This window comes from Girardinichthys multiradiatus, chromosome 14 (assembly GCF_021462225.1).
Source record: "Girardinichthys multiradiatus isolate DD_20200921_A chromosome 14, DD_fGirMul_XY1, whole genome shotgun sequence".
Taxonomy (NCBI): domain Eukaryota; kingdom Metazoa; phylum Chordata; class Actinopteri; order Cyprinodontiformes; family Goodeidae; genus Girardinichthys; species Girardinichthys multiradiatus.
In genome coordinates, this window is record NC_061807.1 from 4,375,928 (window position 1) to 4,448,016 (window position 72,089).

Sequence of the window (72,089 nt, forward strand, 5' to 3'; positions counted from 1 at the left end):
TTTCCACTTCAGGATTATGGTTGCAGCAGCGCTCACTGGAACAGTCAGAAGTTTAGAAATGCAGCTGTAATCATTGCCATTAGTATGTTTTGCAATAGTAAGACGTTTTTGTGAAGGTCTCTTTGCTTTTGCCAGTTTTACCCCTCTGTGCAATACTTTAGTAATAAGAAACCTTCTTATAGGATATCAATAAATTTTAAACCAGCTGATATTGATTTGAACATATAAAAGATGCTTTCTAAATGCTGACAGATTTAATATGGTTGTTTGGCTTTTTATACACCTTCAAAGATCCATTTCTTCATGGGTTAAATCCTTATTCTCTGTGTCATTCCAAGGTTTTACCCTTAACTTTCTTTGTGGAATAATTGGCTTTAATTTCTTATTACATGAGGAATATTTGATAGTTGCCAACATCTGGTGTGAATTCTATGTCATTGTTTTTAAAATTTATATTAAACTGAGAAAAAGTTGACATGTTCATTGGTTATTATACCTGCTTTACAACCTGATTATTCCACATAGAAACTAGTTAAAAAGATTAATTATGCGGCACACTGTAAACAATCGTAGACAAGCGAGATGGAGACAAAAAAGACTAAAATGGTTTCAGTATATGGTTGTTGAGAATAAGTGAACAGATCATGACATAAATCAACAGACATAATAAATGGTAATTAAATCAAAGAATTTAATGTAACCAAAGTACCTAAATATATCTTTATTAGAAAGTGACTCAGTCCAGGCTGAAGTCAAAAAACTTTCTAATAATCATGATGTGTTTCATTGTTTCCTGCAGATGTTAAGCAGATGCTGATGGTTAAAGAAGCAGCTCCTGTAAAGCACAGACCTTGTGCTGACCTACATGACCCAAACCTCCACCACATAAAGGAAGAACAGGAGGAGGTCTACACCAGTCTGGGGGGAGAGCAGCTCAATGGGAAGGAGGAGATTGATGCCATCAGGTTTCCAGTCATTGCTACTCCCATAAAGAGTGAGGATGATGAACAGTCCCCTCTGCTCTCACAGCTTTATCAAGACCAAATTAAAGGCAGAGCGCTTCCAGAAGACATCAATAGAGGAGAAGAATCCATCAGGATACAAGATCATGGAGATGGTTCCATTTCCTCAGAAACTGAAGACACTGAGAAGGATGAAAAGACCAATGATGGAAACATTAACAAACCTTTTAGCTTCCCTGAGTTTGCTGAACAATTTGTTAACCGTGGCTTTCTTCAGAAAGACATGATAAATTCAGAAATAAGATCTTTAAGCTCGCTGGATGGGAAGAACTGTTTCACAGAGAAGAAAAATGTGGAATCGCCAAAGAAAGTCCAGACAGGAGTGAAGTTTAGCTGTGAAGACTGTGGTAAAACCTTTACTGGAAAAGGACCTTTAAACAGACACATGAGAATCCACACTGGAGAGAAACCTTTCTGTTGTGATCTATGTGGACAAAGATTTAGCCGAAAAGGAAATTTAAACACACACATGAGAATCCACACTGGACAGAAACCTTTCTGTTGTGATCAATGTGGACACAGATTTAGCCTAAAAGGAGATTTAAACACACACATGAGAATCCACACTGGACAGAAGCCTTTCTGTTGTGATCTATGTGGACAAAGATTTAGCCATAAAGGAAATTTAAATAAACACATGAGAATCCACACTGGACAGAAACCTTTCTGTTGTGATCTATGTGGACAAAGATTTAGCCATAAAGGAAATTTAAACAAACACATGAGAATCCACACTGGACAGAAACCTTTCTGTTGTGATCTATGTGGACAAAGATTTAGCCATAAAGGAAATTTAAACAAACACATGAGAATCCACACTGGACAGAAACCTTTCTGTTGTGATCTATGTGGAAAAAGATTTAGCCAAAAAGGAAATTTAATAAAACACATGAGAATCCACACTAGACAGAAACTTTTCTGTTGTGATCTATGTGGACAAAGATTTAGGTTAAAAGGAAATTTAAACAAACACATGAGAATCCACACTGGACATAAACCTTTCTGTTGTGATCTATGTGGACAACGATTTAACCAAAAAGAAAATTTAAATACGCACATGAGAATCCATACTGGACAGAAACCTTTCTGTTGTGATCTATGTGGACAAAGATTTAGCCAAAAAGGAAGTTTAAACACGCACATGAGAATCCACACTGGACAGAAACCTTTCTGTTGTGATCTATGTGGACACAGATTTAGCCAAAAAGAAAATTTAAACACGCACATGAGAATCCACACTGGACAGAAACCTTTCTGTTGTGATCTATGTGGACAAAGATTTAGCCAAAAAGGAAGTTTAAACACACACATGAGCATCCACACTGGACAGAAACCTTTCTGTTGTGATCTATGTGGACAAAGATTTAGCCAAAAAGGAAGTTTAAACATACACATGAGAATCCACACTGGACAGAAACCTTTCTGTTGTGATCTATGTGGACAAAGATTTAACCAAAAAGGACGTTTGAACATACACATGAGAATCCACACTGGACAGAAACCTTTCTGTTGTGATCTATGTGGACAAAGATTTAGCCAAAAAGGAACTTTAAACACACACATGAGAATCCACACTAGAGAGGAAAATGGCTCAAAAAGATTACGGTCGCTGTAAAATTTGTGATGTGAAGTGCAAGGGACAATTTTCACAGTTTTCGTTAGCCTCAGATATATGGCTACAACTCCTTCATTCAGCACCGTTAACACGCCTGCTAATGGATACAATTTATGCATTAAATTTGTGCCTTTATTAAGAAAACAAAAACTCCGTAGTTAAGGGTTTTCATGTTGAAGAAATGTTTGAAACATCTGAGATGTTACAATACAAACAGCTGGATGTTGTTTTGATATATTCAATAAAGTTTATATATTGAGAAATACATACATGTTTTCATTCAGTTTTGATGTCTTTAGTGAGAATCTACGTACAATGGAAATTGTTATAAACCTAAAAAACATTGAAAGAGAAAGTTGTTCTACAGTCAATAGAAATTGCTCCTATGACACAATGACTGCACGTCGTTTATATGCCAACATCAGCTTTTTTGTATAATATAGGTGATGCAGAAAATTCTTCAAAGGCACCTGTTTGTCGTGCTGTCAGGAATGTTGCTGTTGTTCTTAAACTGTTACTGTACAGCAGAGGTGTCCATGGTGTCAACTGCAAACATTCAGTGAAGTCAGGTTGTCCTCCTTAGCAGAGTGTTGCGTGTCCCTACCTGCCACACAGGACACCAGGGTTTAATTCTGTGTAAAAAGTGTAATTGTGGTTTATGTCATCAGTCATACATAGCTTAGGTTTAGTTCAAGTTTAACTGTGATTCTAGATGGGAGCCTCCACCACTCACTAACACACAGACACACAAGAATAATGAAAGAAGAATTTCACAGAACTTCAGGAATCAGTGAAAGCAGTAATTTAGTTGGTATCACATTTTGAGACTTCAATCATTATCTATTGATATATTTCTGGGTTTCCAGGCATCATTCACTGCATACATGGCAGTTACATTCACTGCTCCTTCACTGAATGAAGGAGATTGTTTTATTTGTTTTATATTATATTGCACAGTTTATCATTTGTGCAACAAGTGTTAACATTGATTCTGTATGCTTTGTTGTTAACCACGCGGTTTGTTTAAATGTAATTTTATGTTTTGTGTTTTTATTCTCCTTTACTATATTCTGGTATTACAAATGCTACTCCTGCTTTTTCATCTGTTTTTGATGCGTCTGTGTAAATCTGAACATAATGATAGTAATTGTTTCTATTTACTTGTATTAAACTTGAATCTGAAGTACATTTTGGATCCTTTTTCTTTTCCATCAATGCCATATTCACCACTACCTCTGGCTATAGCCACGGTGGTACTACTGGCAAAGGCAACATTGAACTTATTTCTTTATGATATATTTGAAAATCTTCTGCTATGTTATTGATAATCCAACCAAAACTCTTAGTTTGTTTCTTTTTCTTTGTAAGTTTATCCAGTAATTTATTGCTAACTGTTTCCTTCGTAGATCTAATGGCATCTCTCCCATCTCTACCTGGAGTTCTGCTATTGGACTGGTTCTGATTGCTCCTGTACAAATTCGTAAAGTTTGATGTTGTATACAGGTCCTTCTCAAAATATTAGCATATTGTGATAAAGTTCATTATTTTCCATAATGTCATGATTAAAATTAAACATTCATATATTTTAGATTCATTGCACACTAACTGAAATATTTCAGGTCTTTTATTGTCTTAATTCGGATGATTTTGGCATACAGCTCATGAAAACCCAAAATTCCTATCTCACAAAATTAGCATATCATTAAAAGGGTCTCTAAACGAGCTATGAACCTAATCATCTGAATCAACGAGTTAACTCTAAACACCTGCAAAAGATTCCTGAGGCCTTTAAAACTCCCAGCCTGGTTCATCACTCAAAACCCCAATCATGGGTAAGACTGCCGACCTGACTGCTGTCCAGAAGGCCACTATTGACACCCTCAAGCAAGAGGGTAAGACACAGAAAGAAATTTCTGAACGAATAGGCTGTTCCCAGAGTGCTGTATCAAGGCACCTCAGTAGGAAGTCTGTGGGAAGGAAAAGGTGTGGCAGAAAACGCTGCACAACGAGAAGAGGTGACCGGACCCTGAGGAAGATTGTGGAGAAGGGCCGATTCCAGACCTTGGGGGACCTGCGGAACCAGTGGACTGAGTCTGGAGTAGAAACATCCAGAGCCACCGTGCACAGGCGTGTGCTGGAAATGGGCTACAGGTGCCGCATTCCCCAGGTCAAGCCACTTTTGAACCAGAAACAGCGGCAGAAGCGCCTGACCTGGGCTACAGAGAAGCAGCACTGGACTGTTGCTCAGTGGTCCAAAGTACTTTTTTTGGATGAAAGCAAATTCTGCATGTCATTCAGAAATCAAGGTGCCAGAGTCTGGAGGAAGACTGGGGAGAAGGAAATGCCAAAATGCCAGAAGTCCAGTGTCAAGTACCCACAGTCAGTGATGGTCTGGGGTGCCGTGTCAGCTGCTGGTGTTGGTCCACTATTTTATCAAGGGCAGGGTCAATGCAGCTAGCTATCAGGAGATTTTAGAGCACTTCATGCTTCCATCTGCTGAAAAGCTTTATGGAGATGAAGATTTCATTTTTCAGCACGACCTGGCACCTGCTCACAGTGCCAAAACCACTGGTAAATGGTTTACTGACCATGGTATCACTGTGCTCAATTGGCCTGCCAACTCTCCTGACCTGAACCCCATAGAGAATCTGTGGGATATTGTGAAGAGAACGTTGAGAGACTCAAGACCCAACACTCTGGATGAGCTAAAGGCCGCTATCGAAGCATCCTGTGCCTCCATAAGACCTCAGCAGTGCCACAGGCTGATTGCCTCCATGCCACGCCGCATTGAAGCAGTCATTTCTGCAAAAGGATTCCCGACCAAGTATTGAGTGCATAACTGTACATGATTATTTGAAGGTTGACGTTTTTTGTATTAAAAACACTTTTCTTTTATTGGTCGGATGAAATATGCTAATTTTGTGAGATAGGAATTTTGGGTTTTCATGAGCTGTATGCCAAAATCATCCGTATTAAGACAATGAAAGACCTGAAATATGTCAGTTAGTGTGCAATGAATCTAAAATATATGAATGTTAAATTTTCATCATGACATTACGGAAAATAATGAACTTTATCACAATATGCTAATATTTTGAGAAGGACCTGTATAATGGGAGATCAGTCCTGTTATGGAAATTTTAGTGCCTTGCTTGATTTGCTCCTTGATTCTCTACAGGAACTGACAAAAGTATTCGAACCCCTCAGTGTTATTCTATTCTTGTCTGTTTAGTCTTAGAGTAATGGTTTCTCAGCCTTCTGCTTGCAGCTGTGTGAGATAATATGTATGCCACACTGTTAAAATTATGTCTAGGACAGCAGGTCTCATGAGAGGCACCTTGAAAACTGTTGTAGCTTATAGGAGAACTTTTACTTTGTCTAGTCAGAATGATTTGGCAGCACTATTGAGCGCATCTCCAATGCTGTAAAATCCTTCTCTCTTGCAAGATTTTAATAAAGCTGATTCTGAGTGACAATCATCAGTCTCTGGATGCAAATTTTTCTACAATTGGCAACACGAACAGGATTCTTTGACTGATTTACTCTGGGGACATCGACGAAGAAGTGCCAGGCGCCAGCCTTGGAAGAGATTCCTTGCCTTTACCCCGTTTAGTGTTACAGGTATGGAGGACTTCTGCGTCGAGGTTCCTGGGAGACTCAGCCCTGGAATCCAGAAAGAACCTCATTTGTTTTCCCAGAGATGGTGAGATCTTGAATCAGCACAATTAATAATTATTATCATTAGGTTTTATTAGGAAAACAAAAACAAAATAAAACAAAGGCCTGTAAATTAAATTACAAAAATAGAGAAAATAATAATAGGCTTAATAATAATGACTTCTTAAATTTTAACTAAAAGGTTAAAGGTTACAGTTTTCTACTCGGGACAAACAGGATCTGGGATTTTTCCCTCCTTGGATCAGGAGCGAGGTGTACGGACCTCGCTGGCGCAGTTGACGCCACGCTGCGCGCGGGTGAACAGTAATTCACCAGGAGAGACCCCTCCCTGTACGGTTGAGTGAGGCTCCCCTAACCAGTAAGTTAGGGGGAAGGCGATTAGGGTGCCATAAATCTTAAAACTCTAAAGGGTGTGGCAAGGCTGTCAAGTATGGGACAACAGTTCAGTTCTAAGGGATTACCTCCTCCTTCCCTGGGAGAAACGTTCGATTTTATGGTAAAAAAATGTGGTCCACAAAGCACTGAGTGCATAAACAAATGAGTTAAAGAATTTAATTTTCCTGCAGGGGGTTCATACAATCTTACAGTTTTACAGAGGGTTGAAGAAGCTATAAAAGAAAAGGAGGAAAAATTAGAGGGACAAAAGAAAATTGATCAAAAAGATGACCAGGCTATGAAAAAATATAAAGCATGCTTAAAATGTTGAAAAGATGAAGCTGAGCGACGCTAAAAGACAAAAACCTCTAAATTGATGCCAGGGAATCAGGATGACAGTAAAGACATGGGTGAGCGACAAAATAAAAGCTCTATCTTTGTACCTGTTCTTACCAACTTTGGTCCTAATACTGATGCAAAAATACACAAAATAACCCCACCCCCTTATAATCCAACTGTAAAGTCTGACACTTCTGTTAATTCTTCTGTTGTTTCTCACTCTCTATACCCTGATCTATGAGCTTTGACGACTCTGGCGGCTGTGGTGGACCACGATCTGGACTCATATGTTTACCGACCCATCAGAAACAGCAGCTTCCAGCCCTCCGTCTTCTCATACCAGACTGAAGGCTCAGGGACATACTCTGCAACTACGGTGGAAGTAATGGGTCCAAATGGACCTAACCTGGTTTTCCGGTCCTGCACTTCTCATGAATTGAGGAGTGCGCAAAACTTCTCCATGACCTAGCTCAGTCAGGTGATGTTTTTTCCACCAATTTCTCTGATTTTTGCAAGAAATATCGTCCTACTGGTGCTGAAATACGCAGAATCCTGACACGTAAAATAACTGCATCTGACATTGCAAAAATCCATAACAAGCTCCTTGTTACAACCCTACGTCTGAAACATGAGGAATGGGATGATGTTCCAAATATGGAATACAGGAATGTAGTTGATGTCCTGGCGGTTGCCATAAAGACAGTTTCCCCGAAAGATCAATATGACTAACATTTATGCCTGCAAGCAGAAAGGTGATGAAGACACTAACGATTTCATCACCAGAGTGATTGAAGCAGTGACCAAGTACAGTGGAATAGAAACACCCACAGAAGTGGGTACAGAAGCAGGGGTCTGGGAGACCCTTGCTTGTAATGCAGTCATAAAAAGAATGCTTCCACTTTTAGCACAACATCTTAAGGGGGCATATGTGGCCTGGGCGGATTATCCTCGCCTTGCTGATGTTCGCAGACATGCCAAACATGCTCAACTTATGTTTGAAGAACGGCAGCGGAGTAAAAAAGAAGCATCTGACAAAGAACTGCATCTAGCCACGATTACGATGTACCAACATGTCGGAAGGAATAGGGATGGAGGATATCGACGTAAGCAAGGCCCACGGAGAGGTCCGGGAAGACGTTTTTGTGATCCAGACTCCTCTTTCAAGTGTAGCAGAAAGGGACATTGGAGGGAGCAATGTTCCTACCCAGCTGAGGCCACATCTTACCAGGCTGATTAACTAACCGAGGCAGAGGAGGGCAAGCGCAACCCACCACAGTGTCAGCCGTCTCGTCAAAGCGGTACCACACCACACCTCTTTAACACACACCCAACTGCTCCACACTCTTTTCCTACCTATCCTATTTCTCAGTTAGACATACACACACACACACACACACAAATATACATACAGATGCTCAATCCACTTTTCCTTCTCTTCCTATTTCAAGCAATGAAGAGCTGCTTTGCAATGACTGTGATGATTTGACTAAAGAGCAACATACTATTGCTGTTTTGGAAAACAAATTTGAGAGAAAATACACTGCTCAAAAAAATAAAGGGAACACTTAAATAACATCCTAGATCTGAATGAATGAAATATTCTCACTGAATACTTTGTTCTGTACAAAGTTGAATGTGCTAACAACAAAATCACACAAAAATCATCAATGGAAAACAAATGTATTAACCATTGGAGGCCTGGATTATGAGTCACATAGAAAATTAAAGTGGAAAAACACACTACAGGCTGATCCACCTTTGATGTAATGTCCTTAAAACAAGTCAAAATGAGGCTCAGTATTGTGTATGACCTCCCTACAACGCCTGGACATGCTCCTGATGAGACGGCAGATGGTCTCCTGAGGGATCTCCTCCCAGACCTGGACTAAAGCATCCACCAACTCCTGGACAGTCTGTGGTGCAACATGACATTGGTGGATGGAGCGAGACATGATGTCCCAGATGTGCTCAATCGGATTCAGGTCTGGGGAACGGGCGGGCCAGTCCATAGCTTCAATGTCTTCATCTTGCAGGAACTGCTGAAACACTCCAGCCACATGAGGTCTAGCATTGTCCTGCATTAGGAGGAACCCAGGGCCAACTGCACCAGCATATGGTCTCACAAGGGGTCTGAGGATCTCATCTCGGTACCTAATGGCAGTCAGGCTACCTCTGGCGAGCACATGGAGGGCCGTGTGCCCCTCCAAAGAAATGCCACCCCACATCATTACTGACCCACTGCCAAACCGGTCATGCTGAAGGATGTTGCAGGCAGCAGATCGCTCTCCACGGTGTCTCCAGACTCGGTCACATCTGTCACATGTGCTCAGTGTGAACCTGCTTTTATCTGTGAAGACCACAGGGCGCCAGTGGCGAATTTGCCAATCCTGGTGTTCTCTGGTAAATACCAAGCGTCCTGCACGGAGTTGGGCTGTGAGCACAACCCCCATTTGTGGACGTCGGGCCCTAATACCATCCTCATGGAGTCTGTTTCTAACCGTTTGTGCAGACACATGCACATTTGTGACCTGGTGGAGGTCATTTTGCAGGGCTCTGGCAGTGCTCCTCCTGTTCCTCCTTGCACAAAGGTGGAGGTAGTGGTCCTGCTGCTGGCTTGTTGCCCTCCTACGGCCTCCTCCATGTCTCCTGGTGTATTGGCCTGTCTCCTGGTAGAGCCTCCAGGCTTTGGACACTACGCTGACAGACACAGCAAGCCTTCTTGCCACAGCTCACATTGATGGTTCATCCTGGATGAGCTGCACTACCTGAGCCACTTGTGTGGGTTGTAGAGTCCGTCTCATGCTACCATGAGTGTGAAAGCACCACCAACATTCAAAAGTGACCAAAACATCAGCCAGAAAGCATCGGTACTGAGAAGTGGTCTGTGGTCCCCACCTGCAGAACCACTCCTTTATTTAGTGTCTTGCTAATCGCCAAAGATTTCCCCCTGTTGTCTTTGCTATTTGAACAACATCATGTGAAATTGATTGTTAATCAGTGTTGCTTCCTAAGTGGACAGTTTGATTTCACAGAAGTTTGATTTACTTGGAGTTATATTGTGTTGTTTAAGTGTTCCCTTTATTTTTTTGAGCAGTGTATATACCAACTTATGCTCATTTTTACCTCAGAGGCATATAAAGCTTTCCCAATGTTTGATCTTATAGTCTCAGGAAAGAAAATATCATTTATGGTAGACTGAGGAGCAACTTCTTCTGTTGTTAAGGCAGAGGAATTTTCAACACCCCCAAAACTCAGCGGAAACCATGCTTTTTCTATATCAGCATCAGGGCAGACGGCAAGGGAACACGTTTCAAAGCCCATTGCATGTGTAACACCTGATGGGTTTACTTTCAAACATTGTTTCCTCTTATCATCATTGTGTCCTGTAAATTTGATGGGTAGAGATTTGATGTGCAAGCTAGGGATCATTCTAATGTCCACCCCAGAGGGGGTAAGGGTCTCTACTCAGGCTGACAGTGTTTGCAGAAGTACAGTTCAGTTCACAAGCATTAAATTATGCTTATGAGTGGAAAGTGCAAAATTCATTGTGTTCACAGCAGTTGCTGAAGCAGGTTAGATCAGTTGTTAATCCTTCCTGTGATTTTATGCAAGCTGGTGATTTAAACTGTATTGCTCATATGTCGTTGGGTTTTGACAAAGAATATGAGAAAGCTTGGTTTCGCATTTCTTGTGAAAAACTAACCACGTCTATGCTGTATTAAAATGCTAATACAGCCGCGCTTGCTGTTTGTCTGAACTCACACCAGCTGCAGTTTTTCAAAACAAGAGACACTGTCCCAAACATCGCTTTGGCAAAATCTGTAACACAAAAGTGGACAGATGTGAACTATTTTGTGTTGCAATGTGAAAAAGTATCTGATTGGACTGTGGTACCAACAAATTCTAATTTTATGTTTTCTAAGAGACTTTCTGCATTTAAAAGACCTTTTCTTAGCACACTGCACTGCCAAAGAACTGTTCAGAAATGATCTGTTTTCCCAAAATGGCTCATTCATTGAAATTGAAGTCATTAAACATCCATTGTTGGTCCATGTGCCTCCTGGCCTGTGGGCAAAAAGTAAATATGATGTGGGACTCATAAAGGTTGTGAACCTGTTGTTGTGACTCCAAAGTCAAACTACAGACCGTGTGTGAAACAATACTCACTCAAACCAGAAGCCATTGCAGGAATCAAACCTGTTTTTGAATCGCTTCTGAAAGAAGGAATTATTGTTCCTTGTGAAAGTTCTCCTGTAAGAACTTCTCTTTTTCTTGTTAAAAAGATCAGGAGTAAAGGAGAACCTGTTGAATGGAGGTTTGTGCAAGATTTACAAGCTGTAAATGCTTCAGTAGAAGCCAGATCTCTTACAGTTCCAAACCTGCACACTATTTTGTCACAAGTTCCTCCAGATGCAAAGTTTTTTTCTGTTGTTGATCTTTCAAATGCGTTTTTTAGTGTACCTGTTGATAAGCAGAGCCAATTTTGGTTTGCTTTTGAGTTTGAAGGAAAACCTTACACTTTCGCTTGTCTGTGTCAAGGTTATTGTGAATGTGTGTGTGTGTGTGTGTGTGTGTGTGTGTGTGTGTGTGTGTGTGTGTGTGTGTGTGTGTGTGTGTGTGTGTGTGTGTGTGTGTGTGTGTGTATGAGAGAGACAGGAAAAAGTTTAGTATAGGTTCAGATTTTGCACACAGAAATATTATCAGTCAGTCAATTGTCCACATGCGTGTTACTTCCTTCCACAACATGCACTATACTCCTTTTTAAAACAACTTTCTTTTCCAATCTCTAATGTTCCTTTTCACTTTTACCTTCTTTTCCGACTGATTGCAATATTTAATAAAACTTCCTGCAGGAAAGTTTTAACTCTTCTGAATTGATGCACTCTGTGCTTTTTATTTTTTTTCTTATTTTTCTCCCAATCTCCATCTATCAACTGTTTTACTTTATTTAACTGATTTACACTCAAACTTCCACCCTGTGGAAAACCAAACTTATCTTCACCCCATGCCCCGTGATACATAACGGGGCATGGGTGAAGATAGGGGATGGCACCTCCAATCACCATTCTTTTTCTTTACCGGAACAACAGGTGAAGCCCAGGGGCTGCAGCTCTCCTCAATGACCCCATTGGCCAGCAGAGTCGTCACCTGTCTGTCAATTTCCTCAGCATGTTGATCCTGACACTAGCAGCCAGCGCTTGCAGGTGCTTTTGGATGATACTGGGACCTTCACAATCCAACAGCAGAATGATCCCGATATTAGTGTTGTGTTGAACTGGATTAGCACTGGGGGGGCCCGTCCTCCCAGGGGAAATTAAAAGGCTGCTCCCGGTGGCTTCGGAAGCTTTGGACTGAGTTCCCTAGGTTGTCATTAGTGAAGGGACTCCTCTGCCGTACAGTAAAAGCCTCTCCTCTTGGGGAGGCACAACATCAGGTGGTTGTGCCTGCATCGCTTGTCTCTGATGTACTGTTTCAACTGCATGGGGGCCCTGTTTCAGCACATTTTTCAGCACAAAGAGTGTGGGAGTGGGCTAGAGTACATTATTATTGGCCCTCCATGCTCAGGGACATTCGGCAGTGGTGTGAACAGTGTGTACCATGTCAGGCCCGCAAAGCCCCTGTACCAAAACATCGCGCTCCAATGGGGGGCTTACAGACTGATCGCCCTTTTCAGAGAGTCGCCGTGGACATTTTAGAGCTTCCAGTGACATTTAGAGGTCATAGATATGTACTTGTTGTGGAGGATTATTTCTCTAAATTTGTCAGTGTGTATGCTCTCCCTAACCAAACTGCCCAATCGGTGGCTCGGTGTCTGTTTGATGATTTTGTGTTACTACATGGCATTCCAGAGACTGTGCACAGTGACCAGGGCAGAAAGTTCGAGGCCGAGATTGTACAAAGACTATGTGAACTGCTAAATATTAAGAAAACTCGTACTACACCATATAATCCCAAATCTGACGGTATGGTCGAACGTTTTAATCGTACACTCATTGACCAGTTAGCAAAGTCACTGCTGTCTTGCGGTGGTGAATGGGATGACTATTTGAAACATGTGGCCTTTGCTTACAACACATCGGTTCATGCGAGCACTGGGTACACTCCCTACTACCTCACTCATGGTCGGGAGGCTCGAGTCCCTGTTGATGTGTTAATACCGAATCAGACGAATCATTCGGACTTTTCTTTCTCTCATGCTGACTTTGTCTCTGCTATGGTGGAACGGTTAGAGGTAGCCTTTGTGAATACTAGGCAGAGTGCAGCTGTCGCTCACGAGAGGCAGAAACTGTACTATGACTCTAATGCCCGTCATAAGCCTTACACCGTAGGGGACTTAGTGTGGCTGCACAATCCCAAGGAAGATAGGATGAAACTAGCTTCCCACTGGAGGGGCCCCTTTCAAATCACAGGTGTTTTGGACTCTGAGGGTGTGAAAGGCAACACTTATCGCATTAGTGAGCCCCTGGCTGATGATGCTCTTTCACAGGTTGTTCAATATGATAGATTAAAACCGTACACCATAGGCCTTATCCCTGGGCTCCCCTCGTGTACCCGCCTTTGCCCCACTCCTGATTCACCTTCACCACAGGGAGGTTCGCCTGTTCGGAGCCCTCCGGATGGGTGTGAGGTGAGGTTGCTAGTGGATAGTCCGCCTCTGGCCTTGTTGCGTGTGGGGAGAGCTGTGAGACCTCCAGGTCGGTTGAAGGATTTTGTCACTTACCATTAATGGCTGTTTGTCATTTTGGGTTGTTTTGTTTTGTTTTTCTCTGTTTTCATGCACCTTTTGTTTGAGTAGGTGTGGTCATGTTATATGTTTGACATGCTTTGCAGTGGTTTTCATTGTTCACGTATCATTGCTGCTGGTGCTGTTTTGCACTATTTATTTTTGTTCTTGTTGCTAAACGAGGATGTTTTATTTATTTTTTTGTTGGGGGGGAGGCATGTAAGTAACTTTTGTGAGACTCTTATTTTGGATGAGTGCTACTTTTGTGAGTCTCTTATTTTGAGCGCTGTCAGACAGGAAGAAAAAGGTGTGTAAAAAATAAAGAAAGAGAGAGTGCCTCTGGAGTTCACAGCTGTCATCCCTCCTTCATGTAAGCTTTATAACGTCAGTGGTCATCATCCTAAAACCCTCGGTTACACTATATTTTATTTTTTAAAACAGTGTTAGTTGTATAATAGGATTTAGTGTATAAAGGGGAAAGTATAAGTATGTATAGATGTCATGTGGTCCACACTCCTTACCAGTTGGTGGCGGTAATGCCTCCTTCAGTTGTTTGCCAACCGCCATTATAAGAAGAAGAAGAAGAGGCATCGTTTGTCATCGGTCACGTGGTTTACCGCAAGACAACACAAGCATTGAACCTTTTTACTCTGTAAACTCCTCGAAGCTTTGCTTCAAATGTTCCATCTCTAGAGTTTGGATCGAAGCCGAGTTATAACTACTCAGTAACTGTTAAAGGATCTTTTGAAGAGAAGCTAACAACAAAGATGTGGAGACAGCAGCTCAAACGGTGGCAGAGTGCAGCAGTGGGAGAGATTTCCCAAACAGCTAAAGAGGACAAAGAAGATCAGCAGCGTCTCAACATCCTGGAGGCTGATTTCAACCCTAAAGTTCTGCTGCACAGATTAGGTTTGTATGTTTTCATGTCAGTTACAGTTTAGGAACATTTTAGGTGACTAATGGATTAGCTTCTTAAAGACCAAATGTTCACCATAGACTTAAAACGGTAAACGCTTCGTCACTCGGTGGGAACGACCCACGTCCGCCATTTTGAGTGGTTTGTTGTCCTTCGACACCGATACAAGTTTGTTTAGAAACTAATTAATAGGGCTGCATGATATACCGCGGTGAAGTTAGTTTAAAGTTGGACATTGGATATTCAAGCTCCGCGGAGTTAGCGGCATCTAGCTGACGGTTGATCCGATTCAGGCACTCAGATTTCGGCTAGCTGCTCTCTGTTGCTCCCTCTTCTGACCCGCGGTGGTTCACTTAGGAACCGTCAATAAGTTTCCGAACCAAACAATCGTGGAAAATAAAAATAAATAAATTCCTTGTTTTGTGACCAATTGAAACAAAAACAATAGTAAATCATGATACTACATTACATCAATGAGGCACACTCATTTTTATTCCATTTTCAGCATTTTTAGGAATTTATTTGGTCAAAAATTAGCAGTTTTCTTCAAAAGCTTCCAGGTCATGTGACCTACTGACACAAAATCTGTCTGAAATTGTTCTACTAGTCTGTAATATTTAAAATAAAATATCTGGTGAAATGTGGTGGAGTTTCCGCCATGCCAAGGGGTCTCCCTCACTGTCTATGGCAGGGGACAGCAAGTAACTGTTAAGCTCAGCTTCTACAGCTTGTGAAAGTTGCACAAAAGATGAGGCAGGAAGTGGTGCTGTCTTGAAGAAACTGCCCAGTGATTTCTTTGCCTTCTTCATGGTGGCACTGGGTGGATCATTGGTCTGGGCCTCTGGATCAGCTTCTTTCCTAGAACAGAGAAAATAATATAGGGGAAATAAACATCCACTTTAATTATCGTGATATACATATATCACATCATTTGTTTTAATTCATATATATTTATATATATATATATATATATATATATATATATATATGAATTATATACAGTACAGACCAAAAGTTTGGGCACACCTTCTCATTCAAAGAGTTTTCTTTATTTTCATGACTATGAATATTGTAGCTTCACACTGAAGGCATCAAAACTATGAATTAACAAATGTGGAATTATATACTGAACAAAAAAGTGTGAAACAACTGAAAATATGTCTTATATTCTAGGTTCTTCAAAGTAGCCACCTTTTGCTTTGATTACTGCTCCACACACTCTTGGTATTCTGTTGATGAGCTTCAAGAGGTAGTCACCTGAAATAGTTTTCACTTCACAGGTGTGCCCTGTCAGGTTTAATAAGTGCGATTTCAAGCCTTATAAATGGGGTTGGGACCATCAGTTGTGTGTTGCGGGAGGTGGATATAGTACACAGCTGATAGTCCTACTGAATAGACTGTTAGAATTTGTATTATGGCAAGAAAAAAGCAGCTAAATAAAGAAAAACGAGTGGCCATCATTACTTTAAGAAATGAAGGTGAGTCAGTCCAAACAATTGGGAAAAGTTTGAAAATGTCCCCAAGTGCAGTCGCAAAAACCATCAAGCGCTACAAAGAAACTGGCTCACATAAGGACCGCCCCAGGAAAGGAAGACCAAGAGTCACCTCTGCTGCGGACGATAAATTCATCCGAGTCACCAGCCTCAGAAATCGCAGGTTAACAGCAGCTCAGATTAGAGAACAGGTCAATGCCACACAGAGTTCTAGCAGCAGACACATCTCTAGAACAACTGTTAAGAGGAGACTGTGTGAATCAGGCCTTCATGGTAAAGTAGCTGCTAGGAAACCACTGCTGAGGACGGGCAAGAAGCAGAAGAGACTTGTTTGGGCTAAAGAACACAAGGAATGGACATTAGACCAGTGGAAATCTTTGCTTTGGTCTGATGATTTTTTTAACTATGAGTTCTTCATTACTTACAGTTTCCTCACTTGTCTTGCTCTCAGCCATTGAAACTTTCACTAAAACTGCTTAGTTCTTTGCTATCCACTCGCGTCTACATAGGGGGCTGGCATCTAATGTAAAGAGATCCATCTGAATAGCCAAATACAGTATTTGATTGGTCAAATACTCCAAGCTTTTGTGTGATTGACAAAGCGTGTTACTTTAAGAAGAATTTATGTAAATCATAAACATAAATATTTGAGCCAACCATTTAAAAAGCTGTACATAAGCTGCTAAGCTTTCTATGTCTAAGCATGTTTTTGCTATCTTTAGGGAAGCCGCCCTACGAATTTCAGAATTCTGACCCTGACTGGGTTAAATTGCCCTTAGGTGTGGTTGTGTACATGGTGGTTTATCCCCATCATGTTTAACTTAGTCAATGGGAGATGACACTTTTGTGCTTTTTTTACCATAGAATCTTTCCATTGATGCCATTTTAAACCAGGATCTTTCTTATTGTTCAGTCTAGAACACTGACTTTAAATAAGGAATGTCATGCCTTCAGTGGTTTAGATGTTGTCCTGGGTTTTGTTGTGACCTATTAGATTAGTTTTCTTGGAGTACTTATCATTTTTCTTCTAGCACCGGATAAATTCCTTACCTCAGAGGACTTAAAGAGCTAATTACCTCTATTAGAAAGATTGGATTAGAACCAGCTCTTACCAGTAAACTCCCAAGGATTATTAGTCATTTGATTTGTTTTTCTGTGTTTGATTTTCTGTATCATTGTAATGCTTTTCCTGATGTACAGCGCTTTGAGTGCCTGGTTGCTGAAAAGTGAAAAGTAAAAAAACGAGACTATTTTTGGTAGGCAGGTTACTCCTGGAAAGGTTCCCTGTTGTTCCACATTGTCTCTTTTTATGGAGGATGGCTCTCACGGTGGTTATCTGGATTCCCGAACCTTTTGAAACATCTGTAACCCTTTCCAGACGCATAGATTTTAATGACTTTGTTATGAACCAGGATCAACGTGTTATTCATATTCTAGGAGTATGCTCTTTTCACAGCGTTCCATTGGAAACAGGTTTTTCTACCAGCATTATGAAGCAGTGAGTAACATTCAAGGGAAGGAACAACAAGGCTGGGAGACAGGAACATAGCACAGATTTCTGCCATGGCAACCATGGGAGCCAGCAGCCAGACCGTAAAGGCAATATTGGCTTCTTTTTTTTTCCCTAAACATAAAGTTTCTCAGGAAGTGCATCATTTCACAGAGGTTGTTGCTAATTATGTTCTGTTAAAATCAAACATCTGACATCTAAAGGTTTCATTATCAAATTAAAACAATCAACGATATGTTTTCAGAAAACCGTAGTAGGACTTAGTGTCATGATTTGTGATCGGCCATGTTGCTCAGCTTAGCACAATTGTCTGATCAATTCACTCACCTGTTTCTCCTCCAATCCCAGATCATTTCTTTGCCTTGCCACAGCGTTCCAGCAGTTTTCATGATCAACTTATTGTGTGTGACCCAGTTTCCGTTGCTACATCTATGATTCTTGCTAAACACTTGTTGGACCAAGCCTTCCATGTCTGCTCTTTTGCCTGCCTGTTCGTACCTCTTCCTCTTACCTCATGTCTTCTAGTAGACTGGTTCTCTGCCTCCTCTGTGTATGAACCTATTCTGAAGACCATTGGAGTTGAAAACATTACAAATTGGGGAAAAACTGTACCTGCTTTTTCCAGGTCTTTCTTAGGCTTTCTGTGAGTGCTCCTTGACTCTTGGACAACTTGTTTGATTATTCTTTTGACTCCTTTGTCAGAATTTAGTTTTATTTACAGGTCCTTCTCAAAATATTAGCATATTGTGATAAAGTTTATTATTTTCCATAATGTCATGATGAAAATTTAACATTCATATATTTTAGATTCATTGCACACTAACTGAAATATTTCAGGTCTTTTATTGTCTTAATACGGATGATTTTGGCATACAGCTCATGAAAACCCAAAATTCCTATCTCACAAAATTAGCATATCATTAAAAGGGTCTCTAAACGAGCTATGAACCTAATCATCTGAATCAACGAGTTAACTCTAAACACCTGCAAAAGATTCCTGAGGCCTTTAAAACTCCCAGCCTGGTTCATCACTCAAAACCCCAATCATGGGTAAGACTGCCGACCTGACTGCTGTCCAGAAGGCCACTATTGACACCCTCAAGCAAGAGGGTAAGACACAGAAAGAAATTTCTGAACGAATAGGCTGTTCCCAGAGTGCTGTATCAAGGCACCTCAGTGGGAAGTCTGTGGGAAGGAAAAAGTGTGGCAGAAAACGCTGCACAACGAGAAGAGGTGACCGGACCCTGAGGAAGATTGTGGAGAAGGGCCGATTCCAGACCTTGGGGGACCTGCGGAAGCAGTGGAGTGAGTCTGGAGTAGAAACATCCAGAGCCACCGTGCACAGGCGTGTGCAGGAAATGGGCTACAGGTGCCGCATTCCCCAGGTCAAGCCACTTTTGAACCAGAAACAGCGGCAGAAGCGCCTGACCTGGGCTACAGAGAAGCAGCACTGGACTGTTGCTCAGTGGTCCAAAGTACTTTTTTCAGATGAAAGCAAATTCTGCATGTCATTCAGAAATCAAGGTGCCAGAGTCTGGAGGAAGACTGGGGAGAAGGAAATGCCAAAATGCCAGAAGTCCAGTGTCAAGTACCCACAGTCAGTGATGGTCTGGGGTGCCGTGTCAGCTGCTGGTGTTGGTCCACTGTGTTTTATCAAGGGCAGGGTCAATGCAGCTAGCTATCAGGAGATTTTGGAGCACTTCATGCTTCCATCTGCTGAAAAGCTTTATGGAGATGAAGATTTCATTTTTCAGCACGACCTGGCACCTGCTCACAGTGCCAAAACCACTGGTAAATGGTTTACTGACCATGGTATCACTGTGCTCAATTGGCCTGCCAACTCTCCTGACCTGAACCCCATAGAGAATCTATGGGATATTGTGAAGAGATTGTTGAGAGACTCAAGACCCAACACTCTGGATGAGCTAAAGGCCGCTATCGAAGCATCCAGGGCCTCCATAAGACCTCAGCAGTGCCACAGGCTGATTGCCTCCATGTCACGCCGCATTGAAGCAGTCATTTCTGCAAAAGGATTCCCGACCAAGTATTGAGTGCATAACTGTACATGATTATTTGAAGGTTGACGTTTTTTGTATTAAAAACACTTTTCTTTTATTGGTCGGATGAAATATGCTAATTTTGTGAGATAGGAATTTTGGGTTTTCATGAGCTGTATGCCAAAATCATCCGTATTAAGACAATAAAAGACCTGAAATATTTCAGTTAGTGTGCAATGAATCTAAAATATATGAATGTTAAATTTTCATCATGACATTATGGAAAATAATGAACTTTATCACAATATGCTAATATTTTGAGAAGGACCTGTATATAGTGCCAATTCACAACACATGTCATCTTAAGGCACTTTACAAAGTCAATTCAATCAAATCATACAGATTTAAAATCAGGTACATACATTTCATTTAATCCTGACATTCCCGATGTTTTGGATTAGCTGAAGGTTTACAATACTCCAGCCTTGAAGAAACATATGCATGGACTAATTTTTCAGCGTCACTCGTGAGTAGGATGTTTCTAATTTTGGCAATGAAAGAAGGAAGTCCTAGAAACCTGTTTAAAATGGGATTTAAATTACATGTTCTAGTCGAAAATAACACCAAGGTTTTTTACTTTATTACCGGAGGTCAATTTAATGCCATCCAGGTTAAGTGATTGACTAAGCAGTTTCTTTTTTAAAGACTCCGGTCCAAAGACGACAACTTCTGTCTTGTCTGAATTTAGAAGCAAAAAATTTAACGTCATCCAAGTTTTTATATCTTCAAGACATGCTTGTATTCTATCTAACTGGTTGGGCTCATCGGGATTTGTGGATAAGTAAAGCTGAGTATCATCAGCATAACAGGAAAATGTTATCCTATGCTGCCTGATAATCTGACCTATTTGAAGCAAATATACAGGGGTTGGACAATGAAACTGAAACACCTGGTTTTAGACCACAATGATTTATTAGTATGGTGTAGGGCCTCCTTTTGCGGCCAATACAGCGTCAATTTGTCTTGGGAATGACATATACAAGTCCTGCACAGTGGTCAGAGGGATTTTAAGCCATTCTTCTTGCAGGATAGTGGCCAGGTCACTACGTGATACTGGTGGAGGAAAACCTTTCCTGACTCGCTCCTCCAAAACACCCAAAAGTGGCTCAATAATATTTAGATCTGGTGACTGTGCAGGCCATGGGAGATGTTCAACTTCACTTTCATCAAACCAATCTTTCACCAGTCTTGCTGTGTGTATTGGTGCATTGTCATCCTGATACACGGCACCGCCTTCAGGATACAATGTTTGAACCATTGGATGCACATGGACCTCAAGAATGGTTCGGTAGTCCTTGGCAGTGACGCGTCCATCTAGCACAAGTATTGGGCCAAGGGAATGCCATAATATGGCAGCCCAAACCATCACTGATCCACCCCCATGGTTCACTCTGGGCATGCAGCAGTCTGGGTGGTACGCTTCTTTGGGGCTTCTCCACACCGTAACTCTCTCGGATGTGGGGAAAACAGTAAAGGTGGACTCATCAGAGAACAATACATGTTTCACATTGTCCACACCCCAAGATTTGCGCTGCTTGCACCATTGAAACTGACGTTTGGCATTGGCATGAGTGACCAAAGGTTTGGCTATAGCAACCCGGCCCTGTATATTGACCCTGTGGAGCTCCCGACGGAGAGTTCTGGTGGAAACAGGAGAGTTGAGGTGCACATTTAATTCTGCCGTGATTTGGGCAGCCGTGGATACAATCCGGGTTAGCACCCGATCATCCCTTTCAGACAGCTTCCTCTTGCGTCCACAGTTAATCCTGTTGGATGTGGTTCGTCCTTCTTGGGGGTATGCTGACATTACCCTGGATACCGTGGCTCTTGATACATCACAAAGACTTGCTGTCTTGGTCACAGATGCGCCAGCAAGACGTGCACCAACAATTTGTCCTCTTTTGAACTCTGGTATGACAACCATAATGTTGTGTACATTTCAATAATTTGAGCAAAACTGTGCTCTTACCCTGCTAATGGAACCTTCACACTCTGCTCTTACTGGTGCAATGTACAATCAATGAAGACTGGCTACCAGGCTTGTCCAATTTAGCCATGAAACCTCTCACACTAAAATGACAGGTGTTTCAGTTTCATTTTCCAACCCCTGTATATAGTAAAGAGAATTGGCCCAAGTACTGAACCCTGTGGTACTCCACAATTAACCCTGAAGTTTAAAGATGATTTATCATTTACATGAACAAACTGGAATCTGTCAGACAAATAAGATTTAAACCAGCCTAGCGCTGTTCCCCTGATCCCTACAGCATATTCCAGCCTTTTTAAGAGAATATTATGGTCAACTTTCAAATGCAGCACTGAGATCTAACAGAACCAGAACAGACACATGTCCATTATCCGAGGCCATAAGAATATCATAAGTGACTTTCAGTAGAGCTGTTTCAGTGCTATGATGAGCTCTGAAGCCTGTCTGAACCTCTTCAAACAGGTCATTGCTGTATAAATGTTCACACATTTAATTAGTAACTATTTTCTCAAGAATATCAGATAAGAATGGAAGATTGGATATTGGTCTGTAATTAAGTCATCTCGATCAAGCGAAGGTTTCTTAAGTAAAGGTTTAATTACAGCTACCTTAAACCAGAAGACCAGACGTCTTTCTAGGGGCACCTGACTTTGACTGGTCTACGGTGAAATTGTCCTTTCCACTTCAGGATTATGGTTGCAGCAGCGCTCACTGGAACAGTCAGAAGTTTAGAAATGCAGCTGTAATGTTTGCCATTAGTATGTTTTGCAATAGTAAGACGTTTTTGTGAAAGTCTCTTTGCTTTTGCCAGTTTTACCCCTCTGTGCAATACTTTAGTAATAAGAAACCTTCTTATAGGATATCAATAAATTTTAAACCAGCTGATATTGATTTGAACATATAAAAGATGCTTTCTAAATGCTGACAGATTTAATATGGTTGTTTGGCTTTTTATACACCTTCAAAGATCAATTTCTTCATGGGTTAAATCCTTATTCTCTGTGTCATTCCAAGTTTTTACCCTTAACTTTCTTTGTGAAATAATTGGCTTTAATTTCTTATTACATGAGGAGTATTTGATAGTTACCAACATCTGGTGTGAATTATATGTCATTGTTTTTAAAATTTATATTAAACTGAGAAAAAGTTGACATGTTCATTGCCTATTATACCTGCTTTAAAACCTGATTGTTCCACATAGAAACTAGTTAAAAAGATTAATTATGCGGCACACTGTAAACAATCGTAGACAAGCGAGATGGAGACAAAAAAGACTAAAATGGTTTCAGTATATGGTTGTTGAGAATAAGTGAACAGATCATGACATAAATCAACAGGCATAAGAAGCAACAATGCAAAATAAAAGGATAAGAATAAATGGTAATTAAATCAAAGAATTTAATGTGACCAAAGTACCTAAATATATCTTTATTAAAAAGTGACTCAGTCCAGGCTGAAGTCAAAAAACTTTCTAATAATCATGATGTGTTTCCTGCAGATGTTAAGCAGATCCCGATGGTTAAAGAAGAAACTCCTGTAAACCATAGACCTTGTGCTGGCCTACATGACCCAAAGCTCCACCACATAAAGGAAGAACAGGAGGAGGTCTACACCAGTCTGGGGGGAGAGCAGCTCAATGGGAAGGAGGAGATTGATGCCATCAGGTTTCCAGTCATTGCTACTCCCATAAAGAGTGAGGATGATGAACAGTCCCCTCTGCTCTCACAGCTTTATCAAGACCAAATTAAAGGCAGAGCGAATCCAGAAGACATCGATGGAGGAGAAGAATCCATCAGGATACAAGATCATGGAGATGGTTCCATTTCCTCAGAAACTAAAGACACTGAGAAGGATGAAAAGACCAATGATGGAAACATTAACAAACCTTTTAGCTTCCCTGAGATTGCTGATCAATTTGTTCACCGTGGCTTTCTTCAGAAAGACATGATAAATTCAGAAATAGGATCTTTAAGCTCACTGGATGGGAAGGACTGTTTCACAGATAAGAAAAATGTGGAATCGCCAAACAAAGTCCAGACAGGAGTGAAGGTTAGCTGTGAAGACTGTGGTAAAACCTTTATTGGAAAAGGACCTTTAAACAGACACATGAGAATCCACACTGGACAGAAACCTTTCTGTTGTGATCTATGTGGACAAAGATTTAGCAGAAAAGTTAGTTTAAACACACACACGAGAATCCACACTGGACAGAAACCTTTCTGTTGTGATCTATGTGGACAAAGATTTAACCAAAAAGGAAGTTTAAACAAACACATGAGAATCCACACTGGACAGAAACCTTTCTGTTGTGATCTGTGTGGACACAGATTTACTGAAATGGCAAGTTTAAACAAACACACGAGAATCCACACTGGACAGAAACCTTTCTGTTGTGATCTATGTGGACACAGATTTACTGAAATGGGAAGTTTAAACAAACACACGAGAATCCACACTGGACAGAAGCCTTTCTGTTGTGATCTATGTGGACAAAGATTTAGCCTAAAAGGAAATTTAAACAAACACATGAGAATCCACACTGGAGAGAAGCCTTTCTGTTGTGATCTATGTGGACAAAGATTTAGCCTAAAAGGAAATTTAAACAAACACATGAGAATCCACAGTGGACTGAAGCCTTTCTGTTGTGATCTATGTGGAAAAAGATTTAGCCTAAAAGCAAATTTAAACAAACACATGAGAATCCACACTGGACAGAAACCTTTCTGTTGTGATCTATGTGGACAAAGATTTAGCCAAAAAGAAAATTTAAACAAACACATGAGAATCCACACTGGACAGAAACCTTTCTGTTGTGATCTATGTGGACACAGATTTAGCAAAAAAGAAAATTTAAACAAACACATGAGAATCCACACTGGACAGAAACCTTTGTGTTGTGATCTATGTGGACACAGATTTAACCAAAAAGGAAGTTTAAACAAACACATGAGAATCCACACTGGACAGAAACCTTTCTGTTGTGATCTATGTGAACAAAGATTTAACCAAAAAGGACATTTAAACACACACATGAGAATCCACACTGGACAGAAGCCTTTCTGTTGTGATCTATGTGGACAAAGATTTAGCCTAAAAGGAAATTTAAACAAACACATGAGAATCCACAGTGGACTGAAGCCTTTCTGTTGTGATCTATGTGGAAAAAGATTTAGCCGAAAAGGACCTTTAAACAGACACATGAGAATCCACACTGGAGAGAAACCTTTCTGTTGTGATCTATGTGGACACAGATTTAGCCGAAAAGGACATTTAAACGCACACATGAGAATCCACACTGGACAGAAACCTTTCTGTTGTGATCTATGTGGACAAAGATTTAACCAAAAAGGAAGTTTAAACACACACATGAGAATCCACACTGGACAGAAACCTTTCTGTTGTGATCTATGTGGACAAAGATTTAGCCATAAATCAAGTTTAAACAAACACATGAGAATCCACACTAGAGAGGAAAATGGCTAAGGTTTTAAGGCTCAAACAGATTACGGTCGCTGTAAAATTTGTGAAGTGAAGTGCAAGGGACAATTTTCACAGTTTTCGTTAGCCTCAGATATATGGCTACAACTCCTTCATTCAGCATAGTTAACACGCCTGCTAATGGATGCAATTTATGCATTAAATTTGTGCCTTTATTAAGAAAACAAAAACTGCGTAGTTAAGGGTTTTCATGTTGAAGAAATGTTTGAAACATCTGAGATGTTACAATACAAACAGCTGGATGTTGTTTTGATATATTCAATAAAGTTTATATATTGAGAAATACATACATGTTTTCATTCAGTTTTGATGTCTTTAGTGAGAATCTACGTACAATGGAAATTGTTATAAACCTAAAAAACATTGAAAGAGAAAGTGGTTCTACAGTCAATAGAAATTGCTCCTATGACACAATGACTGCACGTCGTTTTTATGCCAACAGCAGCTTTTTTGTATAATATAGGTGATGCAGATAATTCTTCAAAGGCACCTGTTTGTCGTGCTGTCAGGAATGTTGCTGTTGTTCTTAAACTGTTACTGTACAGCAGAGGTGTCCATGGTGTCATCTGCAAACATTCAGTGAAGTCAGGTTGTCCTCCTTAGCAGAGTGTTGCGTGTCCCTACCTGCCACACAGGACACCAGGGTTTAATTCTGTGTAAAAAGTGTAATTGTGGTTTATGTCATCAGACATACATAGCTTAGGTTTAGTTAAAGTTTAACTGTGATTCTAGATGGGAGCCTCCACCACTCACTAACACACAGACACACAAGAATAATGAAAGAAGAATTTCACAGAACTTCAGGAATCAGTGAAAGCAGTAATTTAGTTGGTATCACATTTTGAGACTTCAATCATTATCTATTGATATATTTCTGGGTTTCCAGGCATCATTCACTGCATACATGACAGTTACATTCACTGCTCCTTCACTGAATGAAGGAGATTGTTTTATTTGTTTTATATTATATTGCACAGTTTATCATTTGTGCAACAAGTGTTAACATTGATTCTGTCATTTGACTATGCTGCACCTCTCGTTTAATTAATCTGACTATGCTTTGTTGTTAACCACGCGGTTTGTTTAAATGTAATTTTATGTTTTGTGTTTTTATTCTCCTTTACTATATTCTGGTATTACAAATGCTACTCCTATTTTTTCATCTGTTTTTGATGCGTCTGTGTAAATCTGAACATATTGATAGTAATTGTTTATATTTACTTTTATTAAACTTGAATCTGAAGTACATTTTGGATCCTTTTTCTTTTCCATCAATCCCATATCCACCACTGCCTCAGGCTATAGCCACGGTGGTACTACTGGCAAAGGCAACATTGAACTTATTTCTTTATGATATATTTGAAATTCTTATGCTATGTTATTGATAATCCAACCAAAACTCTAAGTTTGTTTCTTTTTCTTTGTAAATTTATCCAGTAATTTATTGCTAACTGTTTCCTTTGTAGATCTAATGGCATCTCTCCCATCTCTACCTGAAGTTCTGCTATTGGACTGGTTCTGATTGCTCCTGTACAAATTCTTAAAGCTTGATGTTGTATATTGTCTAATTTTATCAGATGTGTGTTTGCTGCGGATCCATAAATTATACTTCCATAATCAATATTTGACCTAATTAATTCTTTTTAATGCTGTTCGATCTGCTCCCCATTCAAAACAGGCATACATCTCAAAATGTTTAATTTTTGTTTGCATTTATCAATGATTTTTTAATATATGTACTTTCCATATAATTTTTTTTATCAAACCATATACATAAAAACTTTATACTTTTTTACTTGTTCTAAAACTTGATTGTATAATTTTTGTTTTATATTTTCTTTATTGCTTTTCTGTGTAAACTCCATTACTTTTGTTTTTTCCACAGAGAATTTAAATCCCCTTCGATATGCCCATTTTTCTATTCTAATAATCTCATCCTGTATTTTCTTTTCAATTAGTTTGATATTACGACCCCTTTTCCATATAGCTCCATCATCTGCAAATAATGAGCACCCAACTTCTTTACCAATATTTTTAAATATATCATTTATCATTATAGAAAACAATAACGGACTTATACTTCTTTGAGGAGTACCATTATCTACTACAGTGCCTTGCGAAAGTATTCGGCCCCCTTGAACTTTTCAACTTCTTGCCCCGTTTCAGGCTTCATACATAAAGATATAAAATTCAAATTTCTTATGAAGAATCAACAAGTGGGACACAATCATGAAGTGGAATGAAATTTATTGGATGTGTCAAACTTGTTTAACAAATAAAAAACTGAAAAGTAGGCCGTGCAATATTATTCGGTCCCCTTGCGTTAATACTTTGTAGCGCCACCCTTTGCTGCAATTACAGCTGCAAGTCACTTGGGGTATGTCTCTATCAGTTTTGTACATCGAGAGAAATTCTTGCCCATTCTTTCTTGCAAAACAACTCAAGCTCAGTAAGATTGGATGGAGAGCGTTCGTGAACAGCAGTCTTCAGCTCTTTCCACAGATTCTCGATTGGATTCAGGTCTGGACTTTGACTTGGCCATTCCAACACCTGGATACGTTTATTTGTGAACCATTCCATTGTAGATTTGGCTTTATGTTTTGGATCATTGTCTTGTTGGAAGATAAATCTCCGTCCCAGTCTCAGGTCTCTTGCAGACTCCAACAGGTTTACTTCCAGAATGGTCCTGTATTTGGCCCCATCCATCTTCCCATCAATTTTGACCATCTTCCCTGTCCCTGCTGACGAAAAGCAGACCCAAACCATGATGCTGGCACCACCATGTTTAACAGTGGGGATGGTGTGTTCAGGGTGATGAGCTGTGTTGCTTTTATGCCAAACATATCGTTTTGCATTGTGGCCAAACAGTTGGATTTTGGTTTCATCTGACCAGACCACCTTCTTCCACGTTTGGTGTGTCTCTCAGGTGGCTTGTGGCAAACTTTAAATGAGACTTTTTATGGATATCTTTGAGAAATGGCTTTCTTCTTGCCACTCTTCCATAAAGGCCAGATTTGTGCAGTGTACGACTGATTGTTGTCCTATGGACAAACTCTCCCACCTCAGCTGTAGATCTCTGCAGTTCATCCAGAGTGATCATGGGCCTCTTGGCTGCATCTCTGATCAGTCTTCTCCTTGTTCGAGATGAAAGTTTAGAGGTACGGCCGGGTCGTGGTAGATTTACAGTGGTCTGATACTCCTTCCATTTCAATATGATTGCTTGCACAGTGCTCCTTGGGATGTTTAAAGCTTGGGAAATCTTTTTGTATCCAAATCCGGCATTAAACTTCTCCACAACAGTATCTCGGACCTGCCTGGTGTGTTCCTTGGTCTTCATGATGCTCTCTGCGCTTTGAACAGAACCCTGAGACTATCACAGAGCAGGTGCATTTATACGGAGACTTGATTACACACAGGTGGATTCTATTTATCATTATCAGTCATTTGGGACAACGTTGGATCATTCAGAGATCCTCATTGAACTTCTGGAGTGAGTTTGCTGCACTGAAAGTAAAGGGGCCGAATAATATTGCACGCCCACTTTTCAGTTTTTTATTTGTTAAAAAAGTTTGACACATCCAATACATTTCATTGCACTTCACGATTGTGTCCCACTTGTTGATTCTCAACAAAAAATTTGAATATTATATCTTTGTGTTTGAAGCCTGAAATGTGGCAAGAGGTTGAAAAGTTCAAGGGGGGCGAATACTTTCTCAAGGCACTGTATATATTTACCTGACAATTCTTGACCAAATCTTACTTGTATTGTTCTATTTGATAAAATATGTTTTGATCCATTTAAACATTTTTCCATTAATACTCATTTTACTTAATAATCCTTCAACCCACATCATGTCATATGCTTTTTCTGTCACCTGCCAAGTCTGGCACTTGGCCATCTTGGTGGTTGTTCACTGCAATGGGATTTGGCAGGACACCACTGGAGACCATCTGACTTCCAAAACTTTTGTGAAGCTCTGTGGAAGTAAGTTGAACGCTTTGACTAAATTTAGGAAGGGGGGACTCTGACCTAGGTGCTGAATGCCTGCTGTCTGAATCTGTCCCCTGCTGTGGCTGCTGTGAGTGAAAATGCAAATCTGGTACCTGAAAGGTGGGGGCCTGTTCCCACCTTTGGGATGACGCTTTCTTGAGCTCATCTGCCTTCAGGTCCACTAACTTTGCTTCAGTTTTCTCCATCCTCTCCTCAGCTTTTGAGAGCTCATATCTTTGCAGCATTCTCCCTTTGAAGAGCCGTCTGATGGTCAGTCTGTAACTGAAAATATCTTTTAGCTTTCAGTTGTGATTTCTGCTGATACAACAGGGTAAGCCTACCAACCACATCTGAAATCAGAATCTCTCTAGTTGGATTTTCAATTAGGTCAAGTAATTCTTGAATCTGTTTATCACATGCAGCAAGGTCAAACTGATTTAAAGCATCCCGCTCATCTGGAGACAAACGGATGAGATCAGCAATAACAACTTTCTGCATCTCCACGTCTGCTGAATTCATAATGGAGTTTGATTCCATCATTCTGTCAGACACTACAAAACAACAACAAAGATATTAGAATATTGCTAAAAGCAACAACATCTAACAAATGTCTGTCCAGCTATATTTGTATATATGACTATAAATATATTGGAAACATTTGATTGTAAAATGGGTGCACCAGTTGATCATTCAACCTGTGACTTATGACAACACTATGCTCCAAGTGTTACAAAGCTACTCCTTTCTCTAAGGATATTTTGTGATTTTAGTGTTAATTTTTCACCTTTCTTGGGAGGAACTAGTGATTAGACACTACTCTTAACCTTTAAGGGAATTTTGTTTAAAAATGCAAAGGAAAAGAAAATTACTACACCTTCTAAGGGTAATAGTTGCAATTTGGATTTTGGTTCACCCCCCTTTATGGCAGGGTGGATTGGATTAAATTTGGGATTTAATCTGGCAAAAATCCTGTTCTTTCAAAACATAAAACAAACTATAAAGTTCCTGAATGGATACATGCATCTAAAATAGGTCAGATACTAAAATTAACTGCAAAGTTAATTCAGTTTCAGATTGTGGTCTTACACAAAACACAGCCTCTGGATACAGATGTGCAGAAACTGTCTGGACAGTGAGGTTAACTGAAGTTAAACCAAGTCTCAAGTTATTGCTTACACAGAAGAAACCAAACTGAGACAGAACATCTAAAATTTGCCTATGCAGCAGAGTTGATTGTTACTAGCACGGGGATACTGAAGTTATTAATTTTGACGAAAGTCTAAAATTGTAAACTTCTGTAATGTCACGAGTTATACTGTTCTCTTAAATATAATAAGTGACATCTGATGTTAGAACTCTGATGTTTTGAGTCCTATTGTGATCAGTGACAGCTGGTTTTAAGCTAATCACTCAGTCCCTCAATAATGTGCAATTGTGGTTTATTCATTCGCATTTAAGTACAGAGCAAGCTGTTCATGATAATGCCCACCCACGGACGCCAATATTGGAATTATGAATCTGAGAATATTATTTCATATTTTAATATTTTATCAAATAATGTTTCGGTCTGTGAAGGGTTGTCCTGTGAATACCAGCCCAGTAAGGTGATGGTATTAGGACAAAATAGAAAGGTGTGAGATGAGCTCTGACATTATTAAACAGCATAAACTCCGCACACACATGGAATGAATTCACACAATTTCTTAAAATACAAGAATTTATTAACAAAAATAAGTCAACTCAAGGTCAAACATATTTCAATCAACAAACTCTTTACTATGCTAAAACAATCCAACTAACTACCAAGCAGAATTAAAGAATAAGGAAGACTAATGGGCTATATAAAATATAAACAAGTTGATGAGAGATGATTGAAAACCATGACCAAAAGACTGATGCAACATTATCATGCAATATTTATGTTTGAGAACCAAGGATTATCTTGAAGAATCTGGAAGTGATGTGAAGTTAGTCTTGAAACTAACTTAGATAACTATTCACAATGCAAGATCAGATAAAATATTATTTTAATAAAATAATGTTTTAAGAACTATCTGCTGAATAAAACCAACCTTCTGGATGACTAATTCTCAACGAGGTCTCAATAGCTGCCTTTATTCATTAAAATAATATTTAAAGAAATATTTTACCAAATCTGTCTGGAGAAATGGGGTTTAATGGTGTTTACTTAGTTATCCAATTTAGTAAAATGATGTTAGGGACACATTATTTACTGGATTGAAAACTAAACCTTTCGGGGTAAATATTATTTGGCAGCAAGCACGTGTCCTTACCTGTTAGCAGTTGAAGCTAACAAAGGAGACTGATAGCTTAACACCAGAATCAAAGACACACCTTTAAAAATACCATCAACAAAAGGGTTAAAATGTATGAGCACGGACGGCGCATTATGGCCGATCTTCTGTGTTTAAAATCACCCTTTAAATAAAGTTTGTCTTAACTTTAAAAACACACAGACAAAGAATACAAAACTGAACGTGTGTGCTGCAGATATTCTGCTAGCACTAAGATAGCTGAGTTCAACACAAACAAAACCAAACTTCATATGACATCCTTGGATCAAGTTTGAAGAGTTTGTGTTTTTTGCCAGCAAAGAGACATCAGCACGCTAGGCGACCCCTATCCTGGTCCCGCAGAGGAACAGTGGAAAGAGGGCGGCTTGTTGGAGAGGGGGTGCTCTTATTCAGACACTGGCATCATGGGAAGTTTGCTGCTACCCCCCTTTCCTCAGTTGCTGGAAGTCAGTTAAATGCAATTTATTTCGAAAGTTCCAGAAAAGTCTGTACCGTAGTTTTAATGTTATTTCCATGGCTGGGTCCCAACAACAGATACACAGTGACATTCACCTGCGGTACCGGGCCCCCCTCAGCCCATCTTAGGGATGAACCAAGGGAAGCAAAGAATGGAGCGTGAGTCCTGCTTTTATCTATGCCTGTTCTTAACTCTCCTAAAGGGTGTCATCCTCTTGTATCAGTTTATCTTTGACTATTCAATACAATTCAATTCAGTTTTATTTATATAGCACCAATTCACAACACATGTTGTCTCAAGGCACTTCACAAAAGTCAGGTACATACAGGGGTTGGACAATGAAACTGAAACACCTAGTGTGGGAGGTTTCATGGCTAAATTGGACCAGCCTGGTAGCCAGTCATCATTGATTGCACATTGCACCAGTAAGAGCAAAGTGTGAAGGTTCAATTAGCAGGGTAAGAGCACAGTTTTGCTCAAAATGTTGAAATGCACACAACATTATGGGTGACATACCAGAGTTCAAAAGAGGACAAACTGTTGGTGCACGTCTTGCTGGCGCATCTGTGACCAAGACAGCAAGTTTCTGTGATGTATCAAGAGCCACGGTATCCAGGGTAATGTCAGCTTACCACCAAGAAGGACGAACCACATCCAACAGGATTAACTGTGGACACCAGAGGAAGCTGTCTGAAAGGGATGTTCGGGTGCTAACCCGGATTGTATCCGATAAACATAAAAACACGGCTGCCCAAATCACGGCAGAATTAAATGTGCACCTCAACTCTCCTGTTTCCACCAGAACTGTCCGTCGGGAGCTCCACAGGGTCAGTATACACGCTATAGTCAAACCTTTGGTCACTCATGTCAATGCCAAACATTGGTTTCAATGGTGCAAAGAACACAAATCTTGGGCTGTGGACAATGTGAAACATGTATTGTTCTCTGATGAGTCTACCTTTACTGTTTTCCCCACATCCGGGAGAGTTACGGTGTGGAGAAGCCCCAAAGAAGCATACCATCCAGACTGTTGCATACCCAGATTGAAGCATGGGGGTGGATCAGTGAGGGTTTGGGATGCCATATCATGGCATTCCCTTGGCCCAATACTTGTGTTGTAGATGGGCGTGTCACTGCCAAGGACTACCGAACCATTCTTGAGGACCATGTGCATCCAATGATTCAAACATTGTATCCTGAAGGCGATGCCGTGTATCAGGATGACAATGCACCAATACACACAGCAAGACTGGTGAAAGATTGGTTTGATGAACATGAAAGTGAAGTTGAACATCTCCTATGGCCTGCACAGTCACCAGATCTAAATATTATTGAGCCACTTTGGGGTGTTTTGGAGGAGCGATTCAGGAAACGTTTTCCTCCACCAGTATCACGTAGTGACCTGGCCACTATCCTGCAAGAAGAATGGCTTAAAATCCCTCTGACCACTGTGCAGGACTTGTATATGTCATTCCCAAGACAAATTGACGCTGTATTGGCCGCAAAAGGAGCCCCTACACCATACTAATAAATTATTGTGGTCTAAAACCAGGTGTTTCACTTTCATTGTCCAACCCCTGTATGTACCCATAAAGGATTGTAGTGTAGAAGGTATTCCCCTTGAAACTTCTTAGCAAAGCTGAATTTGCTACTGTTGGAAAATATTTAAAATACTTAATAGGGTCTGCATGCTATGCTCAAGTTAGGTTTAATAATGTGTGAAATAAAATGTATTGTGTAACTTAGTGGCTTGCTCAAAACAGGCCTCTCTGTGTATGTGTGTTTGGTTTGGCTATAATCTGCCCTGCAATTGTGAATATATTTCTGTAGATGTCTGCAGAATAACAGGAATGTTGTGAAGAGCCAAAAGTAGAATAACAGGAATGTTGGGAAGGTCGAACAGACATCTGAATGCCAGGTATAAGAGTTCAACTGACCGGTTTGGAAAATGTTTAAGGAACAGGTGTATGTTGTAAGACAGCTGGTGCAGCAGACTCAAGAGGAAAAACAAGCTAGAAGAGAATAAGCAGAAACACTCCTTATTTGGACATGAGGATATTGTTGCTGGGGAGATATTTACAGACAGGATGATTGTGTATGTGTACTGCATATCAGCGAGGGGTATAGAAAGGTATTGTGGCCCCTCCAAAGCAGACAACACACAGACGTTTCCAGGTACCCGTGTAAGTGTGTGTCTCCTCTCTGAATTCAGATTGGTTTTAATAAACTTGTGGAAACGTACAACTGATCTCTGACTGAGGATTGTCCTTTGGGGTGCCAAATAAAAAGAGTCGATGAGAGGTGAGGAGTAATGTAAGAGTTAACGGACAGCCAGTAAAGTTTTGCTACCTCGACAATTGGTGCCGTGACCCGGATTTGGCACTAACTAAAGGATAATTAATTGACTACGAGGCGGACGTCGTTCTACAACACTACAGGGTCGACCCAAAACAAAAGGTAAGGAGATCTATATTTATTCTCCTTTTGCCTGCTAATAGTGTAGGTGGTGTTGTGGAATAGATATCTGTTTTCTATTAAATTTACAGTCTTGATCAGTTTTGGGTAAAATATTTGTTGGTTGAAATAATATATTACGGTAAAGAAATGATATATTGCGTAAAAATATTTGTTGAATGACACAAGATAAATTTGAGCCGAGATACTTGAATGTTGAGGCTGTAACATACTTTTCACCGAAGATACTTAAATGGTGACGGTGTTGAAGTAAATAAGTTCCGGATTTGGCAATTCAAACTCAGTCCTGATGGGGACTGGGGTCTTTAGGCTGGGGTTAGTAAGAGCCTCCCCGAGGGATTGGGACACCTCAAAGTGGCCAGGGATAGGACCCCGAGACCCTGAATTGGCAGGTGAGGGAAGACAGTTGAGATACTTAAATGGTGAAACTGTAATAATAAGATTAAGTAAAAGGAATTCCAGGGAGTCAATGGAGAGTTGATTCCTAGGTGTCAAACCGGGTTTGGCATCATAGCGGTTGGACCAGGAGAGATTGAAAAAGTCCCGCTGAGTGGAAGGGTTAAAGGCCCTCCGCGTGCGCAAGCTATATATCCTGTTGTGTGTGTTTGGAAGACTAAACATTTTTGGATTTTTATTTTTTTATTTTTTTATTACACATTAACCATCATCTCCTAAAAAATGAAAGGAAAAGGTGGGGATGATTGTATTAAATGTGCTTTAACTTGGGAAGATAAGTTTGGTTATTCACAGAGTGGACGTTTGAGTGTAAATAAGTGAAATAGTTTAAATAGTTTCAAGTAAAACAGTTGATGGATGGAGATGAAAAAAATAAAAAATATAAGAAAAAGATTAAAAAGCACAGAGTGCATCAATTAAGGTGTTAGTAATAAGGTGAGTATAGTGCATGTTATGGTGGACAACTGACTGACTGACTGATAATATTTCCGTGTGCAAAATCTGAACCTATACTAAACTTTTTCATCTTCCTCTCACACACACACATACACACATGTATGGGATTTGAGTGCAACATCTGCGTTTCCAACATCTGAGTTTCCACTAGAACGAAACTCAGAAGAAATCTGGCCCCAAACCCACTGAGATGGACAACGATCCATGCTGTTTGCCAGAGACAGAAGAGCGATACACTGGATTTATATTGAAAGCACATCTTATGCGGGCAGAAGAGAAACAGACTGGAGCAAAGTTCTTTCTCCCTCCTGGAGAAGTTAAAGTGGACAAGGTGTGAATGTCCCACCAACAGACCGGAAGGGCTGGGTTGTTGTTTTTGGACTGATAGAGGACTGTGTACCATGACAGTCTGACTCTGGAGCGATTTAGAAACTGATGGGGGTAACGTACAAACACACACACATTTACATAAGTCTATTTTCTATTTAGAGAAACAAGTTCTCTTTCATCGTGGAATATTCAGGGTCAATTATTCTAGTTATTAAAAGTTATTAAAAGCAGAGGAAGTTACAACATCTCCAAAACTCAGCAGTAACCATGAGTTTCTATGTCATTCTCAGGACAGATCTCATGAAGGAGCATTTTTAAAACCCATTGCATGCGTAACACCTGATGGGTTTCTCCTTCAGGTATTATTTTCTGTTGTCAGAGTTTGTATCCCATAAATCTAATGGGTAGAGACCTCTTTAAAACATGCTTAGTTTTACTGCAGATGGTCTTCATACAGTCTCTGACACAGTACTTACAGTTTGGTGCAGTTTTTGTCCACAAGTGCTAACTGACGCCTATGGAAAGTACAAATTCATTGTTTTTCACAGCAGCTGGGAAGAGGTTAAATATTTTTTTTTCCTTCCCTCTTCTGATTCATGCAGCGTGTTGATTTACACTGTACCTTATATCAGGTCCTGACAAAAACTATGAAAGGCTTGGTTCTGCAGTTTCTTTCTCTTTGGGGAAGGAAAGGAAACCTAATCAGTTCTGTGCTGCACAGAAATATTAAAACACTAGTTGTTTTCTAAGATATCACCAGCTAAAACTTTTGAGAGTAATTGGTTTTGTTAAACACATTTTCCTTGGCAAAACAAACCTTTAAAACGAGAATGGGAAAAATTGGGTTATTTTTGAAGGTAAGAAAGAATCTGATTGGACAGTGGTACCACACACAAAAAAAAAAATTTTTAAATAGATCTAAGCCAATGATGGGTTCCAGTCATTTGGTGGCTTTGAAATGCAATAATACTCAAAATTTCTACTCTGGGGAACACAGATTGGGGTTGAAGAGTTTTGTTTTGGAACCAAGGTTAGGATTTTTATAACGGAATAAAGACAAGTAAAATCCTTCATTTTAGGAAAAGAAAAGAAATAAAGGCCCTCTTAACAGTAAGAGGATGGTCGGCTCAAACTCAAGTCTCCTTGTTTGATTTCTTAGGGTTTAAAGATTAAAATAATACATAGGAGTACAAAGGTACACAAGGTGATTTCAGATTACTAAGAGATAAAATATTGGAACATTTATCAGCATTTGGATTATTAAAGAGGGGTTCTAGTAATAATTTTCTCCCCAACTCTCAAAATTTAAATAACCAAATTAAAGAAAATTATGTTTGTTCTCCTTTTGAAACACTATATGGAAAAATGTCCAGTTTGGAGTCAAGCTTCTTATTTTAATTTCTGATTAAATTAAACACTGCAGTCTTTGTTTTGTTTGGGTATACCATAAAAATGTCAACGCCGGCTTAAAATACTTCTTTGCATTTAACCTGAGTAGAGGAATTCTTGAATGCAGCTGGGATCAAATTGAGTCAAACAAAAAGAGAACTATAACAATAACTCTCATTATTGTAGTTATTATTATTACAGAGTTACAGTACAAAGAATTAGCAAAAGGTTTCAGCATCAGTGAATTTGGATTCATTTAAGAGAAAACTGTTGCTGTGCTTCTAAATAATTTGAGATCTCTTTGGATTATGTGCACTCATTTTTAAAAAGGATCCTGAAGATTGTCATAACAAAATTGATCAATTACAGCATTAAAAGATATGGTTGAGAAAACATTCTGAAAAGAGATTGTTAAAAATGTCTTTGAATTCTTGAAGCTTCAAATTTGGCCATTTGTCTGTCTTTGATGTTTTGTGTTTGTTTTGTTGGAATGAATGTTTGTTTATTTGTTGCAAGAAACAATAATCCATGTTTAGAATAATGTTTCTAAATCCCAGATTGATTAAAACTTTGAGTTTTCAGGAGAGTTAAGAAGCAGCTTGTTTCTGAGGTAGGTGCATGTTAACAGTTTTGTAGTTTAAGGTTCACTAAGATGGGTTGGAATGACGAAACTGTGGGTCCGCCCATAGGCTGCCAATCAGGAAGATGTGTGACTAATTTCTAAGTGAAATATTGAAGAACTGTATAACGACTGAAGTTTGTGTTTTGTTGTTAATGGAACTGAGTTGCAGTTAAAAACATCTGGATTTTATTTATGTTGTTTTCATTAAATTCATAGAGACACATAGTTATGTCAGAATTAATTTCTTTGGTTCTATGTAATGTGATCTTGATTACTAGAACATTCTTGTTTAAACCTTTTGCTGGATTGTCGCATGGGTTGGACCCTGCGCCAGAAGAGGGGAATGTCAGAATAAAGTAACATGGGGATATTGCCAAGATCAGTTTCTTCCACATCCTTGTGTGAAGATAGGATGTTGTTTTACTGTCAAAACCTGTCCACTGTGTTTTCTCAAGTTTCACAGATGGTGAAGGCTGCATTACCAGGAACAGCCACTTCCACCCTCCAGTCCTTTATCCCTGGCGACTGGATTCTGCTCAGAGAGTCTTGGAGAAAACACTGGAAGCCACAGGCGCTGGAATGGCCCATATCAGATCCTACTAGACACCCAGGAAAGCTGCAGGAAAGCTCTAGCTCCTCCAGCTTCATCTGGCGTCCAGGACACAAGTCATCTTCCAACTGGATTATTCACGGCCTGAAAGGTGTGAGGACAGCGGACCACCACAAGACAAAGAACTGTAAGCTGATCACTGGCGAGTGATTGAACAGGTGGTTGAAGAACACTGTTCTTACAAGGGCACAATAATCCCTTGGGCAGTGCCACGTTATTTCAGAATCTACTTAAGGCCATCGCATTTCCTGAAAGTTAGAAATCATAAGGTCATTTGCCTCACTGCACACACACCACAGTGAGAGACACATAGGAAACATACAGGGAAGACCTCTACACATTTGCACATAACCTTTCCCTGGATGATGGACTGGCGACGTCTGCAACAGAGAGACAGTCAAACATGCGCCATGATGCTTATTCTCCTTAATTTCTTAACATTTGGTGGCTACTAGGCTCCTTTGCCTGGACAGCATGGGTCAGCCAAATTCTTTTCTCACACTTTAACAGCGAAACTGACTCTGAGAAGGAAATCTCGGATGCTTTTATCTAACTTTCATGGTTATTGCTTGATATCTATCATTATGGTACAAATTTGAAATGTGTTAATTTCCGCCGTTGTTATAATTTGTTTTCAGTACCAGAAGGAAGGAGTTGTAATGTAAATTCTTGTATTACGTTCTCTAAGGAGTTCTAAAGTGTATGGCCTTTAGGTTACCTCTCTTTCTTCAGAACATCTGTGTTAGAGGAGGAAGCTGTAAAAACCAGGAGCAGATGGGTCTGCTCATAGATAACGTTGTTACCCCTGACCCGAGGACGGTTCAGGGCCGTAAAGCACAAACTCTTTTAAGTTGAGATAACACCCACATACTCTTTAAATACTGTGTGTAAATGTTGACACCACACTGAATCCAAAGACAGAAGAAGAACAGCACAAGAAGAGTGATTGAGTTTCCCTCTCACTGAAAGTAGTAGAGTTTTCCCCTCCCACTTGTAAAATACTGACTTTTAAAAAAACTGAACTAAAACTTTTGTATCTCTATTAATTTCTTTTTTTACAGGTATCAAAGATTATATTACTCACAAGTATTACTAGGAATAATCATAGGGAACCATAGGGTAGAACCAAAACCCTCTAAGGGTTAGGTCATGGGATGTTTGTGTGTCATATCTTTTTGCATTATTACAGTGATTTTGGGTTTGTTTTGTGAACTTCCATTCCAGACATGCTCTGACAGCCGCCAAACTGAGCAAATGTTCAAATGCGCAACCAATAAGGGAAGGCTTCTCAGCATCCCACCATGATGCCACTGTTAGAGGTGGACGGTGATGATGAGGAGCAGGAAGGCATGCTGAAGATTTAAAGTTGCTTCCAATATAATCTGTGGGCATTTTAGGGTGAAGTCTTAATTGAGACTTCAAAAGGGGGAAATGTTGGAAAATATTTAAAATACTTAATAGGGTCTGCATGCTATGCTCAAGTTAGGTTTAATAATGTGTGAAATAAAATGTATTGTGTAACTTAGTGGCTTGTTCAAAACAGGCCTCTCTGTGTATGTGTGTGTTTGGCTTGGCTATAATCTGCCCTGCAATTGTGAAGATATTTCTGTAGATGTCTGCAGAATAACAAGAATATTGTGAAGAGCCAAAAGTAGAATAACAGGAATGTTGGGAAGGTCGAACAGACATCTGAATGCCAGGTATAAGAGTTCAACTGACCGGTTTGGAAAACGTTTAAGGAACAGGTGTATGTTGTAAGACAGCTGGTGCAGCAGACTCAAGAGGAAAAACAAGCTAGAAGAGAATAAGCAGAAACACTCCTTATTTGGACATGAGGATATTGTTGCTGGGGAGATATTTACAGACAGGATGATTGTGTATGTGTACTGCATATCAGCGAGGGGTATATAAAGGTATTGTGGCCCCTCCAAAGCAGACAACACACAGACGTTTCCAGGTACCCGTGTGTGTGTCTCCTCTCTGAATTCAGATTGGTTTTAATAAACTTGTGGAAACGTACAACTGTTCTCTGACTGAGGATTGTCCTTTGGGGTGCCAAATAAAAAGAGTCGATGAGAGGTGAGAAGTAATGTAAGAGTTAACGGACGGCCAGTAAAGTTTTCCTACCTCAACACTACCCATGTGCTGTATGCATGTGTGTAAATCTGTGCTTACTTTGAAATGTATGTCTGTGCAAATCTCAGACTCTGTAAAGTCAGCTAAATAATGGGTGCCCTGTAAGTGACCCCAGAGGGTTGGTCCTGGGAGAGCAACAAAGGAAAGGAAGGTACCACTTGGAAAGTGTAATGAAAGAGATCTTCTGAACCCAACTTCAGGGTTATTTCACTGCTATGTTCTGCCCGTAAGCTTGTTTTTGGCTTCTGCTTCTTACCTTGCTTTCTCCAGAAGAGTTTTGACCCGGTCTACAGTTCTTCCAGTAGACGTAATAGAGTATTTTTGGGTACCTTTTTGAGATCGATATAACATTGCATATAACATAAGCTGAGGTAGCCCACAAGATTAGTTTCTGTCAGCAGTAGAAATGTCATCGCTCTGGGATGGATGTGCACTGTGGTGGCTCGGGGGGACAACTGCACCCACTGGTTCAAATGTGGCCAGCCTGGTCACTGTCGAGCTCCACATCGGCTGCAGGAAAACGTTGGAAGGCCACTGCCATGGAACCAGCACTGACCCAGCCACTACTTCAGGAGTCCCTCCGCTGTCATAACTGCCTTCTGCAAGAGTCAGTCAACACTCCACTCCAGACTGCTCATTTACCAAGTACTGTTGAAAACCATCTCTGTCCCAACACTGGCATGAACACAAACACACATGTGAAGCAGTGAGACTAGCTGAACAATACTTGGAGAAAAAGGTGAAAAGAGGTGTTCTTCCGACATTATCTCAGATAAGCAAGGGAAGAAATTGGTGAAACTAATTGCTAGACGTAAAATGGTGAGATGCACTTTAGACAATATACCGGTTAGAGCACAATGGGACAGAGGTACCAAGGCTGCAGTGATAAATGACAAATGGAGAGTTGAGCATTTACCTCACACCACTATCAGTGGGCTTGATGAACTCTTAGGACCAGAGTCATTCATCATAATTGGACCAGGGAAAGACTTATCATCAAGGGTTTCTAGATGAGGACAACCAGCCACTCACATTGTTTATTACTCCCTGGGGCGTATACCAGTGGGACAGAAATCTGTTCTGGCTCAGTTCTGCTCCAGCGGAGTTTCAGAGAAGCATGGAGTGTTTGTGGGATTTACGTGATGATATTTGCCTACCTTACATTGATGACAATTTAGTCCACAGTAAAACATTCGAGGACCACATTGAACACGTAAAAGCAGTGTTACAAAGATATCAGAAACATGGGGTCAAATTTACTGCTAAGAAATATGGACTTTTTAAGCCTAAGGTCAGATTTTCTGGCAGGGTGGTGTCAAAAGATGGTCATACCATGCATCCAGCAGAGGATGCCCGTGCTGTCACTCAAAGAGAAACACCCCCGCACAGTGGGGGAGGTGAGACAAATTTTGGGCTTTCTATCTTATTATAGATCTTACACACAGGACTTTTCAAGCTTGGCAAAACCTTTGAATGACCTGCTAGCAGATACCAACAAATGCTCAAAACTCTCCACAAGACTTAAAAACACAGGAAAATACAAATAAGGGGAAAACAAATTGACAAGAGGACAAATGCCCTCATCAGCCGCTGTGAAATGGACAGATGCCCATCCTCAGGTTTTATGTTACTTAGTGGACAAACTGTCTAATTCTCCCATCCTAGAGTATCCTGACCTAAATCAACCATTTTTGCTGCATACTGATGCTTCTCAAGTAGGACCAGGTTAAGGGTTGTAGCCGATGGATTTAAAACTTTAACGCTGCCATAGAAAAAACTATGATATGCATGCTGGTAAACTAGAGTTTTTAGCTCTAAAATGGTCTAATTGTGACCACTTCCGAGATTATTTGTTTCATGCACCATCTTTTATGGTTTATACAGACAATAATCCACTCACTTAGAGTACTGTGCAAATGTTTTAGGCAGATGTGAAAAAAATGCTGTAAACAAAGAATGCTTTCAGGAATATAAATGATGATTGTTTATTTTTATCAATTTACAAAATGCTAAGAGAGTGAACCCAAACATACAGCCAGAGTCATTAAGAACTATCTTCAGCATCAAGAAGAACAAGACATACTGGAAGTGATGGTCTGGCCCCACAGAGCCCTGATCTCAACATCATGGAGTGTGTGTGGGATTACATGAAGAGACAGAAGGATGTGAGAAAGCCTTAATCCACAGAAGATCTGTGGTTAGTTCTGTTAGGAATAACCTTGCTTACTATAACTTATAGATGAGCTTTCAATGCTTCTCTTTTGTTAGGATAGGATAAGACTCATCACTGACGCACATTATAAAGACAAATGACCTACAGTTTGAGACAAAGTTTAGGGCATTGGGTTGATTGTGGGACATACTGTAACAGGAGCGATTCAATTGCAGCAGCCACACTTAGATTCAGGGTTGCACACCTGCTGTTACTCTCTATCAGTTAGACACACATGCACTCACCGGCCACTTTATTAGGTACACCTGTCCAACTGCTCATTAACACAAATCAGCCAATCACATTTCAGCAACTCAATGCATTTAGGCATGTAGACATGGTCAAGACAATCTGCTGCAGTTTAAACCGAGCATCAGAATGGGGAAGAAAGGTGATTTAAGTGACTTTGAACGTGGCATGGTTGTTGGTGCCAGACGGGCTGGTCTGAGTATTTCAGAAACTGGTGATCTACTGGGATTTTCATGCACTACCATCTCTAGGGTTTACAGAGAATGGTTCAAAAAAGTGAAAATATCCAGTGAGCGGCAGTTCTGTGGGTGCAAATACCTGGTTGATGCCAGAGGTCAGAGGAGAATGGCCAGACTGGTTCAAGCTGATAGAAAGGCAACAGTAACTCAAATAACCACTCGTTACAACCAAGGCATGCAGAAGAGCATCTCTGAACGCACAACACGTCGAACCTTGAGCTGGATGGGATGGGCTACAGCAGCAGAAGACCACACCAGGTGCTACTTCTGTCAGCTAGGAACAGGAAACTGAGGCTACAATTCGCACAGGCTCACCAAAATTGGACAATCGAAGACTGGAAAAATGTTGCCTGGTCTGATGAGTCTCAATTTCTGCTGCGACATTCGGATGGTAGAGTCAGAATTTGGCAACAACAACGTGAAAGCATGGATTCAGTTCAGTTCATTTATATTGCACCACTTCACAACACATGTTGTCTCAAGGCGCTTCACAACAGTCAGGTTCATACATTCCTATTAATCGTAACCATTGAACAGTGCAGTCAGATTCAGTTATTTATTCAAATTGGATAAAAAGTTTTTCTGTCTAAGGAAACCCAGCAGATTGCATCCAGTCAGTGACTTGCAGCAATCACTCCTCCCAGATGAGCATGTAGAGACAGTGGACAGTCACTGATGTTGACTTTGAAGCAATCCCTCATACTGAGCATGCATGTAGCGACAGTGGAGAGGAAAAACTCAAATTTTAACAGGAAGAAACCTCCAGCAGAACCAGACTCAGTGTGAGCGGCCATCTGCCACGACCGACTGGGGGTTAGAGAGAACAGAGCAGACACACAAAGAGAACAAAGAAGCACTGATCCAGGAGTACTTTCTATGTGAAGGAAAAGTAAATGTTAATGGATGTAGCTTCTTTAGTCGTTTCATCTAGAAAGAAAGAACAGATAAACTCTGAGCCAGTTTTCAAGGTTAGAGTCTGAAAGAGAGCACATATAATTAGTCACAGTAAAAGCTCAGTCAATCGCCATGACTAGGAGAGAGAAAGGGTTAAACACTGAAAGACAGGGCCATGTGGATCATCGGTAGAGGGTGAGCATTAAGTTGTTGCCAGCAGAAGCTCAGACGATGCCCCTCTCCAGAAAGGTGCCACAGGTAGACACAGAGTCAGGCCAGGTGTAACTTCTAGGAAGAGAAAAGAGAGAACAAGGTTAAAAGCTGAAATAACAGCAAATAATGCAAAATTGGAGAATAGTGTCAGAATGTAGCGAAGAGAGTGAAAGTGGTCATTATGTCCTCCAACAGCCTAAGCCTATAGCAGCATAACTACACAGATAGTTTCAGTTCAGATTATTTAGTTAAACGGCGCTTATTTTCAACAATGTCGTCTCAAGGAACCCCACAAAGGGTCCCACTGATGGTCATTGTTATACTAAAAACCACAAGGATTGGGATACCTCCCTCTGTCAGACTGATTATAACCATTGGAAAAGAGAAGGGATCATACAGGTAGCAGAAATGGAGGGTGTGTTTTTACCTCAACCATAACTGAACTGGTTTAGGCTAAACCTGACTCCCCCTTACTCCAACCAACAGGGAGGGAGGAAGGCTCCCTCCCTGATAAACTAAGCCACTCTAACTATAAGCTTTATCAAAAAGGAAAGTTTTAAGCCTAGCCTTAAAAGTAGACAGGGTGTCTGCCTCACGGACTAAAACTGGGAGCTGGTTCCACAGGAGAGGAGCCTGATAACTAAAGGATCTGCCTCCCATTCTACTTCTAGAGACTCTAGGAACCACCAGTAAACCTGCAGTCTGAGAACGAAGTGCTCTGTTAGGAACATATGGAACAATCAGACCTCTGATGTATGATGGAGCTAGATCCATCATACATCAGAGATATATGTATGTGTATGATGTATGATGGATGATGGAGCTAGATCATTAAGGACTTTATATGTGAGGAGGAGAATTTTTAATTCTATTCTGGATTTAACAGGGAACCAATGAAGGGAAGCTAAAATAGGAGAAATAAGATCTCTCATTTTAATTTTCATCAGAACTCTTGCTGCAGCATTTGTGAGTGACTGAAGGCTTTTAACTGCATTTTGTGGACATCCTGATAGTAACGAATTACAGTGTATAGTCCAGCCTTGAAGTAACAAATGCATGGACTAGTTTTTCAGCGTCACTCCTGGATAGGATATTTCTAATTTTGGCAATGTTCCAGAGATGAAAGAATGAAATCCTAGAAACCTGTTTAATATGGGATTTAAATGACATGTCCTGGTCAAAAATAACACCAGGGTTTTTTACTTTATTACCGGAGGTCAATTTAATGCCATCCAGGTTAAGTGATTGACTAAGCAGTTTCTTGTTTAAAGGCTCCGGTCCAAAGACGACAACTTCTGTCTTGTCTGAATTTAGAAGCAAAAAATTTTAAGTCATTCAAGTTTTTATATCTTCAAGACATGCTTGTAGTCTATCTAACTGGTTGGGTTCATCAGGATTCATGGATAAGTAAAGCTGAGTATCATCAGCGGAACAGTGAAGATTTAACCCATGCTGCCTGATAATTTGACCTATTGGAAGCATATATATAGTAAAGAGAATTGGCCCAAGTACTGAACCATGTGGTACTCCACAATTAACCCTGGAGTTTAAAGATGATTTATCATTTACATGAACAAACTGGAATCTGTCAGACAAATAAGATTTAAACCAGTCTAGCGCTGTTCCCCTGATCCCTACAGCATATTCCAGCCTTTCTAAGAGAATATTGTGATCGACTGTATCAAATGCAGCACTGAGATCTAACAGAACCACAACAGACACAAGTCCATTATCTGAGGCCATAAGAATATCATTAATGACTTTCAGCAGAGCTGTTTCAGTGCTATGATGAGCTCTGAAACCTGACTGAAACTCTTCAAACAGATCATTGCTGTGTAAATGCTCACACATTTGATTAGCAACTATTTTCTCAAGAATTTTGGATGAGAATGGAAGATTGGATATAGGTCTGTAATTTTTCAAGTCATCTCGATCAAGCAAAGGTTTCTTGAGTAAAGGTTTAATTACAGCTACCTTAAAAGCTTGTGGTATATATCCATTTACTAAGGATAGATTAATCATATCTAAAATGGGGCTGGTAATCAGAGGGAACACTTCCTTAAATAATTTGGTTGGGATTGGGTCTAACATACAAGTTGAAGGTTTAGATGAAGCTAATATTTCTGATAACTCAGGAAGCTCCACAGGATCAAAACAGTCCAAACACAAATCAGGTTCTGCAGTTATTTCCAATGTTGTCTCACTTGCTGAGGATGAAGTAATCATCTTCGGGAGTATATCAAAGATTTTCTTTTTAATAGAATCAATTTTATTTAAGGAGAATCCCATAAAGTCATAACTGCTGAGAGCTAAGGGATCCATCCTGCCTTGTATCAACGGTTCAGCCTGGTGGCGGTGGTGTAATGGTGTGGGGGATATTTTCTTGGCACACTTTGGGCCCCTTAGTACCAATTTAGCCACAGTCCACCTGAGTATTGTTGCTGACCATGCCCATCCCTTTATGACCACAGTGTACCCATCTTGTGATGGTTACTTCCAGCAGGATAACGAACCATGTCATAAAGCATGAAACTCCAGTAGACTCCAGAAGGCCTCAACAATCTCCTGGATCAAACAGACCACAGTTTGTGAGACTGAAGGGTTGTGGGTCTAACCAGGTAGTCAGCAGCACAGGAGCACCACAGGGGACTGTTCTCTCACCATTCCTTTTCACTCTGTACACCTCAGACTTCCAGTACAAGACAGACTCCAGTCACCTGCAGAAATACTCGGATGATTCTGCAGTCGTGGGGTGGATCAGAGATGAACAAGAAGATGAGTACAGGGAGCTGGTGAACCAGTTTGTGGCATGGTGTGGAAACAATCATCTCATCTTGATCGTGACTAAAACAAAGGAGATGATTGTAGATTTTAAGAGAAACAAGAATAAGTCAAAAGCTATTTCCATCATGGGAGAAGAAGTGGAGGTGGTAGAGGAGTATAAATACCTCGGTGTTCACCTGGACAACAGACTGAAGAGGAGATGCAACTGTGAAGCCATCTACAAGAAGGGACAGAGCTGACTGTACTTCTTGAGGAAGCTTAGGTCCTTTGGTGTTTGCAGCAAGATGCTGCATATCTTCTATAAGTCTGTTGTGGAGAGTGTGATCTCTCCTGCCATCATCTGCTGGGGTAGCAGCATCAGAGCCAGGGACTTAAAATAGCTCAACAAGCTGATAAAGAAGGCTGGTTCTGTTCTGGGGATTCCTCTGGAACCTCTGGAGATCATTGTGCAAAGAAGGATTCTTCATAAAATGAAGAACATTATGGAGAACCCTGAGCATCCTCTTCATGAGACCACAACAACAGTGTCTTCAGTCAGAGGCTTCTTCAGATCTGCTGTAAGACGGACCTACAGTAGATCCTTCCTTTCCACAACCGTCAGCATCTACAACGGCTCTTTGAAGAAACCTTGGATGATATGAGCTACAACAATATTTAATTTCCCTTTGGGATTAATAAAGCATTTTTGAATTTTGAATTGAATTTTGATTTCGTTCTAGCTCCTCTGCAGCCATTCCAAAGAATCCAGTCTCAGAATCTGAAGAGAGTCAAGCGGCAGTACTGCTGAACGTGTACTCCCACCGCAAAGCGCTGTAACAGACACGATTCAGTTAGTCAGCAATGCGTTTAGCTTGCGTGAAGAAACACATAATTTTATATAGGAGCTGATAAGTAGCCACAAGGTTTCTCGCCTTTGCAGAATCCACCATGGTGCAGTAACTCGGACGTTATAAATGTGAAAATTGTAATAAACCCAGAGCAGTTTGTGTTAGACAAATCAATCTATATTTACCTTAAATAAATAAATGTATAATTGTTTTTTTATTTAACTTGTTAGTAATTATTTCATAAATTACAAATTGTAATCATTTAGTTTATTAGGTAAGAGATGGTAGCAGTTAATTCATGATGTACTTTAGAACAGGAAGCAAGAAAGTAATAAAAAATCTATTTTATGTATGATTTTAATATACTTTTGTATTTACAGTTTTTCATGGTTTTTAATTTTTCACCAGTTTAAATTTTTTATTTGACTATTTCAGGGTTCTTATTCAGTCCTAAATGTATGCCAACTCATAGATTAAGAATCTTTCTAGTAATTGTTCATAGAAAAATAACAGCAAACACGGAATACAAGATTTATTTTCCTGTATTTAATAACATTACAACCACCAAATGTCCACAGAGCGTTTCAGTAGTCTAGCTCATGTGCGAGTGCCATCTGGTGGAGTGGAAAGGTATTACAGCTACAACTGTTGACAATCAGATTGATTTATTTTGCTTCACAGAAACCTGGCTGCAGCAAGAGGATTATGTTACTATAAATGAGTCAACTCCTACTAATTATTAAAATTTTCACATTCCTCAAAATACTGGGCGAGGAGGAGGAGTAGCAACCATCTTTCAGTCTGATTAATTGATTAGTCCCAGAATTTGTACCTTCCATAAGCGTAAGTTAGCACTTGCGGACAAAAACTGCACCCCACTGTAAGTACTGTGTCAGAGACTGTATGAAGACCATCTGCAGTAAAACTAAGCCTGTTTTGATGAGGTCTCTACCCATTAGATTTATGGGATTCAAACTCTGACAACGGAAAATAATGCCTGAAGGAGAAGCCAATCAGGTGTTACACATGTGATGGGTTTTGAAAATGTTCCTTCATGAGTTCTGTCCTGAGAATAACATAGAAACACATGATTACTGCTGTGTTTTGGAGATGTTGTAACTTCCTCTGCTTTTTAATGACTTTTAATAACTAGAATAATTCCACGACGAAAGAGAGAACTTCCTTCTCTAAAAGAATTAACTGGAAAGTATCAAATGAGTTAAGTTATCACCCTTTAAAGATACTTTTCAAACCCTAAAATAATATTTTAACCCGCTATATCTGTCAACGTCACGCAAGCGTGTCACATGAGCAGCGGTTAATAAGCGTTCTTCATTGCAGAAAATAGATTTATGTAAATGTGTGTGTGTTTGTACGTTACCCCCATAAGTTTCTTAATTGCTCCAGAGTCAGACTGTCATGGCACATAGTCCTCAATCAGTCCAAAAAAAACCCAGGCCCTTCCCAGGTGTGTTGGTGGGACATTTACTCCTTCCTTGTCCACTTTAACTTATCCAGGAGGGAGAAAGAACTTTGCTCCAGTCTGTTTATCTTCTGCCCGCATAAGATGTGCTTTCAATATAAATCCAGTGTATCTCTCTTCTGTCTCTGGCAAACAGCATGGATCGTTGTCCATCTCAGTGGGTTTGGGGCCAGATTTCTTCTGAGTTTCGTTCTAGTGGAAACTCACACTGTCATTTGCAGCAGCAGGCAGACAGGCAGACTCTCTCTCTTTCAGGCCATGATGAAGAAGAGTCGCTGGTGGAGTAACCATGGGAAGGGCAGGTTTCTAATGTCCAGACTCAAAAACGCAGATGTTGCACTCAAATCCCGTGTGTGTGTGTGTGTGTGTGTGTGTGTGTGTGTGTGTGTGAGAGAGAGAGAGACAGAGGAAAATGTTTAGTATAGGTTCAGATTTTGCACACAGAAATATTATCAGTCAGTCAGTCAATTGTCCACATGCCTGTTACTTCCTTCCACAACATGCACTATACTCCTTTCTAAAACAACTTTCTTTTCCCATCTCTAATGTCGCTTTTCACTTTTACCTTCTTTTCCGACTGATTGCAGTATTTAAGACAAACAAAACTTCCTGCAGGAAAGTTTTAACTCTTCTGAATTAATGCACTCTGTGCTTTTTAAATTTTTTCTTATTTTTCTCCCAATCTCCATCTATCAACTGTTTTACTTTATTTAACTGATTTACACTCAAACTTCCACCCTGTGGAAAACCAAACTTATCTTCCCAAATTAAAGCACATTTAACACAATCATCTCCACCTTTTTCTTTCATTATTTTATAAATCGCAGAGTCTGGAGAAGGACCCACCTCTGATGCTTTGAGTTTCCGGAACCATTTTTTACCCGTTCAGCAGCACGTCTCCCGTCTGGCTTTTCTCCTTTATAAGGTGTAGAAATTTGCAAAAAACCACCTGCAAAACCCTTTGTTTTTCTTTATCTTATTGTTACCAATAAGAACCTCCCTGTATTCCTTACAGGGTAACCTGGCCCTCAGCCGATGTCCTCCCTCTCCCAACTCCAGAACCTAATCAATTAGTTAGGAGATGATGGTTAATGTGTAATAAAAATAATATACATTATATCATACAGAGCAACTTCTCACCCAGATATATTTGCAGATCTATGGTCCGGATCCGATCGGCCAGAAGCCGCAGGCAGGCACCAGGACTCCCCTCCGTTAAATAGAGGTGGACTGAGGACAACTTAGTCTCCAGGCTGGCCAGGCGTCCTTATCCCCTCCTGCGGATTCCTCTGGCATGTTAGATCCTGTTCGTGACGCCAAAATTGTTGTGGATTTTCCTTATCAAAGTGGGAGAGACGTCAACTCATTAACAAGAGAAAGACCGAACTTTGTCTTTATACGTTTATTCAAAGGCATTCAGCGTTTGAAGACCCTGTCACTGAGCTTAGTCAGTGAAGCAGAGCCCCTAACTGAATTTACAGACAGTATTTATACCAATATGTGGGTGTTACCTCAACTTAAAAAGAATTTGGAAATATAGCCCCTAGACCGTCCCCGGGTCCGAGGTAACAAAGTTATTTATGAGGGCACCCATCTACCATCCCTTGAGATACAACACCTCAGGGACTGTTAACCATAAAACTTCTGATAATGAATTTAGAGCCCATCTGCTCTTAAGTAACCAAACACAGAGGTCACATGTGAGAGAGGTAAAAAGAAGGTCAGAGCATTAAACTAATTTTCCCATAACAAGATTAGAAAGGCTCAAGTGACTAAAGAGAGTGTTGAGGTGGTATTTTTTGATATTGAAAGAGCATATGATATGATGTGGAGGGAAGGGTTAGTAATGAAAATTAGAAGAATGGGTATAAATGGTCGTATGTTTAGATGGCTTGAGAATTTTATAGAAGGAAGACAAATACAAGTGAGGATAGGGAAGGAGTAGGGAAGGAGTATTCTGAGAGACTGAATATAGAAAATGGGACACCACAGGGAAGCATAGTAAGCCCGTTATTATTTTCTGTTATAATTAATGTGTTTAAGGAAGTAAGGGGTGGAATGGGATTTTCACTGCTGATGATGGAGCAATGTGGAAAAGGGGAAGGAATGTAAAATGTATTGTAAAGAAGCTTCAGGGGGCAATTTCAGTTGTAGAAAAATTGTCATATAAATGGGGTTTTAAGTTTTCTGTGGAAAAAAACTAAAATAATGTTTTTTACACGGAAAAGAGTTTATGAAAAAATCAAGTTGAAATGAAATGATCAGGAGTTGGAAAGAGTTAAACAATTTAAGTTTCTTGGGTTGTGGGTTGATGAAAGAATGACATGGGGTGTACACATTAAGAAAATATTAGATAAATGTAGGAAGGTGTTAAATATAATGAGGTGTTGCAGCCGAGTGGGGGAGCTGATAGAAAGGCATTGAAAGTCATTTATACTGGATTAATTAGGTCAGTCTTGGATTATGGGTGCATAGTTTATAATTCAGCAGCAGATCCAAATCTCCAAAAGCTAAATTATATTCAATATCAAGCTTTAAGAATATGTACAGGTGCTTTTAAAACATCTTCAATAGCAGCATTACAAGTTGAAATGGGAGAAATGCCTCTTAAATTTAGAAGGGACCAGTTATCTTTGAATTATTGGACACATTTACAAGGACAAAGAAATGACCATCCAACATTAAAAGTGCTTACAACAGGTTGGGAAAAGGAAAAAATAAAAAGCTTTGGATGGATAATAAATTCTAAAGCTAATGAAATTAATTTAGATAAATTAGATATAGGTCAGACAGTTCCATTACCTACAATACCACCTTGGATACTTCCTGATGCAAAAATAGATTTTTCATTATTAGAAGAGAAGAACAAAAATAAGTTTATTATGAATAAATATATTGTACAAAAATACATAAACCGGTATTATAACTATGTACATATATATATACTAATACATCAAAAAATACTGAAAATCAGAATCCGAATCAGAATCAACTTGCGGTGGTGAATGGGATGACTATTTGAAACATGTGGCCTTTGCTTACAACACATCGGTTCATGCGAGCACTGGGTACACTCCCTACTACCTCACTCATGGTCGGGAGGCTCGAGTCCCTGTTGATGTGTTAATACCGAATCAGACGAATCATTCGGACTTTTCTTTCTCTCATGCTGACTTTGTCTCTGCTATGGTGGAACGGTTAGAGGTAGCCTTTGTGAATACTAGGCAGAGTGCAGCTGTCGCTCACGAGAGGCAGAAACTGTACTATGACTCTAATGCCCGTCATAAGCCTTACACCGTAGGGGACTTAGTGTGGCTGCACAATCCCAAGGAAGATAGGATGAAACTAGCTTCCCACTGGAGGGGCCCCTTTCAAATCACAGGTGTTTTGGACTCTGAGGGTGTGAAAGGCAACACTTATCGCATTAGTGAGCCCCTGGCTGATGATGCTCTTTCACAGGTTGTTCAATATGATAGATTAAAACCGTACACCATAGGCCTTATCCCTGGGCTCCCCTCGTGTACCCGCCTTTGCCCCACTCCTGATTCACCTTCACCACAGGGAGGTTCGCCTGTTCGGAGCCCTCCGGATGGGTGTGAGGTGAGGTTGCTAGTGGATAGTCCGCCTCTGGCCTTGTTGCGTGTGGGGAGAGCTGTGAGACCTCCAGGTCGGTTGAAGGATTTTGTCACTTACCATTAATGGCTGTTTGTCATTTTGGGTTGTTTTGTTTTGTTTTTCTCTGTTTTCATGCACCTTTTGTTTGAGTAGGTGTGGTCATGTTATATGTTTGACATGCTTTGCAGTGGTTTTCATTGTTCACGTATCATTGCTGCTGGTGCTGTTTTGCACTATTTATTTTTGTTCTTGTTGCTAAACGAGGATGTTTTATTTATTTTTTTGTTGGGGGGGAGGCATGTAAGTAACTTTTGTGAGACTCTTATTTTGGATGAGTGCTACTTTTGTGAGTCTCTTATTTTGAGCGCTGTCAGACAGGAAGAAAAAGGTGTGTAAAAAATAAAGAAAGAGAGAGTGCCTCTGGAGTTCACAGCTGTCATCCCTCCTTCATGTAAGCTTTATAACGTCAGTGGTCATCATCCTAAAACCCTCGGTTACACTATATTTTATTTTTTAAAACAGTGTTAGTTGTATAATAGGATTTAGTGTATAAAGGGGAAAGTATAAGTATGTATAGATGTCATGTGGTCCACACTCCTTACCAGTTGGTGGCGGTAATGCCTCCTTCAGTTGTTTGCCAACCGCCATTATAAGAAGAAGAAGAAGAGGCATCGTTTGTCATCGGTCACGTGGTTTACCGCAAGACAACACAAGCATTGAACCTTTTTACTCTGTAAACTCCTCGAAGCTTTGCTTCAAATGTTCCATCTCTAGAGTTTGGATCGAAGCCGAGTTATAACTACTCAGTAACTGTTAAAGGATCTTTTGAAGAGAAGCTAACAACAAAGATGTGGAGACAGCAGCTCAAACGGTGGCAGAGTGCAGCAGTGGGAGAGATTTCCCAAACAGCTAAAGAGGACAAAGAAGATCAGCAGCGTCTCAACATCCTGGAGGCTGATTTCAACCCTAAAGTTCTGCTGCACAGATTAGGTTTGTATGTTTTCATGTCAGTTACAGTTTAGGAACATTTTAGGTGACTAATGGATTAGCTTCTTAAAGTCCAAATGTTCACCATAGACTTAAAACGGTAAACGCTTCGTTACTCGGTGGGAACGACCCACGTCCGCCATTTTGAGTGGTTTGTTGTCCTTCGACACCGATACGAGTTTGCTTAGAAACTAATTAATAGGGCTGCATGATATACCGCGGTGAAGTTAGTTTAAAGTTGGACATTGGATATTCAAGCTCCGCGGAGTTAGCGGCATCTAGCTGACGGTTGATCCGATTCAGGCACTCAGATTTCGGCTAGCTGCTCTCTGTTGCTCCCTCTTCTGACCCGCGGTGGTTCACTTAGGGACCGTCAATAAGTTTCCGAACCAAACAATTGTAGAAAATAAAAATAAATAAATTCCTTGTTTTGTGACCAATTGAAACAAAAACAATAGTAAATCATGATACTACATTACATCAATGAGGCACACTCATTTTTATTCAATTTTCAGCATTTTTAGGAATTTATTTGGTAAAAATTAGCAGTTTTCTTCAATAGCTTCCAGGTCATGTGACCTACTGACACAAAATCTGTCTGAAATTGTTCTACTAGTCTGTAATATATAAAATAAAATATCTGGTGAAATGTGGTGGAGTTTCCGCCATGCCAAGGGGTCTCCCTCACTGTCTATGGCAGGGGACAGCAAGTAACTGTTAAGCTCAGCTTCTACAGCTTGTGAAAGTTGCACAAAAGATGAGGCAGGAAGTGGTGCTGTCTTGAAGAAACTGCCCAGTGATTTATTTGCCTCCTTCATGGTGGCACTGGGTGGATCATTGGTCTGGGCCTCTGGATCAGCTTCTTTCCTAAAACAGAGAAAATAATATAGGGGAAATAAACATCCACTTTAATTATCGTGATATACATATATCACATCATTTGTTTTAATTCATATATATATATATATATATATATATATATATATATATATATATATATATATATATATATATATATATATATATATATGAATTATATACAGTACAGACCAAAAGTTTGGACACACCTTCTCATTCAAAGAGTTTTCTTTATTTTCATGACTATGAATATTGTAGCTTCACACTGAAGGCATCAAAACTATAAATTAACACATGTGGAATTATATACTGAACAAAAAAGTGTGAAACAACTGAATATATGTCTTATATTCTAGGTTCTTCAAAGTAGCCACCTTTTGCGTTGATTACTGCTCAAAAACGAGTGGCCATCATTACTTTAAGAAATGAAGATGAGTCAGTCCGAACAATTGGGAAAACTTTGAAAATGTCCCCAAGTGCAGTCGCAAAAACCATCAAGCGCTACAAAGAAACTGGCTCACATGAGGACCGCCCCAGGAAAGGAAGACCAAGAGTCACCTCTGCTGCGGGCGATAAATTCATCCGAGTCACCAGCCTCAGAAATCGCAGGTTAACAGCAGCTCAGATTAGAGAACAGGTCAATGCCACACAGAGTTCTAGCAGCAGACACATCTCTAGAACAACTGTTAAGAGGAGACTGTGTGAATCAGGCCTTCCTGGTAAAATAGCTGTTAGGAAACCACTGCTGAGGACAGGCAACAAGCAGAAGAGACTTGTTTGGGCTAAAGAACACAAGGAATGGACATTAGACCAGTAGAAATCTTTGCTTTGGTCTGATGATTTTTTTAAGTATGAGTTCTTCGTTACTTACAGTTTCCTCACTTGTCTTGCTCTCAGCCATTGAAACTCTCACTAAAACTGCTTAGTTCTTTGCTATCCACTCGCGTCTACATAGGGGGCTGGCATCTAATGTAAAGAGATCCATCTGAATAGCCAAATACAGTATTTGATTTGTCAAATACTCCAAGCTTTTGTGTGATTGACAAAGCGTGTTACTTTAAGAAGAATTTATGTAAATCATAAACATAAATATTTGAGCCAACCATTTAAAAAGCTGTACATAAGCTGCTAAGCTTTCTATGTCTAAGCATGTTTTTGCTATCTTTAGGGAAGCCGCCCTACGAATTTCAGAATTCTGACCCTGACTGGGTTAAATTGCCCTTAGGTGTGGTTGTGTACATGGTAGTTTATCTCCATCATGTTTAACTTAGTCAATGGGAGATGACACTTTCGTGCTTTTTTTGTTCTAGAATCTTTCCATTGATGCCATTTTAAACCAGGGTCTTTCTTATTGTTCAGTCTAGAACACTGACTTTAAATAAGGAATGTCATGCCTTCAGTGGTTTAGATGTTGTCCTGGGTTTTGTTGTGACCTATTAGATTAGTTTTCTTGGAGTACTTATCATTTTTCTTCTAGCACCGGATAAATTCCTTACCTCAGAGGACTTAAAGAGCTAATTACCTCTATTAGAAAGATTGGATTAGAACCAGCTCTTACCAGTAAACTCCCAAGGATTATTAGTCATTTGATTTGTTTTTCTGTGTTTGATTTTCTGTATCATTGTAATGCTTTTCCTCATGTACAGCGCTTTGAGTGCCTGGTTGCTGAAAAGTGAAAAGTAAAAAAACGAGACTATTTTTGGTAGGCAGGTTACTCCTGGAAAGGTTCCCTGTTGTTCCACATTGTCTCTTTTTATGGAGGATGGCTCTCACGGTGGTTATCTGGATTCCCGAACCTTTTGAAACATCTGTAACCCTTTCCAGACGCATAGATTTTAATGACTTTGTTATGAACCAGGATCAACGTGTTATTCATATTCTAGGAGTATCCTCTTTTCACAGCGTTCCATTGGAAACAGGTTTTTTTACCAGCATTATGAAGCAGTGAGTAACATTCAAGGGAAGGAACAACAAGTCTGGGAGACAGGAACATAGCACAGATTTCTGCCATGGCAACTACGGGAGCCAGCAGCCAGAAAATAAAGGCAATATTGGCTTCTTTTTTTTTCCCTAAACATAAAGTTTCTCACGTAATTAAGTGAATCATTTCACAGAGGTTGTTGCTAATTATGTTCTGTTAAAATCAAACATCTGACATCTAAAGATTTCATTATCAAATTAAAACAATCAACGATATGTTTTCAGAAAACCGTAGTAGGACTTAGTGTCATGATTTGTGATCGGCCATGTTGCTCAGCTTAGCACAATTGTCTGATCAATTCACTCACCTGTTTCTCCTCCGATCCCAGATCATTTATTTGCCTTGCCACAGCGTTCCAGCAGTTTTCATGATCAACTTATTGTTAATGACCCAGTTTCCGTTGCTACATCTATGATTCTTGCTAAACACTTGTTGGACCAAGCCTTCCATGTCTGCTCTTTTGCCTGCCTGTTCGTACCTCTTCGTCTTACCTCATGTCTTCTAGTAGACTGGTTCTCTGCCTCCTCTGTGTATGAACCTATTCTGAAGACCATTGGAGTTGAAAACATTACAAATTGGGGAAAAACTGTACCTGCTTTTTCCAGGTCTTTCTTAGGCTTTCTGTGAGTGCTCCTTGACTCTTGGACAACTTGTTTGATTATTCTTTTGACTCCTTTGTCGGAATTCAGTTTTATTTACAGGTCCTTCTCAAAATATTAGCATATTGTGATAAAGTTTATTATTTTCCATAATGTCATGATGAAAATTTAACATTCATATATTTTAGATTCATTGCACACTAACTGAAATATTTCAGGTCTTTTATTGTCTTAATACGGATGATTTTGGCATACAGCTCATGAAAACCCAAAATTCCTATCTCACAAAATTAGCATATCGTTAAAAGGGTCTCTAAACAAGCTATGAACCTAATCATCTGAATCAACGAGTTAACTCTAAACACCTGCAAAAGATTCCTGAGGTCTTTAAAACTCCCAGCCTGGTTCATCACTCAAAACCCCAATCATGGGTAAGACTGCTGACCTGACTGCTGTCCAGAAGGCCACTATTGACACCCTCAAGCAAGAGGGTAAGACACAGAAAGAAATTTCTGAACGAATAGGCTGTTCCCAGAGTGCTGTATCAAGGCACCTCAGTGGGAAGTCTGTGGGAAGGAAAAAGTGTGGCAGAAAACGCTGCACGAGAAGAGGTGACCGGACCCTGAGGAAGATTGTGGAGAAGGGCCGATTCCAGACCTTGGGGGACCTGCGGAAGCAGTGGACTGAGTCTGGAGTAGAAACATCCAGAGCCACCGTGCACAGGCGTGTGCAGGAAATGGGCTACAGGTGCCGCATTCCCCAGGTCAAGACACTTTTGAACCAGAAACAGCGGCAGAAGCGCCTGACCTGGGCTACAGAGAAGCAGCACTGGACTGTTGCTCAGTGGTCCAAAGTACTTTTTTCGGATGAAAGCAAATTCTGCATGTCATTCAGAAATCAAGGTGCCAGAGTCTGGAGGAAGACTGGGGAGAAGGAAATGCCAAAATGCCAGAAGTCCAGTGTCAAGTACCCACAGTCAGTGATGGTCTGGGGTGCCGTGTCAGCTGCTGGTGTTGGTCCACTGTGTTTTATCAAGGGCAGGGTCAATGCAGCTAGCTATCAGGAGATTTTGGAGCACTTCATGCTTCCATCTGCTGAAAAGCTTTATGGAGATGAAGATTTCATTTTTCAGCACGACCTGGCACCTGCTCACAGTGCCAAAACCACTGGTAAATGGTTTACTGACCATGGTATCACTGTGCTCAATTGGCCTGCCAACTCTCCTGACCTGAACCCCATAGAGAATCTATGGGATATTGTGAAGAGAACGTTGAGAGACTCAAGACCCAACACTCTGGATGAGCTAAAGGCCGCTATCGAAGCATCCTGGGCCTCCATAAGACCTCAGCAGTGCCACAGGCTGATTGCCTCCATGCCACGCCGCATTGAAGCAGTCATTTCTGCCAAAGGATTCCCGACCAAGTATTGAGCGCATAACTGTACATGATTATTTGAAGGTTGACGTTTTTTGTATTAAAAACACTTTTCTTTTATTGGTCGGATGAAATATGCTAATTTTGTGAGATAGGAATTTTGGGTTTTCATGAGCTGTATGCCAAAATCATCCGTATTAAGACAATAAAAGACCTGAAATATTTCAGTTAGTGTGCAATGAATCTAAAATATATGAATGTTAAATTTTCATCATGACATTATGGAAAATAATGAACTTTATCACAATATGCTAATATTTTGAGAAGGACCTGTATATAGTGCCAATTCACAACACATGTCATCATAAGGCACTTTACAAAGTCAATTCAATCAAATCATACAGATTTAAAATCAGGTACATACATTTCAATTAATCCTGACATTCCCGATGTTTTGGATTAGCTGAAGGTTTACAATACTCCAGCCTTGAAGAAACATATGCATGGACTAATTTTTCAGTGTCACTCGTGAGTAGGATATTTCTAATTTTGGCAATGAAAGAAGGAAGTCCTAGAAACCTGTTTAAAATGGGATTTAAATTACATGTTCTAGTCAAAAATAACACCAAGGTTTTTTACTTTATTACCGGAGGTCAATTTAATGCCATCCAGGTTAAGTGATTGACTAAGCAGTTTCTTTTTTAAAGACTCCGGTCCAAAGACGACAACTTCTGTCTTGTCTGAATTTAGAAGCAAAACATTTAACGTCATCCAAGTTTTTATATCTTCAAGACATGCTTGTAGTCTATCTAACTGGTTGGGCTCATTGGGATTTGTGGATAAGTAAAGCTGAGTATCATCAGCATAACAGGAAAATGTTATCCTATAATCTGACCTATTTGAAGCAAATATACAGGGGTTGGACAATGAAACTGAAACACCTGGTTTTAGACCACAATAATTTATTAGTATGGTGTAGGGCCTCCTTTTGCGGCCAATACAGCATCAATTCATCTTGGAAAGACATATACAAGTCCTGCACAGTGGTCAGAGGGATTTTAAGCCATTCTTCTTGCAGGATAGTGGCCAGGTCACTACGTGATACTGGTGGAGGAAAACGTTTCCTGACTCGCTCCTCCAAAACACCCCAAAGTGGCTCAATAATATTTAGATCTGGTGACTGTGCAGGCCATGGGAGATGTTCAACTTCACTTTCATGTTCATCAAACCAATCTTTCACCAGTCTTGCTGTGTGTATTGGTGCATTGTCATCCTGATACACGGCACCGCCTTCAGGATACAATGTTTGAACCATTGGATGCACATGGACCTCAAGAATGGTTCGGTAGTCCTTGGCAGTGACACGCCCATCTACAACACAAGTATTGGGCCAAGGGAATGCCATGATATGGCATCCCAAACCATCACTGATCCACCCCCATGGTTCACTCTGGGCATGCAGCAGTCTGGGTGGTACGCTTCTTTGGGGCTTCTCCACACCGTAACTCTCTCGGATGTGGGGAAAACAATGAAGGTGGACTCATCAGAGAACAATACATGTTTCACATTGTCCACACCCCAAGATTTGCGCTGCTTGCACCATTGAAACTGACGTTTGGCATTGGCATGAGTGACCAAAGGTTTGGCTATAGCAACCCGACCCTGTATATTGACCTTGTGGAGCTCCCGACGGAGAGTTCTGGTGGAAACAGGAGAGTTGAGGTGCACATTTAATTCTGCCGTGATTTGGGCAGCCGTGGTTTTGTGTTTTTTGGATACAATCCGGGTTAGCACCCGATCATCCCTTTCAGACAGCTTCCTCTTGCGTCCAGTTAATCCTGTTGGATGTGGTTCGTCCTTCTTGGGGGTATGCTGACATTACCCTGGATACCGTGGCTCTTGATACATCACAAAGACTTGCTGTCTTGGTCACAGATGCGCCAGCAAGACGTGCACCAACAATTTGTCCTCTTTTGAACTCTGGTAGGACAACCATAATGTTGTGTACATTTCAATAATTTGAGCAAAACTGTGCTCTTACCCTGCTAATGGAACCTTCACACTCTGCTCTTACTGGTGCAATGTGCAATCAAGGAAGACTGGCTACCAGGCTGGTCCAATTTAGCCATGAAACCTCTCACACTAAAATGACAGGTGTTTCAGTTTCCTTGTCCAACCCCTGTATATAGTAAAGAGAATTGGCCCAAGTACTGAACCCTGTGGTACTCCACAATTAACCCTGAAGTTTAAAGATGATTTATCATTTACATGAACAAACTGGAATCTGTCAGACAAATAAGATTTAAACCAGCCTAGCGCTGTTCCCCTGATCCCTACAGCATATTCCAGCCTTTTTAAGAGAATATTATGGTCAACTTTCAAATGCAGCACTGAGATCTAACAGAACCAGAACAGACACAAGTCCATTATCCGAGGCCATAAGAATATCATTAGTGACTTTCAGTAGAGCTGTTTCAGTGCTATGATGAGCTCTGAAGCCTGTCTGAACCTCTTGAAACAGGTCATTGCTGTATAAATGTTCACACATTTAATTAGCAACTATTTTCTCAAGAATGTTAGATAAGAACGGAAGATTGGATAAAGGTCTGTAATTAAGTCATCTCGATCAAGCGAAGGTTTCTTAAGTAAAGGTTTAATTACAGCTACCTTAAACCAGAAGACCAGAAGTCTTTCTAGGGGCACCTGGCTTTGACTGGTCTACGGTGAAATTGTCCTTTCCACTTCAGGATTATGGTTGCAGCAGCGCTCACTGGAACAGTCAGAAGTTTAGAAATGCAGCTGTAATCATTGCCATTAGTATGTTTTGCAATAGTAAGACGTTTTTGTGAAAGTCTCTTTGCTTTTACCAGTTTTACCCCTCTGTGCAATACTTTAGTAATAAGAAACCTTCTTATAGGGTATCAATAAATTTTAAACCAGCTGATATTGATTTGAACATATAAAAGATGTTTTCTAAATGCTGACAGATTTAATATGGTTGTTTGGCTTTTTATACACCTTCAAAGATCAATTTCTTCATGGGTTAAATCCTTATTCTCTGTCATTCCAAGTTTTTACCCTTAACTTTCTTTGTGGAATAATTGGCTTTAATTTCTTATTACATGAGGAGTATTTGATAGTTACCAACATCTGGTGTGAATTATGTCATTGTTTTTAAAATTTATATTAAACTGAGAAAAAGTTGACATGTTCATTGCTTATTATACCTGCTTTAAAACCTGATTATTCCACATAGAAACTAGTTAAAAAGATTAATTATGCAGCACACTGTGAACAATCGTAGACGAGCGAGATGGAGACAAAAAAGACTAAAATGGTTTCAGTATATGGTTGTTGAGAATAAGTGAACAGATCATGACATAAATCAACAGACATAAGAAGCAACAATGCAAAATAAAAGGATAAGAATAAATGGTAATTAAATCAAAAAATTTAATGTGACCAAAGTACCTAAATATATCTTTATTAAAAAGTGACTCAGTCCAGGCTGAAGTCAAAAAACTTTCTAATAATCATGATGTGTTTCCTGCAGATGTTAAGCAGATGCTCATGGTTAAAGAAGCAGCTCCTGTAAAGCACAGACCTGGTGCTGGCCTACATGACCCAAAGCTCCACCACAGAAAGGAAGAACAGGAGGAGGTCTACACCAGTCTGGGGGGAGAGCAGCTCAATGGGAAGGAGGAGATTGATGCCATCAGGTTTCCAGTCATTGCTACTCCCATAAAGAGTGAGGATGATGAACAGTCCCCTCTGCTCTCACAGCTTTATCAAGACCAAATTAAAGGCAGAGCGAATCCAGAAGACATCAATAGAGGAGAAGAATCCATCAGGATACAAGATCATGGAGATGGTTCCATTTCCTCAGAAACTGAAGACACTGAGAAGGATGAAAAGGCCGATAATGGAAACATTAACAAACCTTTTAGCTTCCCTGAGTTTGCTGATCAATTTGTTCACCGTGGCTTTCTTCAGAAAGACATGATAAATTCAGAAATAGGATCTTTAAGCTCACTGGATGGGAAGAAATGTTTCACAGATAAGAAAAATGTGGAATCGCCAAACAAAGTCCAGACAGGAGTGAAGGTTAGCTGTGAAGACTGTGGTAAAACCTTTATTGGAAATGCACCTTTAAACAGACATAAGAGAATCCACACTGGACAGAAGCCTTTCTGTTGTGATCTATGTGGACAAAGATTTAGCAGAAAAGTTAGTTTAAACACACACACGAGAATCCACACTGGACAGAAACCTTTCTGTTGTGATCTATGTGGACACAGATTTACTGAAATGGGAAGTTTAAACAAACACATGAGAATCCACACTGGACAGAAGCCTTTCTGTTGTGATCTATGTGGACAAAGATTTAGCCTAAAAGGAAATTTAAACAAACACATGAGAATCCACAGTGGACTGAAGCCTTTCTGTTGTGATCTATGTGGACAAAGATTTAGCCTAAAAGGAAATTTAAACAAACACATGAGAATCCACACTGGACAGAAGCCTTTCTGTTGTGATCTATGTGGACAAAGATTTAGCCTAAAAGGAAATTTAAACACACACATGAGAATCCATACTGGACAGAAACCTTTCTGTTGTGATCTATGTGGACAAAGATTTACTGAAAAGGGAAGTTTAAACAAACACATGAGAATCCACACTGGACAGAAACCTTTCTGTTGTGATCTATGTGGACAAAGATTTAGCCAAAAAGAAAATTTAAACAAACACATGAGAATCCACACTGGACAGAAACCTTTCTGTTGTGATCTATGTGGACACAGATTTAGCAAAAAAGAAAATTTAAACAAACACATGAGAATCCACACTGGACAGAAACCTTTCTGTTGTGATCTATGTGGACACAGATTTAGCAAAAAAGAAAATTTAAACAAACACATGAGAATCCACATTGGACAGAAACCTTTCTTTTGTGATCTATGTGGACAAAGATTTAGCAAAAAAGAAAATTTCAACAAACACATGAGAATCCACACTGGACAGAAACCTTTCTGTTGTGATCTATGTGGACACAGATTTAACCAAAAAGGAAGTTTAAACAAACACATGAGAATCCACACTGAACAGAAACCTTTCTGTTGTGATCTATGTGAACAAAGATTTAACCAAAAAGGACATTTAAACACACATATGAGAATCCACACTGGACAGAAACCTTTCTGTTGTGATCTATGTGGACACAGATTTAGCCGAGAAGGACATTTAAACGCACACATGAGAATCCACACTGGACAGAAACCTTTCTGTTGTGATCTATGTGGACAAAGATTTAACCAAAAAGGAAGTTTAAACACACACATGAGAATCCACACTGGACAGAAACCTTTCTGTTGTGATCTATGTGGAAAAAGATTTAGCCATAAATCAAGTTTAAACAAACACATGAGAATCCACACTAGAGAGGAAAATGGCTAAGGTTTTAAGGCTCAAACAGATTACGGTCGCTGTAAAATTTGTGATGTGAAGTGCAAGGGACAATTTTCACAGTTTTCGTTAGCCTCAGATATATGGCTACAACTCCTTCATTCAGCATAGTTAACACGCCTGCTAATGGATGCAATTTATGCATTAAATTTGTGCCTTTATTAAGAAAACAAAAACTGCGTAGTTAAGGGTTTTCATGTTGAAGAAATGTTTGAAACATCTGAGATGTTACAATACAAACAGCTGGATGTTGTTTTGATATATTCAATAAAGTTTATATATTGAGAAATACATACATGTTTTCATTCAGTTTTGATGTCTTTAGTGAGAATCTACGTACAATGGAAATTGTTATAAACCTAAAAAACATTGAAAGAGAAAGTGGTTCTACAGTCAATAGAAATTGCTCCTATGACACAACGACTGCACGTCGTTTTTATGCCAACAGCAGCTTTTTTGTATAATATAGGTGATGCAGATAATTCTTCAAAGGCACCTGTTTGTCATGCTGTCGAATGTTGCTGTTGTTCTTAAACTGTTACTGTACAGCAGAGGTGTCCATGGTGTCAACTGCAAACATTCAGTGAAGTCAGGTTGTCCTCCTTAGCAGAGTGTTTCGTGTCCCTACCTGCCACACAGGACACCAGGGTTTAATTCTGTGTAAAAAGTGTAATTGTGGTTTATGACATCAGACATACATAGCTTAGGTTTAGTTAAAGTTTAACTGTGATTCTAGATGGGAGCCTCCACCACTCACTAACACACAGACACACAAGAATAATGAAAGAAGAATTTCACAGAACTTCAGGAATCAGTGAAAGCAGTAATTTAGTAGGTATCACATTTTGAGACTTCAATCATTATCTATTGATATATTTCTGGGTTTCCAGGCATCATTCACTGCATACATGGCAGTTACATTCACTACTCCTTCACTGAATGAAGGAGATTGTTTTATTTGTTTTATATTATATTGCACAGTTTATCATTTGTGCAACAAGTGTTAACATTGATTCTGTATGCTTTGTTGTTAACCACGCGGTTTGTTTAAATGTAATTTTATGTTTTGTGTTTTTATTCTCCTTTACTATATTCTGGTATTACAAATGCTACTCCTGTTTTTTCATCTGTTTTTGATGCGTCTGTGTAAATCTGAACATATTGATAGTAATTGTTTATATTTACTTTTATTAAACTTGAATCTGAAGTACATTTTGGATCCTTTTTCTTTTCCATCAATGCCATATTCACCACTACCTCTGGCTATGGCCACGGTGGTACTACTGGCAAAGGCAACATTGAACTTATTTCTTTATGATATATTTGAAAATCTTCTGCTATGTTATTGATAATCCAACCAAAACTCTTAGTTTGTTTCTTTTTCTTTGTAAGTTTATCCAGTAATTTATTGCTAACTGTTTCCTTCGTAGATCTAATGGCATCTCTCCCATCTCTACCTGAAGTTCTGCTATTGGACTGGTTCTGCTGTAAATGTCAACATAATCGCCTCCTACTGGGGCAGCATTGATATTACAGCGTTATTGACTGGATTAATAGTTTTTCTTCCTGGAACTGAAAATCAAATGTTTTTCTGCTTTCCTGTCCTGTTATTCTGAGGAAACGAAGACTGAAACAGATCTTTTTAAAAGTTGTTAGAGCATCTCAGCAGCTGCAACTGTCTCAGTCAGATTTTTAACGGGTTTTTGACGAGGTTCTGTTCATTCTTAGCATCATATACATCAACATAAGACCATGGTGGCAAAGTCAGCATGTCTGTGAGACCTACCAGGTCCCATCAAAAGAAGCAGTGGTTCAACAATGATCTGCATCTGGTCATGTTGACACTGATCAATTATTTCAGGGTCTTGACCAGCAGGAAGATAAAAACAACCTGTCCTCAGGTTGGACTCCAGCTTGGAGCGAACATCACAGCATGGCCTTGCAGAGACCACAACGTATTAAAAAGGGCTCATATAACCAGATTCTTAGCAAGAATCTAACAGTTGTTACAGAACAATGTACTCTGATAAACTATAAAATGCTACTTTCAATTTCACCAGTAACTGTTATTTTATTGGAAAATTCTGTTCAACCATAGTTTCGCTCCACATAATTCACCAACATGGAATAATTGTTTTATCCCAGTAAAATAACAATAGTGGTTTAATAAGGACTGGTTAGACGGAGGTGTTTGGTTAGTTTACCATTTAGTTGACAGGTGTGGTGACTTTTATCATACAAAGCCCTCAGTCATAAATACAGTTAACTAACATATCAAAATATGTTTAAACTCACTATTATCACCATTCCTAAAGCTGCATTATGGTCGATTGCAGATGCTCTGGCTCCTTCAACCATCATTCCCTGTTTACTACAAGGTTTGGTTGGTAACTGTTGTTTAAAGAGTATTAGACACATATTTATAATAATTTATATCCCACTATTCCATTTAAAAAACACCATAAATCATTTCTACCTACACATTCATGAATTATGCACCAAATACATTAAATTTCCAATTGCTCCAAAAGCCAAAGAGATTCACTTTAAAACTTTTATCCATCCAGCAACTTTATTCTCAAATGATTTGGTTTAAAACCAAATATATTGTTGATGCTGTTGAAATAACCAATCATCCATGTTTTCATTGCATATGTTGAGGCTCTGTGGGCTAATCTCTCTGATTGGTTATTCTCCAAAACTTCATCTCTTCAAATGATAGAGACATAATTTAATCTGATAGACATAATTTAATCTGATAGAGACATAATTTAATCTGATAGACATAATTTATGGTCTTATTATGGACGATGACCAGTGATTTCGCATAAACAAAGTGATTATCCTGGGAAATGTTTCATCCATAAAGTTATAATTATTAACACCATCGTCCCAGTTCTGCTACAGGAGAAGCTCTCCCAGCTGAGTGTGCCCGACTCCACCTGCAGGTGGATCACTGACTTCCTGTCTGACAGGAAGCAGCGCGTGAGGCTGGGGAAGCACGTCTCTGACTCCCTGACCATCAGCACCGGTTCCCCCCAAGGCTGTGTTCTCTCTCCTCTGCTCTTCTCCCTGTACACCAACAGCTGCACCTCCAGTCACCAGTCTGTCAAGCTTCTGAAGTTTGCGGACGACACCACCCTGATCGGACTCATCTCTGATGGTGACAAGTCTGCGTACAGATGGGAGGTGGACCATCTGTTGGACTGGTGCAGCCAGAACAACCTTGAGCTCAATGCTCTAAAGACAGTAGAGATGGTTGTGGACTTCAGGCAGAACCCAGCCCCACCTGCCCCCATCACCCTCTGTGACTCCACAATTGACACTGTGGAATCTTTCCGCTTCCTGGGAACCATCATCTCCCAGGATCTCAAGTGGGAGCCAAACATCAGCTCCCTCATCAAGAAAGCCCAGCAGAGGATGTTCTTCCTGCGGCAGCTGAAGAAATTCAACCTGCCAAAGACTATGATGGTGCACTTCTACACAGCCATCATTGAGTCCATCCTCACCTCCTCCATCACCATCTGGTACGCCGCTGCTACAGCCAAGGATAAGGGCAGGCTGCAGCGTGTCATTCGGTCTGCTGAGGTGATTGGCTGCAGTCTACTGTCGCTCCAGGAACTGTACACCTCCAGGACCCTGAAGCGGGCAGGGAAGATTCTGGCTGATCCCTCCCACCCCGGTCACAGACTCTTTGAGACTCTCCCCTCTGGCAGGAGGCTGTGGTCCATCCGGACCAAAACCTCACGCCACAAAAACAGTTTTTTCCCATCTTCCACTAGCCTTGTTAACAAAGCCCGGAAACCACCCTGACACGACACCCCCCCCCTTTTTTTTTTGCTGACAGGACACCCGTAACTTGTAACTCTATGCGTTACATTAACGCTCAGCTTGGACTCCTGCTTTACTTGCACTGCCATACTTGCACAATGATCACCTGCACTGTTGTATTGCTCTTGCATCTTATAGTGCTCTATATTTACTCTCACTCACTTAAAACTGTGCACATATAATTATATTATATTGTAGATATGTTTATACTGTTTAATTTGTATTGTATTGCACCGACTACGCCAAAACAAATTCCTTGTATGTCCAAAAACGTACTTGGCAATAAACCTTTTCTGATTCTGATTCTGATTACGATGACTTTCTGTTTTACTGTAGAGCTCTTAGTAATGAGGAGTAATAAATATGCCCTCAAACTTCTTTAATTGAAGAATTTGACTTCAATCAAGTTTTTTTTGCAGATAAACTGTTTAAATGGAGTTTTGACAAAAATTAGACTTGGAAGACTCACCTCCACTTCCGGCTGCGTCTAACTTCTCCACCACGTTCTCTGCTCCAACCAATCAGCTCCTGATCCACATTCCTCTTCAGCCAATCATCCCTCCAGGCTTCGCTTTAAAATACCTTCATACGCAGAATCTCAGCTCTTCAGCTGAGCTTCAACCCTCCTCCACCCCATCTCCACCATCAGGCTTCAAGCTCCTTCCGAGTCCCTGATCTCCTCAGGCCTCCACTCCACCACCAGGAGCAGGATCCTGGGGGGAAGACTTCTCTAATTCTAACCCTAAGATGTTCATTCAAGCTCATGTCTTTATCAGCATCCATGTCTTCCACTGAGGTCCGAGCGCCAAGAGAAAACAAACATCAGATAATAAACTTCTCTAAACGCCATCTCTGTGTTTCTCTCATTAGTGAGTCTTTTCAGACTCACTAATGAGTTTGGGCCTGCAGGGTGTTTGAAATCCCATATTTGTTTCACAGAATGGATGCGTCTTTCATTGTTTTATAGTTTATTTTTTATTTTAATAATCATGTTAAAATCAATATTATATTATTACCATTTAACAGGATGTAGTTTAGTACGACATTATAATTAGGTATGGAAAGATCTAATTTTCTCAAATTACTAGCAAAACAAAACTGAAATAATAAGGATAACAACACTTTAAAAGAATAAATCTCCAAATCTCTATTGATACCACTAGAATGCTGAACATCAGTATTAACTCCCCAAACAGTTTAGAGTTATTACATCATTATAGCATCTTAAGCAACATAAAATCCATCGTTATCCATACTATCTGTTATCTCAAATGCAGAATCATCATAGTCATTACAAACAGAAATTAAGTCTACATCCATATCAGCTTTTAACATGGAAACATTTATCAGTCTCATTACCATTCCTTTAACCATTGGAATAATGCAACATGAAGGAAACATCAAAATCAAAAATTAAAATAAAAGAATTGCTCCAATCTTTATTAACCAGGATGTCCAACCACCAATAATAAACCAGGACCAAGGATTCCAAGAGGAGCCCACAGTTTCTTTGTGTTGGGCAGTCAGCAATTCTCCTAATTTATCATGGATACTTATCATGTTGTTAGACACATCAGGAATAAAATTGCAACATTGTTCCCCAATTAAATGACAAATACCATCCCTCTCAGTTAACAGGTAATCTAAAGCCATCCTATTTTGCAAACTCATAGTTCTTATATCCTGCTGCTCCTTGGTCAGAACAGTGAAACCTTCCTCAGTTAAAGCAGTAAGATATTCTAACTCAACTGACAACTCATTAATCCTATGGGCGGCATTAGCAGCACCATAACTAGGAATAAGTGTACCCAAAATCCCTTTCCAATCTGGAATCCTAGCTCTCTTTTGCCGGTTGAGCATTGTCTTCCTCTCTAATAATGGGCTGATTGAATTATAAGTTGTGACTGTAGGTAGTAAGTGAGCTAGATAACGTACTCCAGACCAATTAGCAGGCAGATACAGATATGATCTATTTCCACACATCCAAACCATGTTCTTAGGACACGAATACCCATCTCTACTAGGAAAAGTAACAAGAACCCTGCTTAATTTACCTGCCTGTGTCATTCAATTTACTTCCATTCGGTAAGGCTGTAAGATTAAGAGTTAACACAAAGGGATCTGGGACCAAAGATCCTGAAATGGTATAAACAGCAGTTCTGATAAGACATGAGTCAAATTTATGTCTATTGATTAAAGCACATTAAACAGATATAATAGTTTTGCAACCATCTGTCTCTCCAAGGAAATAAGGTGTGTTTTCCTCCTGTGCGATACAAATATCTGTACCTATATCTGGATATCTTATTGATATTCCTTACTTTTGGCATATCTTGAACTGTCAGTTAGCTTAATGGCACCAGGGAAAACTTTCAATCTAATAAATCACCAATGGTTCTGCATGCAAAACTAATTCTTTAAAAACGTTTTAACTATTTCATTAACCTTTTAATAGTAAAACACATAAATCTAAATGTCATGCTACATCCTTAATTATTATACAAAAACATGTTCTTAAGGCAACAATCACTATAAGCATTTTGATTCTATTGTCTCTTAAACAGGGTTAAAACTCAGGAAGGGAGGTGCTGAGCGTTACCATGACAGCAAAGGCATGAACCAACCTGGTAGGTGGGCGGAGTCAGGCAGAACTAACCTCTGATGGGCAGCCTATGGGCGGGACCACAGTTTCTTCATTCCAGTTGTTGAGGTACAATAATTCCACCATGCATCATAATACGCCTCAACCTCACCCAGTCTGGATGTCGTGAGAAAGAACAGAGGAAGAGCAGGAAATTAAGATTAACACAAGTTTAATTTGGTAAATGATAAGTCCAATAATTCCCAATGCATATTAATATACAAAAAGAATGATACAAATAAAGATGACCTAAGGGCCCTTAGGGAGAACTCGGGTGTCGGCAAAGCAAGGCTGTCTTTAACCGAGTGGTCTGCCTCATCACAGATGCCAGAACATCTTATACCCTCCACTTCAAAGCTTACTGACTGAGCCTCCCCATTATGCAGTCTGGAGCTGTAAATCAGACAAGCCCCCCTTGTGGTTAGATTATTATCTATACCATGCCCAAAAGTCGGCATTTATTGCTTTACTGCCCATACAGCCAGCATTTACTGCTTGCAGCTGCTGAGAACATCCTGAACATCCTGACCTGGGATTAACCCTTTCTCCAACCTGACGCCTGCTGTGACCTCTGACTTCTCCCTCTCAGGCTCACAATACATGTTATGTCTCAGTTTTATGGTTATACATGCGAAATGAACTAATAGCATGAAAGTACATGATTTTAATTCTCAACACAACCCATCTTAGTGTACCTTGAAGTGCAAAACTGTTAACATGCACCTACCTCAGAAACAAGCTGCTTCTTAACTCTCCTGAAAACTCAAGGTTTTAATCAATCTGAGATTTGGAAACATTATTCTAAACATGGATTATTGTGTCATGCAACATATAAACAAACATTAATTCCAACAAACAAAGACAAAACATCAAAGACAGACAAATGGCCAAATTTGAAACTTCAAGAATTCAAAGAAATTTTTAACAATCTCTTTTCAGAATATGTTTTCTCAGCCATATCTTTTAATGCTATAATTGATCAATTTCATTATGATAATCTTCAGGATCCTTTTAAAATGAGTGCACATAATCCAAAGAGATCTCAAATTATTTAGAAGCACAGCAACAGTTTTCTCTAACATGAATCCAAATTTACTGATGCTGAAACCTTTTGCAAATTCTTTGTACTGTAACTCTGTAATAATAATAACTACAATCCTGAGGGTTATTGTTATAATTCTCTTTTTGTTTGGCTCAATTTGATCGCAGCTGCATTCAAGAATTTCTCTGCTCAGGTTAAATGCAAAGAAGTATTTTAAGTCAGCATTGACATTTTTATACAGTGTTAAACTTAACCAAAAATTAAGCTAAGAAGCTTGACTCCAAACTGGACTTTGTTCCCACATAGTGTTTCAAAAGGAGAACAAACATAATTTTCTTTAATTTGGG

The 72,089-nt window shown here is 39.9% G+C and overlaps 1 protein-coding gene and 1 long non-coding RNA gene across 4 annotated transcripts; one reads left to right on the forward strand and one right to left on the reverse strand.

Moving 5' to 3' along the window:
- Positions 1 to 1,686: 1,686 nt before the first annotated feature.
- Positions 1,687 to 3,799, forward strand: LOC124880372 (gastrula zinc finger protein XlCGF8.2DB-like; the record flags this gene model as incomplete). Its single annotated transcript, XM_047385426.1, has 2 exons — positions 1,687 to 1,911; positions 1,996 to 3,799. Coding segments are annotated over 2 exons (867 nt in total), but the record flags the coding sequence as incomplete, so codon positions are not given.
- A 10,789-nt stretch (positions 3,800 to 14,588) lies between these two features.
- On the reverse strand, positions 14,589 to 53,807 carry LOC124880374. 3 transcript variants are annotated; one of them, XR_007041307.1, is made up of 4 exons: positions 53,570 to 53,807; positions 50,493 to 50,689; positions 29,319 to 29,481; positions 14,589 to 15,527 (listed from the first exon to the last, which is right to left on the reverse strand). It is a non-coding gene; the product is annotated as an uncharacterized LOC124880374 (long non-coding RNA). The 3 variants fall into 3 exon arrangements; XR_007041305.1 differs by having other exon boundaries at positions 29,319 to 29,487; XR_007041306.1 differs by lacking the exons at positions 14,589 to 15,527; positions 29,319 to 29,481 and adding an exon at positions 50,080 to 50,414.
- Between the last annotated feature and the right edge of the window lie 18,282 nt (positions 53,808 to 72,089).